The sequence below is a fragment of the Oncorhynchus masou genome, chromosome 32 (genome assembly GCF_036934945.1).
Source record: "Oncorhynchus masou masou isolate Uvic2021 chromosome 32, UVic_Omas_1.1, whole genome shotgun sequence".
Lineage (NCBI taxonomy): Eukaryota > Metazoa > Chordata > Actinopteri > Salmoniformes > Salmonidae > Oncorhynchus > Oncorhynchus masou.
In genome coordinates, this window is record NC_088243.1 from 26,582,970 (window position 1) to 26,641,630 (window position 58,661).

General features: G+C 42.9%; 1 protein-coding gene across 1 annotated transcript; it reads right to left on the reverse strand.

The window, feature by feature from the left end:
- Positions 1–904: 904 nt before the first annotated feature.
- LOC135525803 (protein kinase C eta type-like) lies at positions 905–58,121 on the reverse strand. The gene is made up of 14 exons (XM_064953683.1): positions 57,224–58,121; positions 47,010–47,073; positions 35,766–35,919; positions 35,343–35,377; positions 34,857–34,939; positions 32,680–32,809; positions 32,419–32,552; positions 28,285–28,419; positions 28,012–28,185; positions 16,897–17,051; positions 9,296–9,434; positions 8,489–8,677; positions 1,874–2,020; positions 905–1,591 (listed from the first exon to the last, which is right to left on the reverse strand). The coding sequence occupies exons 1-14, from the start codon at positions 57,572–57,574 to the stop codon at positions 1,445–1,447; spliced, it is 2,037 nt and encodes a 678-aa protein (XP_064809755.1). The 5' UTR covers positions 57,575–58,121; the 3' UTR covers positions 905–1,444.
- Positions 58,122–58,661: the final 540 nt, after the last annotated feature.

Genomic DNA, 58,661 nt, shown 5'->3' on the forward strand with positions numbered 1-58,661 from the left:
AAAATGTTTGAACCCCTTTTTTCCCCAATTACGTGAAACCCAATTGGTAAGGAACTAAAAAAAAATCCCCTCTGACTGGGAAAATACAGAAAATAATTTAGACCCGGAATTTAAATTTGGGATCTCGGTCCTCTTTCTCGAGCCCACAAGAAAGACCGCCGCGCCACCTTCCTGTTCAAGTGAGCACAGCACACCAACGTGAGTCCAAAAATGTCTTGTATGCTGCTGCATAAATGAGGGAGATATAGCCTGTTTTAGAGAACTGTAATCATTGACTATTGTAAGTGCTTTCATTGTCAGTCTATATTTATCCTACAGTTCTGACTTGGTGTACAGGGAAAATACTTTAAGAACGGCCCATGTTCTGAATTCTGTCGCTGTACATTTCTAAAGTGCTAAACAAAGTTATATTGACTACACCCGTCCTAGCTAGCTAATTAATGTCTTCATTGAAATAACGGATTGCCTCTTATCCGCTCATCAATCCCTTATGCCATAGTTTGTAGATCTCAAATGTCAGTAGAAACCGCATTTGTTTAAGCAAGTCAGACATATCAGCTATGTTTTTTTAAAGGCAGTAAATGAGGCTGAATGAACTGTTTCACTGCTAGACAAGGCTCTGTTGATAGCCAGGTGTAGCAGTGGTAAGGTTTCACTCCATGGTGCTGAAAAGTTCAGCTCTGCTGTTGGGACAGCTTTATGTAGGCTTAAGAGTTTGTGGGCACCGTTCGTCACTGTTAAAGTGCAATGAATGTATTGTTTAGTGTTGTGTAGTGGTTTTGCTGGCATGCATAAAAAAATATGTTTTTTTGCCCACCAGGATTTACATGCTAAAATCGCCAATGGTCACAGCATTGAACAAGAAATATGTCAAGTTAATAAAGACACAGATACACAATTCTCATTAGTTTAAAAAATGCTTGTATTTATCTTGAAGTAACTGTAGGGAAATTCATCTTTCTGTATCAGCGGACAAATTGCCATTAACTTTGCTTTGCATTTCAGTCAACTAGTCTAAAAGATCAGTAAAACACTTTGAGCAAGATTACAAGTCAGAACTGTCCCATGTTTTCCAAAGGTGACAGGAACGAGCATGGAAAAATAGAGAATCTCTGATTAAAATCTGGCCTCATTGAGCAACCTCTCTCTGTCTCAACACAGAACCAGTCAGTCATGTCTCACAGTGACGAGACAGTGATGTCATATCCCACAGTGCCAAGACGCAATTACACAACAATCCTGCTGCAAGAATTTAATTGAGAATGTCAGAAGCTGGAGATGTTTTTCAGTGCTACAGTAAGAGTCCATATGAGTCCTCATGTATCTGGAAGTCAGCCTCTTCCACTCAAACTTCCTCCCCATTGGGCAGAAGTAGAAGTCAGTAGGGCCAGAGAAAAAGGGGTCAACAGTGAAAGGGGGAGGTATGACAGAAGTCTGGGGCCCCTTAATCGTCCAGCAGCTCAGGAGCAGTGAAGGAGAAGTTGTGAAACTCGTCTTGGTTGACAGAGGGAAGGAGGTCCTCAATCGGCGTCAGGGTGGGCTCCTCCTGGGTGAAGTCTGGGTCAAAATTGTTCACGTCCTCTGCAGTTTTCTGAAAGTGAAGTATTGGTTAGACAGGAAAGGAGGCACAATAACAAAATATCAGTGAGATGTCCTGGAAATACTTTTGGATAACTGCCAACAGATACCACCTTGCATGTCTTTCATAACCCAGGCCACTACCTACATACTGTAATTCAATGATAAGAGAGTAAAACTGGGTGTATTATAAATGGTAAGATAGGAAGGTATTACAACTCTACCATAATATCTACTGTAATCAGTTTGTAATGACATCAATCATGTGTATCAGGTGTGTGTGTGCGCGCCTCACAATGCGGGGTTTGAAAGGCGGCTCCAGCTCCCTGCGGTTCAGCTTGTCCCAGTCGATTCCAATGAAGAAGGCGTGGCTAGTCACAGCATTCTCCCCGCCCTCTTCCGCCATGCAGCCTAGACGCCGTGCTGGGTTCTTAGTCAGGAACTGTGGAGAGAACAGAAATATAATTGCGTATGAGAAGTGAATAAAAGTAAAATAAAGTGTGTTAACCTCTTACACTTATGGTGGCGCTATTTCATTTTTGGAAGAAAAACGTTCCCGTTTTAAACAAGATATTTTGTCACAAAAAGATGCTCGACTATGCATATAATTGCTACTGTTCGAAAGAAAACACTCTGACGTGTCCAGAAATACAAATATCTTCTCTGTGCGTGCCCTTTAACGTGAGCTTCAGGCAAAACCAAGATGACTTGGCATCCAGGAAATGACAAGGATTTTTGAGGCTCTGTCTTTCATGATCTCCTTATATGGCTGTGAACGCAAGAGGAATGAGTCTGCCCTTTCTGTCGTTTCCCCAAGGTGTCTGCAGCATTGTGACGTATTTGTAGGCAGATCGTTGGAAGATTGACCATAAGAGACCACATTTACCACGTGTCCGCCCGGTGTCCTGCGCCGAAATTGGTGCGCAAAAGTCACCTGCCAGTATTTTTCCATGGGGCACAGAGAGAGAAGCAAGCTTCCACGAACTGCATGTCAATGAAGAGATATGTGAAAAAACACCTTGAGGATTGATTCCAAACAACGTTTGCCATGTTTCGGTCGATATTATGTAGTTAATCCGGAAAAAGTTTCACGTTGTAGGTGACTGCATTTTCGGTTCGTTTCGGTAGCCAGGCGCAATGTAGAAAACGGAACGATTTCTCCTACACACAGACGCTTTCAGGAAACACTGCGCATCTGGTATGTGGCTGGGAGTCTCCTCATTGAAAACATCAGAAGCTCTTCAAAGGTAAATTATTTTATTTATTTGGTTATCTGGCTTTTGTGAAAATGTTGCGTGCTACATGCTACACAAAATGCTATGCTAGCTTTGCATACTCTTACACAAATTAGTCAATTTCTATGGTTCAAAAGCATATTTTGAAAATCTGAGATGACAGTGTTGTTAAGAAAAGGCTAAGCTTGAGAGCAAACGCATTATTTTAATTTTATTTGCGATTTTCAGAAATCGTTAACGTTGCGTTATGCTAATGAGCCTGAGGCTTAGTCACAATCCCGGATCCGGGATGGGGAGTTTCAAGAGGTTAATGAAGTAAATCATTTGAATGTGGCTTATAATAGGACTGTTGAGATTAGCATCAGCTTTGATTCGACCTTGAATGCCATCCCATCCACCCCCCTGACACACTTGCAGAAACACACACCCCGAGGCCCAGTAGCACCTCCTTTCCGGCTCAGCTTGGCATCTGGAGAGACACAGATGTGTTTTGTAAATTCTATTTATCTGAACTGTGTCAACAAAACAAAGCAACCATTTCCTGGACTAAATACTGTATGTGGACCTTACATTTTTCTCAACAACATCTGACGTTGGTGGGTTTGAGCAGCCAAGGGGAAGAGTCAAAGAAAACACAACAAAACTAAATTAAACACAGTCTCTCAAATTTCCTTGAGGAGTGATTCCAGAGGAACAAATTAATGTATTGGACCGCTGTGTTGGCTGAGGAGTCTAGGGGGCTAGCAGTGACATTCCCAATCAGACAAAACTAATGAAAAATGGGACCAGATTCACCTCCAGTCCACCCCAAGATTAATAGGTCTTGCCACACCAGACCCAAACACAGTTAACAGAACATTAATACTCTCCCTTCTGTGACGGCTACAAATCCCTCCCCCACCCAGGACTACGTTTTTGGCTAGAAAGTCCAAGCTGCTTAATAAGGACTCCATGAGAGTGCTAGCCACTGCCCTCATTCAATGCCATTTTGAATACGCTAGTACTCCAGATAGCCTAGAATTAGCTGATCAGGGCAGTATTGAAGGGCAGTCCACATACTCACATAGGCAGGAGCTGCTTTCAGGAACTCAACTGGTTGCACGTTGAGGTTAGGGTGTCCCAGATTAGACTTGGTTTGGTTTACAGGACTATTCATGGTTCTGCGCCCAGATATCTAACTGATTACTTTCCCCATGTTAGGGATGCACATAACAGCATCAGATCAGGTGTTGATAATGTGTACTTATACAGGTTCAGGAGTAATGCTGGGAAAGGTACTTTCTTGTATACTGGGTCCTCAGAGTGGAATGAGTTGCTTCTGCCCATAAAAACAACATCCTCACTGGACAGTTTAAGTAAAAAAAATCTGTCTTCTGTGCCCATTTGAATGTACCTTATGATGTAACTGCAATGATGAGATTGATGTTCTTATTCTTTGTTTTTATGTTTTATTATCTCGCTGTCATACTGTGTTGCAACTGTTGGATTTTGCCTAGCCATCTTGTCTCAAGAGGACCACAATGGAAATAAGTCCTAGACTTTGTGTGTTATCCTCGATGATTTTACTAATATGCACGTTTGGGTTTAAGTTTTATGATCAATTTAATAAACAAAACATTTTAAAAAATCAGATCACACCTCCATTCTGCTCCTCCCACCTATAGGTAGAAATGTAAATAGGAAGCTACCATGGTAAGGACCGTTCAACATTGGTCTGTCCAAACAAAATCTATGCTTCAAGATTGTTTTGATCACACAAACTGGGAAATGTTCCAGGTTGCCTCTGAGAATAGTATTGACGTATACACTGACTTGGTGACAGGAAGTGCATAGAGGATGTTGTTCCCACTGTGACGATTAGAACTTATCCAAACCAACCATTGTTCTTGCCATAATACAGACTTCGTCTTTTACCAAATAGGGCTCTCTTCTGTATACCACCCCTACTTTGTAACACAACTGATAGGCTAAAACACATTAAGACGGAAAGAAATTCTACAAATTAACTTTTAACAAGGCACACCTGTTCACTGAAATGCATTCCATGTGACTACCCATGAAGCTGGTTGAGAGAATGCCAAGAGCGTGCAAAGCTGCCATCAAGGCAAAGTGTGGCTACTTTGAAGAATCTCAAATTTAAAATATATTTTGATGTGTTTAACACTTTATTGGTTACTACATGATTCCATATGTGGTAGTTCATAGTTTTGATCTCTTCACTATTATTCTACAATGTCAAAAATAGTAAAAATAAAGAAAAACACTGGAATGAGCAGGTGTGTCCAAACTTTTGACTGGTACTGTATGTAAGAATGTTGTTCATCGACTACAGCTCAGCTTTCAACTCCATTAGTGCCCTCCAAGCTCATGACGAAGCTCAGGGCCCTGGGTCTGAACTCCTCCCCATGCAACTGGGTCCTGGTGGGTTGACCCCAAGTGGTGAAGGTAGGCAACAACACCTCTGCCACACTGATCCTCAACACCGGCCCCACAAGGGTGTGTGCTCAGCCCCCTCCGGTACTCCCTGTTCACCCATGACTGCTTGGCCACGCACGTCTCCAACTCAATCATAAAGTTTGCTCACAACCCAACAGTGGTAGGCCTGATTACCAACAACGATGAGATTAGAGCCCTGGCAGAGTGGTGCTTCAAGTTCCTCGGTGTGCATATCACCGACAACCTGAAAAGCGGTCCATTCACACAGACAGGATGGTGAAGAAAATGCATCTGCGCCTCTTCCACCTCAGGAGGCTGAATAAATTTGGTTTGGCCCCTAGGACCTTCACGAACTTCCACAGATGCACCATTGAGAGCATCCTGTCAGGCTGCATCACCGGCTGGTACGGCAATTGCACCGTCCGCAACCGCAGGGCTCTCCAGAGAGTGGTGCAGTCAGCCCAACGCATCACCAGTGGCACACTGCCTGCCCTTCAGGACATCTGTAGCAGTTAATGTCACAGGAAGGCCAAGAAAATCCATCAAGGACCTCAGCCACCCGAGCCACGGCCTGTTCACCCCGCTACCATCTAGAAGTCGGAGACAGTACAGGTGCATCAAAGATGGGACCGAGAGACTGAGAAACAGCTTCTATCTTCAGGCCATCAAACTGTTAAACAGTCACCACTAGCTGGCCTCTGCCCAGTACCCTGCCCTGAACCTCAGAGATTGCTGCCCTATGTATATAGATTAACTGAACACTGGTCACTTTAATAATGTTTAGATACTGTTTCACCCACTTTATATGAATATACTGTAGTCTAGTCACGGCTCATCCTATATAAAACTTGATATTTTTATGGATTATGTGTGAATTTCTTTGTTGTTGCCATTACTGCACTGCCGAAGCTAGAAACACAAGCATTGCGTACACATCTACAAATCTGTGTGCACAACCAATACACTTTGCTTTGAGAACAGACCATAATTAAACTGAGATTTAATCTAAGCCACTCTTCAACACCCCAGAGCCCAGAGCCATTGCATTTTTTTATAACAAAACAGTTCACAAGGAGAGGAGAAAGTAGAGCTGATCTAGAGAAAGGAAGACACAAGCAGAGACGAGACCAGGAGAGAAGAGTAGAGAAGCAGAGGAAATTGATTAGTCAGTTCATGATGGGACAGAGAAATGCACTCTGTAATTCCCTCAACTGACCACAAAATGGAAATTGGGAAATCCTACTTGAGTCTATCATATTTTCCACTGGCTACACTGGGCCTGTGCCATCCACTCTGCCAAGCCTGAGAACTAAACTCTGCAGACAGACAACAAGCCTACTATATCAGATAAAGAGAAATGCAAAGAAATAGGACACAGGCACATTTACCCCGCTCTTATGTTCCAGTCAAATATGAGGTGGGATAATGTTCACCTTAGCATCTCAACTGTCAAACACCAAACAATGTGTGCTCTCTTTTTGAATAACCAGTCTCAGGGCTCAAACACACAGGACGTTGCTTGCAGGAAGTAGAACCCTGGTGAGCGAGCAGCTTTCAGTATAAATAGAGCAGCGAGTTAAATCCACTCAACTGTTGAAAGCCTCTGGATATGATGACACGAGCTAGCCTTTACATAACATGATGTGTCGCTAGGGGCAAAATCAGTGGCTGAGGCCAGGGATCTGCTGCTACCTGAAGCATAACAACACTGTACGGGGGGGGGGGGGGAGAGGGGAGGAGGCAGCGTTATTTATAGTGGTGGGGTAGTGGACTGTGCCTTAATGTAGTTATGTAAGACAGAGGGAGCACTGTGAGGCTAGTGTCATACACGGGGACCCAGATTATTTATTATCCACCCCGATGCGCTGACCAAAAATCCGTCCCCAAAACCCTGTCCTGTATGTTCTCTCCTATCTGAAAGCTTATATTATTTTTTAACCCTGTGATCACTTGTGGCAACAGATGGGTGCCAGTTCTGTTTGCATGGAAGTGTTGCTACTGCTTCTCTCTACATGGTGGTCTGTAATTTTGATATTCTCTTATGCAAACCGCTGGTGGTAGGCTAATTGGACTTATCATTTTTTCCTCACAAGGCTCTAAATACACAACTGTGTATAGATTGATTTTCTTGCCCTTTGGTTCAGAGACAAAATGTACTCTGATAGAGTTGGGCCCGAAATGATTGACACCTTCCTGATAAACATGAGCAATAATGACTGTGTACAATAATTCAAATCTGAGCTATATTGTATGCAACAAAAAAGGGGGACTTTTTCTATTTTTTCATACTAATACAATTGCTGAGAGAAATAGAAATAGTAATATTTTTTATTTTCAAAAAGGTAGGGGTCAGAATTATTGACACCCCTAAAGATTTCTAGAAATAAAGTAGTCTAAAGTTAAGTATTTGGTCCCATATTCCTAGCACACATTGACTACATCAAGCTTGTGATTCTATACTGAACAAAAATATAAACGCAACATGTAAAGTGTTGGTCTCATGTTTAATGAGCTGAAATAAAAGGTCACAGAAATGTTCCATATGCACAAAAAGCTTATTTCTCTCAAATTATGTGCACAAACTTGTTTACGTCCCTGTCAGTGAGCATTTCTCTTTTGCCAAGACAATCCATCCACCTGACAGGTGTGGCATATCAAGAAGCTGATTAAACTGCATGATCATTACACAGGTGCACCTTGTGCTGGGGACAATAAAAGGCCACTCTAAAATGTGAAGTTTTGTCACACATCACAATGCCACAGACATCTCAAGTTGAGGGAGCGTGCAATTGGCATGCTGACTGTAGGAATATCCACCAGAGCTGTAGCCAGAAAATTTAATGTTCATTTCTCTACCATAAGCCGCCTCCAACGACAGGATAGTGTGAGACCAGCCACCCGGAAAGCTGATGAAACTGAGGAGTATTTCTGTCTGTAATAAAGCCCTTGTGGGGAAAAACAAATTCTCATTGACTGGGCTTGGCTCCCTAACAAGTTTGTCCAGTCCCAAACTTGATGTAGTCATTGCGTGCTAGGAATATGGGACCAAATCCTAAGCTTTTGACTACTTTATTTATACAAATCTTTAGGTGTGTCAATAATTTCAGACTCCACTGTATATTCTCTCATCTAAACAATATAAAGGCCTCTGTAACATGAACAGCATTGAGTGTTATTGACATGATTAACTGTAGTCATTTAGGACAGATAGATGAGCTCCGCATTTAGGATGGACTTACAGCTTTCAGGATATTGACTGCATCAGCACTCAGCCAGGATGCATAGATAATCTCCTCATTCAGGATTGACTCAAACAGGTCGTCCTCGTTCTCTGCCTCGAAGGGGGCATGACCAGACAGCATCTCGTAGAGCAGCACCCCGAGAGCCCACCAGTCCACAGACGGCCCATACAGCATCTCCTGAAGAATCTGGGACCCAAAACACATGACATTTAACAACATTAAACAACATAGTAGAGACCATCTAAAGTACATCAACTGGAGTTTTACTAAATGTAACACCAAACTCCAGAGCCAAGACAGTTCCTTGGGTTTCGCTGCTCTTCACTGGGATACACTAAGGACTGAGTGTTGGGGATGGCAATGAAGCAATTCATCAAAATCAGACTAAATGCTTTACGTACAAACACATGCACACTCCACATTCATAAACTCACTAATTCGTAACCAAGGACCCCTCTCTTGGTGCATTTTGTGGTGGGGATTTAAAGAGTGTTGGCAAACAGAGCCTGTGAGAGGCAGATGGGGCTCTCCTAACAGAACTGAAGTGGTTTCAGGGGGCCAACCCAACACAGGTGTGTTACCTAGCTGCTAACCACCAGGGAGACTGGACTAGAGGACCAGTGTTAACAGTACTGGGTATTCAGAGTGGTGGGGTGACGTAGTGGGGCTGGCTCCTAAATAATGTGAACTCCAATGTCCTTCGAAAGATAGATGGGAGACCGATACTTAATGATTCCCATTGGTGTAAAGAATGCAATCTTAGAGCAGACGAAGGGGTATATGAGTGGAGGGGGGTAAACTGACCTCTGGGGCGATGTAGTCAGGCGTCCCACAGAAGGTGCCCGTGGCCACACCTTCAAACATGCCCTCCTTGCACATGCCAAAATCAGCCAGCTTACAGTGTCCATCCTTATCAAGGAGCACATTGTCCAGTTTAAGATCCCTGGAAAACATAACACCTCATTACAGACATCTCCAGACCTGTAGACTCCTAAACGCATTCATTTTAGGGGGGAAACTATTCAACTATTACTTCAATATGTTCCCCATTGGGGCAGCAGGGTAGCCTAGTGGCTTTAGAGCGTTGGACTCATAACTGGAAGGTTGCAAGTTCAAATCCCCGAGCTGACAAATCTGTCGTTCTGAACAGGCAGTTAACCCACTGTTCCTAGGCTATCATTGAAAATAAGAATTTGTTCTTAACTGACTTGCCTAGTTAAATAAAGTTAAAAAAATAAAAAAATTACCAGTGAGTCAGCAAATACTGCTATATTTAATTTTGTGACGGCTAAACTATCCTAGTCTAACCCCTTCGAGAGTTGTTGCTAAAATATGTCTGAGGTGAGAGAATATGGTGAGTTAGACCACATGTAGACCGTGACCAACTGTAGGACCAGGAGACACAGAGGAGAACTGAACAGAGAGCTACTGTTGGCCAGGACACTGACCAATGACTGACAGCAGAGAAGAGTCTGTCACAGTCATACGACAGAGCCTAATGGGCAAGGGGGGTGAGCAGGGGAATGGCTGGCCTGCAGTGTCAATATTGATCTGTCCCCCCAAAAAATGTGGAGAACTTCAAACACAGACATTAACAAAATGTTTTGGTGTTGGGCTCTTGCCGCTCTGGTATCTTTGAAGTTTGTCTAGCGTCTTTGAATTAGCACTGTAAGGAGGAGAAGCAATATTTTTGAATCAGGAGAAGCAGTAAGGTAGGAGCAGAGCAGAGTCATTAGTAATTCATTAGTAATTTCCTTCATAATGAATCATCCCCCATAACAATAAATTGTCTGGTCTCTGTCTCCATCTCTATTGGAGGCCCCTCCTCCTCCCCACTAAGGCTGTTGGAGCCTTGGCTATCTGAGAGACAGATTAACCCAGCCAATAGCGCTAATCTGAGATCAGGTGACACAGCAGTGATGTGTCACCAAGGTGTTAGACGGGCATGGCTGAGTCTGCAGGTAAAGGTGAGGTAATGACTTAATGTGTAGGTTGTGTGTGTATGTGTGAGAGGGAGGGAGTGAGGAGAAAGAAATAGAGTGATGCCACACAGACACACATTAATGGAAGTAAAGCGTGGTAGGTTTAATCTGGTGTTTCCTGTCCTGACTGACTCAGTTACTCATGGGGCTTCTGGCTCACTGCAAAAAAACACAGGGCAAAAAAAGATTTGTAGAAATAAAGCAGTCTAAAGTGCAATATTTGCTCCTATACTCCTAGCACGCATTTACTACATGAAGCTTGTGATTCGATACTGAACAAAAATATAAAAGCAACATGTAAAGTGTTGGTCCCATGTTTCATGAGCTGAAATAAAAGATCACAGAAATGTTCCATACACACAAAAAGCTTATTTCTCTCATATTGTGCACAAATTTGTTTACATCCCTGTTAGTGAGAATGTCTCCTTTGCCAAGATAATAAACATGGACAGGTGACTAGGAATATGGCCGAATACAAACAGTGTAGTTATTCCCTCCACAAGGGAATCAAACAAGCAAAATGTCAGTATAGAGACAAAGTGGAGTCGCAATTCAAGGACACGAGACGTATGTGTATAGTCCTTAGCACGGGTACATCCTGTTTGCGGTCCAGTTTCTGCCTATAGGAATGGAGGAGCAAAATGGAGCCATGGTCAGATTTGCCGAAAGGAGGGCGGGGGAGGGAGGGCCTTGTATAATGGATGGAGGGCCTTGTATAATTTGCAAATAAATTCATTTAAAATCCTACAATGTGATTTTCTGGAGAAAAAAAAATCTCATTTTGTCTGTCATAGTTGAAGTGTACCTATGATGAAAATTACAGGCCTCTCATCTTTTTAAGTGGGAGAACTTGCACAATTGGTGGCTGACTAAATACTTTTTTGCCCCACTGTATATATATTTTTAAATACTGCAAAGTTTCCTAATGACTAGAAGTGAGGCAGCCCTCTCTATCCGCACCATTACTCTAAGAAGCCGATTAAACAGCATGATCATTACACAGGTGCACCTTTTGTAAAATGTGCAATTTTGTCACACAACACAATGCCAAGAGAGTCAACATTTTTGAGGGGGAGTGCAATTGGCATATTGACAAAAGGATTAGCCACCAGTGCGGTTGCCAGATAAATTAACATTTAATTATCTACCATACACCACCTCCAACGTCATTTTTTAGAATTAGGCAGTACATCCAACTGGCCGCACAACCGCAGACCACATGTATGGCGTAGTGTGGGTGAGCGGTTTGCTGATGTCAACGTTGTGAACAGAGTGCCGGGGTTATGGTATGGGTATAAGCTACAAACAATGAACACAATTGCATTTAAATCGAGGGCAATTTTAATGCACAAAAATATCGTAACACGATCCTGAGGCCCATTTGTTTAAGGTATCTGTGACCAACAGTCATGTGAAATGCATAGATTAGGTCCTAATGAATTTATTTCAATTGACGGAGTTCCTCATATGAACTGTAACTCAGTAAAAATCAATGAAATTGTTGCATGTTGCATTTATATTTTTGTTGAGTATAAAAGCACAACCAAATTACAGTGGAAAAACAATATATGTTTGATTTTTGGTTTAGTTCTAAATGTGTTATTACTGAACTGTCAACCATTTAAAAACATAAAGTTCAAATGGGAATACAATGTCAGATATTTGTATTTATACAACAACTTAACGTGTTATGAGCTTCATCTAATAGAACAACCAAATGTCCTGGGTTGCAGTTGAGATTACATTAAAAGTACATAGTGCAAGTGATCAATGCTGTTCAAGATTCTGCACAGATTATTAAAGCAACTGAAGATCTCCACAGACCTGCAACCTTTGAATGCTATCTTGAACATGCACGCTTGATTACGTAAGAGATTTAGAGTTACAGTAGGCTAACCTCAAAATGTGGCCATAGATGTGTTACTCATTTTAAGGTTGAATAAATACTGTTACATATGAAATATTATTGAATTGTGTTTGGTTGACCAAACAAACCAAATATCAACATTTAAAGGATATCTAATGCTTGGATAGTTTCATCTGAGCCACTTGCTTAATCTTATTCTTTACATTTTTGTTGTTGAAGTTAGATATGTGAATCCAACACATAATTTGTTAACAGGTTAATAGGGAATTTACTGTATTGCAAAAGTGATATTAAATTGTGCTTGGTTGTCAAATTCCAGTTTGTCTACAATTTAATAAAATGTAATATCCCACTGGGCACAATTTGGTTGAATCAACATTGTTTCAATGTAATTTTTCAACATATTGAATGTGAAATTGTCATTTTAAGGGTGAAATTTGAATCACAGGATTATGTCATCATGGTTACACATTTTCAACATAGATAAACCTTATATAAAATATGTTGAATTTGCACCTTTTGAAATACCGTTATATCCACAATCAGAAAAAAACAATCGGAGAGTTTATAAATCTACAGCTATCCATTTGGTCTCCCAAACCCAGCCCAGCTCAGCTTTAATATTTGTCACTGACTATTATCAATGTGCGATCGTGAGAATGATTTTGAGAGATCATTTAGTAACTAAATATATTCACTGTTGCCATCAGCCATTCCAAAGCGAAATTTTAACAAAGCAAATTAAATGTAAGCATACTTTGTAAGTCATACAGTATTTCAAATGATACTTTTTAGGCCTAAAAAGCATTTGCATCAACGACTTTTGTTTGAATTCAACCTAGGGTAAAAAATAAAATAAAAAGACAATACAGTTGAAGTCGGAGGTTTACATACAGTCGTGGCCAAAAGTTGAGAATGACACAAATATTCATTTCCACTAAGTTTGCTGCTTCAGTGTCTTTAGATATTTTTGTCAGATGTTACTATGGAATACTGAAGTATAATTACAAGCATTTCATAAGTGTCAAAGGCTTCTATTGACCCTTCTTTTTCAAGACCTCTGCAATCCGCCATGGCATGATGTCAATTAACATCTGGGCCACATCCTGACTGATGGCAGCACATTCTTGCATAATCAATGCATGGAGTTTGTCAGAATTTGTGGGTTTTTGTTTGTCCACCCGCCTCCTGAGGATTGACCACAAGTTCTCAAATGGGATTAACGTCAGGGGAGTTTCCTGGCCATGGACCCAAAATATCAATGTTTAGTTCCCTGCTTTTGCCTTATGGCAAACTGTTCCATCATGCTGGAAAAGGCATTGTTCGTCACCAAACTGTTCCTGGATGGTTGGGATAAGTTGGATTCGGAGGATGTGAGTGAGCCCACTCCCTTGGCTGAGAAGCAACCCCACACATGAATGGTCTCAGGATGCCTTACTGTTGGCATGACACAGGACTGATGGTAGCGCTCACCTTGTCTTCTCCGGATATAGGATATATCGATATATGGTTTACTGTGGATATAAGTACTTTTGTACCCGTTTCCTCCAGCATCTTCACAAGGTCCTTTGCTGTTGTTCTGGGATTGATTTGCACTTTTCACGCCAAAGTACGTTAATCTCTCAAAGTAGGTTGAAACAACGTTGATTCAAACCGTTTGTGACCATTGGGTGGTGGGGTTTTCAGGCTGGAGTCCAATGACACCGTTTTAATAAAGAATTACCCTCCACTTAATCACAAACCCTGCCTGCTTCCTGTCCTCTGGTTTATCTCAGTTTTTGTTTGGCTCTCTACTCCAACCTCAGTCTCTACCTCATCCACCTAATTCCTCTTCATCACTTCCTGTGAGTGGCACGGCTGGGCAGTGAATCTAGCGTAGATATTAGAGACATTAGACCTTTGTCTATGATATGTACAGTGCCTTGCGAAAGTATTCGGCCCCCTTGAACTTTGCGACCTTTTGCCACATTTCAGGCTTCAAACATAAAGATATAAAACTGTATTTTTTTGTGAAGAATCAACAACAAGTGGGACACAATCATGAAGTGGAACGACATTTATTGGATATTTCAAACTTTTTTAACAAATCAAAAACTGAAAAATTGGGCGTGCAAAATTATTCAGCCCCTTTACTTTCAGTGCAGCAAACTCTCTCCAGAAGTTCAGTGAGGATCTCTGAATGATCCAATGTTGACCTAAATGACTAATGATGATAAATACAATCCACCTGTGTGTAATCAAGTCTCCGTATAAATGCACCTGCACTGTGATATTCTCAGAGGTCCGTTAAAAGCGCAGAGAGCATCATGAAGAACAAGGAACACACCAGGCAGGTCCGAGATACTGTTGTGAAGAAGTTTAAAGCCGGATTTGGATACAAAAAGATTTCCCAAGCTTTAAACATCCCAAGGAGCACTGTGCAAGCGATAATATTGAAATGGAAGGAGTATCAGACCACTGCAAATCTACCAAGACCTGGCCGTCCCTCTAAACTTTCAGCTCATACAAGGAGAAAACTGATCAGAGATGCAGCCAAGAGGCCCATGATCACTCTGGATGAACTGCAGAGATCTACAGCTGAGGTGGGAGACTCTGTCCATAGGACAACAATCAGTCGTATATTGCACAAATCTGGCCTTTATGGAAGAGTGGCAAGAAGAAAGCCATTTCTTAAAGATATCCATAAAAAGTGTCATTTAAAGTTTGCCACAAGCCACCTGGGAGACATACCAAACATGTGGAAGAAGGTGCTCCTGTCAGATGAAACCAAAATTGAACTTTTTGGCAACAATGCAAAACGTTATGTTTGGCGTAAAAGCAACACAGCTCATCACCCTGAACACGCCATCACCACTGTCAAACATAGTGGTGGCAGCATCATGGTTTGGGCCTGCTTTTCTTCAGCAGGGACAGGGAAGATGGTTAAAATTGATGGGAAGATGGATGGAGCCAAATACAGGACCATTCTGGAAGAAAACCTGATGGAGTCTGCAAAAGACCTGAGACTGGGAGGGAGATTTGTCTTCCAACAAGACAATGATCCAAAACATAAAGCAAAATCTACAATGGAATGGTTCAAAAATAAACATATCCAGGTGTTAGAATGGCCAAGTCAAAGTCCAGACCTGAATCCAATCGAGAATCTGTGGAAAGAACTGAAAACTGCTGTTCACAAATGCTCTCCATCCAACCTCACTGAGCTCGAGCTGTTTTGCAAGGAGGAATGGGAAAAAATTTCAGTCTCTCGATGTGCAAAACTGATAGAGACATACCCCAAGCGACTTACAGCTGTAATCGCAGCAAAAGGTGGCGCTACAAAGTATTAACTTAAGGGGGCTGAATAATTTTGCACGCCCAATTTTTCAGTTTTTGATTTGTTAAAAAGTTTGAAATATCCAATAAATGTCGTTCCACTTCATGATTGTGTCCCACTTGTTGTTGATTCTTCACAAAAAAATACAGTTTTATATATTTATGTTTGAAGCCTGAAATGTGGCAAAAGGTCGCAAAGTTCAAGGGGGCCGAATACTTTCACAAGTCACTGTAGGTCATAGTCACAGTGTGTTCATGACCTTGGGGTCAAACTGCCATGCTGGAAACATCTCAGTGCATTCTGAACGTCTGCCGCATGCTGACTTGATCTGCTGTGAATCACATATCCAACTGGTGATTGGGAAACAGCTGCAGCCATAGAGAGAGGAACCAAGTGCTTCCCAATCATACAGGAAGCGGAAAGTACTAGTAGAGGGAGTAGTTGATGACTTACTGACTTACTAACCCAAACCATTTACATATCTGGACTTCAAATATGTAAGAATGACTAACAGCACAGTGAGCAAACCTAAAGAGATTAAGGACTAGTCAAGGAGCGGACCTTGTGGTCTGTAACATTTTGACATTGGGTACTATTAGCTCTGGTCTTTGAGTCTAAAAATCGAGATTAAAGCACTTTTGCAAAATACTTTTGTTGCTCCATTTTATTGCCCCTGATTGGCTGATAATAAGCCCTTTACCTTGAGGTGAAAGAGCACGAGGAAGAGATACAGTAGTTAAGACAAGAAGGTGATTAGGTTACATAATACACTTGGGCTACATTTGGGACCATATGTTGAGAAGTCAGCACAGGGTCTTTAGTACTGTTATAGAGCAAGACCTGGTGTTCTAGGGTTAGAGTATTTCCAGGAAAAGACATTAGCTCGTCGCATCAATCTAGCAGTCATACTATGTGGTGCTGACATGGAGGGCTATCTAAATATAAACTCAACATAAAGCGTAGCCACTCTGATGCTGCTGCCACCTTTATCAACATGAGGTTTGGCAGAGAGACCGTTGTGTTGGCCATCACGGTAAGTGGTCAACAACCCTGTAAAAAGACTATTAAAAGATCACACACAAATCTAGATGGATTAGAACCAGTCATCTGCCACCTTGGCATCCCTTCAATGAAAAGGTTAGCTGTCTCTATATAAGAGCATGTGATTGTGTGTGTGTGTGTGTGTGTGTGTGTGTGTGTGTGTGTGTGTGTGTGTGTGTGTGTGTGTGTGTGTGTATTGGACCTGTAGAGGATGCCCTTGCTGTGCAGGAACATGAGTGCAGAGGTGATCTCGGCAGTGTAGAAGCAAGCGCGGCCTTCCTCAAACTTCCTGGACTTCTGGATGTGGAACATGAGGTCGCCCCCGTTGACAAACTCCATCACAAAGAACAGGCGGTCCTGCAGCACAGGGACAATGGTTCAGTTTGTACATACACAACAACGAATCCCAACTTTCTCCACAACAGCTCTACATGTTTGAGGACATACCAAGTTCCTTATGTCAAGGAGGAAGTGACGTCAAACTCTTGTCTATTACCCTACTATACAAAATGACGCCGACAGAGATGGTCGCCTCGCTTCGAGTCCTTAGGAAACCTTGCAGTATTTAGTTTTTTTAATGTATTATTTCTTACATTGTTACCCCAGGAAATCTTAAGTTTATTACATACAACTGGGAAGAACTATTGGATATAAGAGCGACATCAACTTACCAACATTACGACCAGGAATAGGACATACCCGAAGCGGGTCCTCTGTTTGGACCAGCACCCAGGATAATGGATCTAATCCCAGAAGCCGAACCAAAACAACTGTGCCTCGGCTCCGTAGACGTGCACATCGCCCACTGCTCCAAAGTATACTACTCACCAATGTCCAGTCTCTTGACAACAAGGTAGACGAAATTCGAACAAGGGTTGCCTTCCAGAGAGACAGAGATTGTAACATTCTCTGTTTCACGGAAACATGGCTCTCTCGGGATATGTTGTCGGAATCGGTTCAGCCACCGGGCTGTACCCAGTTGTACCCACTGTGACTATTAAAACCTACCCTAACCAGAAACCATGGATGGATGGCGATATTCGCGGCAAACTGAAAGCGCGAACCACCGCATTTAACCATGGAAAGAGGTCTGGGAACGTCGCTGAATATAAACAGTGTAGTTATTCCCTCCGCAAGGCAATCAAACAAACGAAATGCCGGTACAGGGACAAAGTGGAGTCGCAATTCAACGACTCAGACAAGAGACGTATGTGGCCCGCATTGAGGATAATACAGTGCCATTCTTGCAGACCTCTAACAAGGACTGCACCCCCCCCCTTCTCCTTCTCTGTGGCCGACATGAGCAAAACAGTTAAACGTGTTAACTTCCTTGGGATGGGTGGGACGGTAGTGTCCTCGACAACAGCAAGTGAAATTGCAGAGCGCCAAATTCAAAAACAGAAATACTCATAATAAAAATTCCTAAAACATACAAGTGTTATACATCAGCTTAAAGATGAACTTATTGTTAATCCAACCGCTGTGTCAGATTTCAAAAAGGCTTTGCCTGCCGAAAGCAAACCATGCGATTATCTGAGAACAGTGCCCAGCAGACAAATAATTAAACAGTATCCAGCCAAGCAGAGGAGTAACAAAAGTCAGAAATAGCGATAGAATTTATCACGTACCTTTGATGATCTTTGTATGGTTGCACTCACAAGACTCCATGTGACACAATAAATGTTTGTTTTGTTCAATAAAATCCCTGTTTATGTCCAAAAACCTCAAGTTTGTTGGTGCGTTTCGTTCAATAATCCATTGGCACAAAGCGCGGTCACAGCAGGCAGACGAAAAATCATAAATGTACCATAAAAGTTTGTAGAAATATGTCAAACGATGTTTATAATCAATCAATTGTTTTTGTCATAAATAATCGATCATATTTCAACCGGACAATAGCTTCATCAATAGAAAAGGAAAAACAAGAAAGGCGAGCTCTCGGGATCGCGCAGGACTCATCTCTGGAAATTTCCACTGACCTCTCATTGAAAGTGGTGTTTCTTCCTCATGTTTTTGAATAAAATCCTGAAACAATGCCTAAAGACTGGCCTCATGTAATGGAAGCCATAGGAATCGTGAACTGCGTCATAAGTCTTTGTATGGTGGATAGGCTTTCAATGGAAAAACAGGCATTTCCAAATAATAGCACTTCATGGATGGATTCTCCTCAGGTTGTAGCCTGCCATATCAGTTCTGTTATACTCACAGACATTATTTTAACCATTTTGGAAACTTTAGAGTGTTTTCTATCCAAATCTACCAATTATATGCATACCCTAGCTTCTAGGCCTGAGTAGCAGGAAGTTAACTTTGGGCACCTCAGTCATCCAAACTTCCGAATACTGCCCCCTATCCCCAAAAAGGCTGCTGGCCCAGAAGGCATCCCTAGCCGCGTCCTCGGAGCATGCGCAGACCAGCAGGCTGGTGTGTTTACGGACATATTCAGTCGCTCTCTATCCGAGTCTGCTGTCCCCACATGCTTCAAGATTGCCACCATTGTTCCTCTACCCAAGAAGGCAAAGACAACTGAACTAAATTACTATTGCCCCATATTATGCCCTGTCATCATGAAGTGCTTTGATTGACATGTCAAGGATCACATCACTTCTACCTTACCGGCCATCCTAGACCCACTTCAGTTTGCATACCGCCCCAACAGGTCCACAGACGATACGATCGCCATCACACTACCCTATCCCATCTGGACAAGAGGAATACCCAAGTAAGAATGCTGTTCATTGACTACAGCTCAGCATTCAACCCCATACATAGAACCCTCCAAGCTCATCATCAAGCATGAGGCCCTGGGTCTCAATCCCGCCCTGTGCAATTGGGTCCTGGACTTTGACGGGCCGCCCCCAGGTGGTGATGGTAGGAAACAACATCTCCACTTCGTTGACCCTCAACACAAGGGTGCATGATCAGCCCCCTCCTGTACTCCCTGTTCATCCACGACTGCGTGGCCATTCACGCCTTCAACTCAATCATCAAGTGTGCAAACAACAGTAGTGTGCTTGATTACCAACAACGACAAGACAACCTGCAGGGAGGAGGTGAGGTCACTCGGAGGGTGGTTTCAGGAAAACAACATCTCACTCAACAAAACAAAAGGAGATGATCGTGGACTTCAGGAAACAGCAGAAGGAGAACCCACCTATCCACATCGAAGGGACAGCGGTGGAGAAGGTGGAAAGTTAAGTTCCTCTGCGTACACATCACGGACAAACTGAAAAGGTCCACCCACACAGATAGTGGCTAAAAAAATTGTCTTGTGCATCTGTAAAAGTTTGTCAGGGTTTTGGGTGACAATCGAGAGCATCCTGTCAGGCTGTATCACAGCCTGGTATGGCAACTGCACCGCCTTCAAGTGCAAGGCTCTCCAGAGGGTAGATACAAACTTTTACTGATCCGCAATTGAGAGCAACCTGTCGGGCTGTGTCACTGCCCGGTATGGCAACTGCACCACCCAGACTCTCCAGAGGGTGGTGCGGTCAGCACAACACATCACCGGGGGCAAACTACCTGCCCTCCATGACACCTACAGCACATGATGTCACAGGAAGGCCAAAAAGATAATCAAGGACAATAACCACCCGGGCCGCTGCCTGTTCACACCGCTACCACCCAGAAGTCGAGGTCAGTACAGGTGTGTCAAAGCTGGGACAGAGCGACAAAGCGACTGAAAAACAGCTTCTATCTCAAGGCCATCAGACTGCTATACAGTAATCTCTAACTCAGAGAGGCTGCTGCCTACATTGAGACCCAATCACTTTAATAAATGGATCACTAGTCACTTTCAACAATGCCACTTTAATGATGTTTACATATCTTATATTACTCATATCATATGTATATACTGTATTTTATACCATCTATTGCACCTTGCCTATGCCGCTTGGCCATCGCTCATCCATAAATGTATGTACATATTCTCATTCACCCCTTTAAATTTGTGTGTATTAGGTAGTTGGTGGGGAATTGTTAGATTACTTGTTAGATAGTACTACACTGTCGTAACTAGAAGCACAAGCATTCCGCTACACTCGCATTAACATCTGCTAACCATGTGTACGTGACCAATAACATTTAATTTCACGAGCCCATATAGCAGATTCATGACTCCCTGATACCAATGGGAAGATACAAATGTATTTTATTTGTATTAGTTACATGCGCCGAATACATCGTTCAGTGAAATGATTACTTAAGAGCCCCTAACCGACAATGCAGTTAAAAAAATGGATAAGAATAAGAAATAAAAGTAACAAGTAATTAAAGAGCAGCAGTAAAATAGCAATAGCATGACTATATACAGGGGGGTACCGGTACAGAGTCAATGTGCAGGGACACTGGTTAGTTGAGGTAATATGTACATGTAGGTAGAGTTATTAAAGTGACTATGCATAGATGATAACAACAGACAGTAGCAGCGGTGTAAATGGGGAGTGTGCACATAGTCTGGGTAGCCATTGGATTAGGGTGTTCAGGAGTCTTATGGCTTGGGGATAGAGGCTGTTTAGAAGCCTCTTAGACCTAGACTTGGTGCTCCGGTAACGCTTGCCATGCAGTAGCAGAGAGAACAGTCTATGACTAGAGTGGCTGGAGTCTTTGACAATCTTTTTGGCCTTCCTCTGACACCGCCTTGTATAGAGGATGGCAGGAAGCTCGGCCCCAGTGACTAGGCACCCTCTGTCATGCCTTGTGGTCAGAGGCCGAGCAGTTGCCAGGCAATGATGCAACCAGGATGCTCTCAACAGTGTACCTGTAGAACCTTTTGAGGATCTGAGGACCCATGCCAAATCTTTTCAGACTCCTGAGGGGGAATAGGTTTTGTCGTGCTGTCTTCACATGACTGTCTTGGTGTGCTTGGACCATGTTAGTTTGTTGGTGATGGACACCAAGGAACTTGAAGCCCTCAACCTGCTCCACTGCAGCCCCATCGATGAGAATGGGGGGTGCTCAGTCTTCTTTTTCCTGTAGTCCACAACCATCTCCTTTGTCTTGATCACATTGATGGAGAGGTTGATGTCCTGGCACCATATGGCCAGGTCTCTGACCTCCTCCCTATAGGCTGTCTTCCCGGTTATCAGGCCTACCACTGTTGTGTCATTGGCAAACTTGATGATGGTGTTGGAGTCGTGCCTGGCCGTGCAGTCATGAGTGAACAGACAGTACAGGAGGGGACTGTGCACGCACCCCTGAGGGGTCCCTGTGTTGAGGATCAGCGTGGCGGATGTGTTGTTACCTACCCTTACCACCTGGGGGCGGCCCGTCAGGAAGTCCTGGATCCAGTTGCAGAGGAAGGTGTTTAGTCCCAGGGTCCTTGGCTTATTGATGAGCATTGAGGGCACAACGGTGTTGAACGCTGAGCTGTAGTCAATGAATAGTATTCTCACATTGGTGTTTCTTTTTGTCCTGGTGGGAAAGGGCAGTGCGGATTGCAAAATAGATTGCATCATCTGTGGATCTGTTGGGGCGGTATGCAAATTGGAGTCGGTCTGGGGTTTCTGGGACAATGGTGTTGATGAGAGCCATGACCTGCTTTTCAAAGCACTTCATAGCTACAGACGTGAGTGCTTCGGGTCGGTAGTCATTTAGGCAGGTTACCTTGGCGTTCTTGGGCACAGGCACTATGGTTGTCTGCTTAAAACATGTTGGTATTACGGACTCTGACAGGAAGAAGTTGAAAATGTCAGTGAAGACACTTGCCAGTTCGTCAGCGCATGCTCACAGTACACGTCCTGGTAATCCGTCTGGCCCGGTGGCCTTGTGAATGTTGACCTGTTTAAAGGTCTTACTCACATCGGCTGCGGAGAGCGTGATCACACAGTCTTCTGGAACAGCTGGTGCTCTCATGTATGTTTCAGTGTTATTTGCCACGAAGCGAGCATAGAAGTAGTTCAGCTCGTCTGGTCGGCTCGCGTCACTGGGCAGCTCTCGGCTGTGCTTCCCTTGGTTGTCTGTAATGGTTTGCAAGCCCTGCCACATCCGACGAGCGTCAGAGCCGGTGTAGTATGATTTGATCTTTGTCCTATATTGATGCTTTGCCTGTTTGATGGCTCTGCGGTGGGCATAGCGGGATTTCTTATAAGCTTCCGGTTTAGAGTCCCGCTCCTTGAAAGCGGCAGCTCTAGCCTTTAGCTCAGTGTGGATGTTGCCTATAATCCATGGCTTCTGGTTGGGGTATGCACTGTGGGGACGACGTCATCAATGCACTTATTGATGAAGCCAGTGACTGGTGTACTCCTCAATGTCATCGGAGGAATCCCCGAACATATTCCAGTCTGTGCTACTAAAATAGTCCTTTTGCTTAGCATCTGCTTCATCTGACCACTTTTTTATTGATCTTGTCACTGGTGCTTCCTGCTTAAATCTTTGCTTGTAAGCAGGAATGAGGAGGATATAATTATGGTCATATTTGCCAAATAGAGGGCGAGGGAGAGCTTTGTATGCTTCTGTGTGTGGAGTAAAGGTGGTCCAAAGTTTTTTTCCCTCTAGTTGCACATTTAACATGCTGAAAAAAAATTGGTAAAACAGATTTAAGTTTCCCTGCATTAAAGTCCCTGGCTACTAGGAGCACTGCCTCTGGGTGAGCGTTCTTGTTTGCTTATGGCAAAATACAGTTCATTCATTTCTGTCTTAGTGCCTGCCTCTGACTGTGGTGGTATGTAAAACTGCTATGAAAAATACAGATGAAAACTCTAGGTAGATAGTGTGGTCTACAGCTTATCATGAGATACTCTACCTCAGGCGAGGAATAGCTCGAGACTTCCTTAGATATCGTGCACCAGCTGTTATTTACAAAAATACAGTCCACCGCCCCTTGTCTTACCAGACGCCGCTGTTCTGTCCTGCCAGCGTAGTGTATAACCAGCCAGCTGTATGTTCACTGTCGTCGTTCAGCCACGACTCCTTGAAGCATAAGATATTACCGTTTTGAATGTCCAAATTGTCCAAAGATTGCACGTTTGCTAGCATAATGGAAGAAAGTGGGGGTTTATTCGATCGCCTACGAATTCTCAGAAGGCAGCCCACCCTCCAGCCCCTTTTTCTCCGCCTCCTCTTCACACAAATCACAGGGATCTGAGCCTGTTCCCGAGAAAGCAGTATATCGTTCATGTCGGGCTCGTCAGACTCGTTAAAGGAAAAAAGGGTTTCTGCCAGTCCGCGGTGAGGTTTCGCTGCCCTGATGTCCAGAATTTATTTTCGGTCATAAGAGACGGTAGCGGCAACATTATATACAAAATAAGTTACAAAAATAAGTTACAAACAACGCAAATAAACAAACAAAAAAACAATCGTTTGGGGGCATGTAAAACATCTGCCTTCTTCTCCAGCTCCATTTTAAGCAATGTACACTGTGCAAATACATAAATAATTTCTCATTACAGGTTAGGCACACACATGTTCCAGAATATGGGAGCAGGAAAAAACACTTCCCTGTGGAACACGGAGTGCAGTACTGTATGGGCCATAAATGTACCAGACATGACTAGCCAGTACAAGGTGTTCTGTTCAACTGCAGCACACTAGGTAGGTAAAGACTATAGAGCCCTTACTGTGTTATTCTACTGAGCATGTCTAAGATTAACTTGATGTCATTGGTATAATATTTACAAGTAACCCAACTGGATACGTCATGGATATGAATGGCGTAGAGAGGCTCTGTGAGAGATGAGGTACAGCTACAATTTGTATTGTTAAGATATGAAGTACTGTAACTCCCACTCAAAGAAGACAGAGAACTATGGAGTGAAGATAGAGTGTGGTCTGGGGCAGCTGAGGTATACATAGTAAGCTGTGTCTAGGAGCCAGAGTTAACCCATCACTCCACACTGCTCGATTTTCATCCACATTGAAGTAGGCCAGCGAAGGTTCAAACAACTAAAGCAGAGCTCTGGGTGGTAGAATAGCTCTGGCATCCAGATGGCCATTCACACTGTGCTTCCTGTGTCACAATCAATTTAACCTCTCACACTCATAACGTTAGGGCGCTGCTGCCCTCAACAGGACAATCTAGGCATTTTATTTATGTATTTTATTTCACCTTTATTTAACCAGGTAGGCAAGTTGAGAACAAGTTCTCATTTACAACTGCGACCTGGCCAAGATAAAGCAAAGTAGTTTGACACATACAACAACATGGAGTAAAACAAACATACAGTTAATAATACAGTAGAAAAATAAGTCTATATACAATGTGAGCAAATGAGGTGAGATAAGGGATGTAAAGGCAAAAAAGGCCATGGTGGCAAAGTAAATACAATATAGCAAGTAAAACACTGGAATGGTAGATTTGCAGTGGAAGAATGTGCAAATTAGAGATAGAAATAATGGGGTGTAAAGGAGCAAAATAAATAAATACAGTAGGGGATGAGGTAGTTGTTTGGGCTAAATTATAGATGGGCTATGTACAGATGCAGTAATCTGTGAGCTGCTCTGACAGCTAGTGCTTAAAGCTAGTGAGGGAGATGTTTCCAGTTTCAGAGATGTTTGTAGTTCATTCCAGTCATTGGCAGCAGAGAACTGGAAGGAGAGGCGGCCAAAGGGAGAATTGCCTTTGGGGGTGACCAGAGAAATATACCTGCTGGAGTGCTTGCTACAGGAGGGTGCTGCTATGGTGACCAGCGTGCTGAGATAAGGGGGGACTTTACCTAGCAGGGTCTTGTAGATGACCTGGAGCCAGTGGGTTTGGCGGCGAGTATGAAGCGAGGGCCAGCCAACGAGAGCGTACAGGTCGCAGTGGTGGGTAGTATATGGGGCTTTGGTGACAAAACGGATGGCACTGTGATAGACTGCATCCAATTTATTGAGTACGGTATTGGAGGCTATTTTGTAAATGACATCGCCGAAGTCGAGGATCGGTAGGATGGTCAGTTTTACAAGGGTATGTTTGGCAGCATGAGTGAAGGATGCTTTGTTGCGAAATAGGAAGCCAATTCTAGATTTAACTTTGGATTGGAGATGTTTGATGTGAGTCTGGAAGGAGAGTTTACAGTCTAACCAGACACCTAGGTATTTGTAGTTGTCCACATATTCTAAGTCAGAACCGTCCAGAGTAGTGATGCTGGACGGGCGGGCGGGTGCAGGCAGCGATCGGTTGAAGAGCATGCATTTAGTTTTACTCGTTTTTAAGAGCAGTTGAAGGCCATGGAAGGAGAGTTGTATGGCATTGAAGCTCGTCTGGAGGGTTGTTAACCTCTTGATGCTATGGGGGCGCTATTTCATTTTTGGATGAAAAACGTTCCCGTTTTAAACAAGATATTTTGTCACAAAAAGATGCTCGACTATGCATATAATTGATAGCTTTCGAAAGAAAACACTCTGACGTGTCCAGAACTACCAAGATATTTTCTGTGCGTGCCCTAGAACGTGAGCTTCAGGCAAAACCAAGATGAGACGGCATCCAGGAAATGAGCAGGATTTTTGAGGCTCTGTTTTCCATTGTCTCCTTATATGGCTGTGAATGCGAGAGGAGTAAGTCTGCCCTTTCTGTCGTTTCCCCAAGGTGTCTGCAGCATTGTTACGTATTTGTAGGCATATCATTGGAAGATTGACCATAAGAGACCACATTTACCAGGTGTCCGCCCGGTGTCCTGCGCCGAAATTGGTGCGCAAAAGTCAGCTGCAAGTATTTTTCCATGGAATTTAGAGAAGAATGCAAGCTTCCACGAACGATATATCAATGAAGAGATATGTGAAAAAACACCTTGAGGATTGATTCCAAACAACGTTTGCCATGTTTCGGTCGATATTATGGAGTTAATTCGGAAAAAGTTTGACGTTGTAGGTGACTGAATTTTCGGTTCGTTTCGGTAGCCAGATGCGATGTACAAAACGGAACGATTTCTACACACAGACGCTTTCAGGAAAAACTGCGCATTTGGTATGTAACTGAGAGTCTCCTCATTGAAAACATCCGAAGCTCTTCAAAGGTAAATGATTTTATTTATTTGGTTATCTGGTTTTTGTGAAAATGTTGCGTGCTAAATGCTACTCAAAATGCTAAGCTAGCTTTGCATACTCTTACACAAATTAGTCAATTTCTATGGTTCAAAAGCATATTTTGAAAATCTGAGATGACAGTGTTGTTAAGAAAAGGCTAAGCTTGAGAGCAGACGCATTATTTTCATTTTATTTGCGATTTTCAGAAATCGTTAACGTTGCGTTATGCTAATGAGCCTGAGGCTTTAGTCACGATCCCGGATCCGGGATGGGGAGTTTCAAGAGGTTTAACACAGTGTCCAAAGAAGGGCCAGAAGTATACAGAATGGTGTCGTCTGTGTAGAGGTGGATCAGAGACTCACCAGCAGCAAGAGCGACATCATTGATGTATGCAAAGAGAAGAGAATCGGCCCAAGAATTGAACCCTGTGGCACCCCCATAGAGACTGCCAGAGACACACTGAACTCTATCAGAGAAGTAGTTGGTGAACCAGACGAGGCAATCATTTGAGAAACCAAGGCTATCTAGTCTTCCGATGAGGATGTGGTGATTGACAAGAGTCGAAAGCCTTGGTCAGGTCAATTAATACGGCTGCACAGTAATGTTTCTTATCGATGGCTGTTAAGATATCGTTTAGGACCTTGAGCGTGGCTGAGGTGCACCATGACCAGCTCTGAAACCAGATTGCATAGCGGAGAAGGTGCGATGGGATTCAAAATGGTCGGTGATCTGTTTGTTGACTTGGCTTTCGAAGACCTTAGAAAGGCAGGGTAGGATAGATATAGGTCTGTAGCAGTTTGGGTCAAGAGTGTCCCCCCCCTTTGAAGAGGGGGATAACCGCAGCTGCATTACAATCTTTGGGAATCTCAGACGACACGAAAGAGAGGTTGAACAGGCTAGTAATAGGGGTTGCAACCATTTCGGCAGATAATTTTAGAAAGAAAGGGTCCAGATTGTCTAGCCCGGCTGATTTGTAGGGGTCCAGATTTTGCAGCTCTTTCAGAACATAAGCTGACTGGATTTGGGAGAAGGAGAAATGGGGAAGGCTTGGGCGAGTTGCTGTGGGGGGTGCAGTGCTGTTGACCGGGGTAGGGGTAGCCAGGTGGAAAGCATGGCCAGCTGTAGAAAAATGCTTATTGAAATTCTCAATTATAGTGGATTTTTCAGTGGTGAGTATCCTATCCTCAGTGCAGTGGGCAGCTGGGAGGAGGTGTTCTTATTCTCCATGGACTTTACAGTGTCCCAGAACTTCGAGTTTGTGTTGCAGGAAGCAAATTTCTGCTTGAAAAAGCTTTTCTAACTGCATTACAGCAAATATATATATTGTGTGACTGCAGTCAACTGTAAATGTAAGAATGTGTGCGTGTCTCACCAGTGTCTGAAAGCAACAGTAGAGCTGAGTGAGGTAGGGGTGGCAGCCAGCTAGTGACAGCACTCTCTTCTCTGTCATAGTGCACTCAACATCATCATCCTGCAGAATTATGTCCTTCTTCAGCACCTTAACTGCAAACACCCGCTCACTGCTGTTCAACCGAGCCAGCATCACCTGAAATAAGAATAAACCACACACACGTTACTAACCCAACTCCAAACCCTCACACAGTCCCTTGTGGTATCGCTCTATAGTGTATCACTATTGTCTCACCTTGCCGAAGCTGCCCTTGCCCAACACCTGTAGGAAGGTGAAGTCAGTGATACCAAGCCGTCTGGTCTGCTGCTGAGGGTTTCCACTCGCCCTCCTCACACTGAGGGCCCGCTCCTGGCCCTGCCCTCCAGGGGACTGGGTGACAACAGAGTATGTATGTACAGTTGAAGTCAGAAGTTTACATACACCTTAGCCAAATACATTTAAACTCACTTTTTCACACAATTCCTGATATTTAATTCCCTTTCTTAGGTCAGTTAGGATCACCACTTTATTTTATGAATGTGAAATGTCAGAATAATAGTAGAGAGAATGATTTATTTCAACTTTTATTTCTTTCCTCACAATCCCAGTGGGTCAGAAGTTTAAATACACTCAATTAGTATTTGGTAGCATTGCCTTTAAATTGTTTAACTTGGGTCAAACATTTTGGGTAGCCTTCCACAAGCTCCCCAAAATAAGTTGGGTGAATTTTGGCCCATTCCTCCTGACAGAGCCGGTGTAACTGAGTTAGGTTTGTAGGCCTCCATGCTCGCACACACTTTTTCAGTTCTGCCCACATATTTTCTTTAGGATTGAGGTCAGGGTTTTGTGATGGCCACTCCAATAACTTGACTTTGATGTCCTTAAGCCATTTTGCCACAACTTTGAAAGTATGTTTGGGGTCATTGTCCATTTGGGAGACCCATTTTGCAACCAAGCTATAACTTCCTGACTGATGTCTTGAAATGTTGATTCAATATATCCACATCATTTTACTGCCTCATGATGCCATCTATTTTGTGAAGTTCACCAGACCCTCTTGCAGCAAAGCACCCCCACAACATGATGCTGCGACCCCCGTGCTTCACGGTTGGGATGGTATTCTACGGCTTGCAAGCCTCCCCCTTGTTCCTCCAAACATAACAATGGTCATTATGGTCAAACAGTTCTATTTTTGTTTCATCAGACCAGAGGACATTTCTCCAAAAAGTACGATCTTTGTCCCCATGTGCAGTTTCAAACCGTAGTCTGGCTTTTTTATGGCAGTTTTGGAGGAGTGGCTTCTTCCTTGCTGAGCAACCTTTCAGGTTATGTCAATATACAGTGGGGCAAAAAAGTATTTAGTCAGCCACCAATTGTGCAAGTTCTCCCACTTAAAAAGATGAGGCCTGTAATTTTCATCATAGGTACACTTCAAATATGACAGATAAAATGAGATTTTTTTCTCTCCAGAAAATCACATTGTAGGATTTTTAATTTATTTATTTGCAAATGATGGTGGAAAATAAGTATTTGGTCAATAACAAAAGTTTCTCAATACTTTGTTATATACCCTTTGTTGGCAATGACAGAGGTCAAACATTTTCTGTAAGTCTTCACAAGGTTTTCACACACTGTTGCTGGTATTTTGGCCCATTCCTCCATGCAGATCTCCTCTAGAGCAGTGATGTTTTGGGGCTGTTGCTGGGCAACACGGACTTTCAACTCCCTCCAAAGATTTTCTATGGGGTTGAGATCTGGAGACTGGCTAGGCCACTCCAGGAGCTGGAAATGCTTCTTACGAAGCCACATTCTTCGTTGCCCGGGCGGTGTGTTTGGGATCATTGTCATAATGAAAGACCCAGCCATGTTTCATCTTCAATGCCCTTGCTGATGGAAGGAGGTTTTCACTCAAAATCTCACGATACATGGCCCCATTCATTCTTTCCTTTACACGGATCAGTCGTCCTGGTCCCTTTGCAGAAAAACAGCCGCAACGCATGATGTTTCCACCCCCATGCTTCACAGTAGGTATGGTGTTCTTCGGATGCAACTCAGCATTCTTTGTCCTACAAACACGACGAGTTGAGTTTTTACCAAAACGTTCTATTTTGGTTTCATCTGACCATATGACATTCTCCCAATCTTCTTCTGGATCATCCAAATGCTCTCTAGCAAACTTCAGACAGGCATGGACATGTACTGGCTTAAGCAGGGGGACACGTCTGGCACAGCAGGATTTGAGTCCCTGGCGGCGTAGTGTGTTAATGATGGTAGGCTTTGTTACTTTGGTCCCAGCTCTCTGCAGGTCATTCACTAGGTCTCCCCGTGTGGTTCTGGGATTTTTGCTCACCGTTCTTGTGATCATTTTGACCCCACGGGGTGAGATCTTGCGTGGAGCCAGATCGAGGGAGATTATCAGTGGTCTTGTATGTCTTCCATTTCCTAATAACTGCTCCCACCGTTGATTTCTTCAAACCAAGCTGCTTACCTATTGCAGATTCAGTCTTCCCAGCCTGGTGCAGGTCTACAATTTTGTTTCTGGTGTCCTTTGACAGCTCTTTGGTCTTGGCCATAGTGGGGGTTGGAGTGTGACTGTGAGGTTATGGACAGGTGTCTTTTATACTGATAACAAGTTCAAACAGGTGCCATTAATACAGGTAACGAGTGGAGGGCAGAGGAGCCTCTTAAAGATAAAGTTGCAGGTCTGTGAGAGCCAGAAATCTTGCTTGTTTGTAGGTGACCAAATACTTATTTTCCACCATAATTTGCAAATAAAGTCATTAAAAATCCTACAATGTGATTTTCTGGATTTTTCTCCTCATTTTGTCTGTCATAGTTGAAGTGTACCTATGATGAAAATTACAGGCCTCATCTTTTTAAGTGGGAGAACTTGCACAATTGGTGGCTGACTAAATAATATTTTGCGCCACTGTAGGACTCGTTTTACTGTGGATATAGATGCTTTTGTACCCGTTTCCTCCAGCATCTTCACAAGGTCCTTTGCTGTTGCTCTGGGATTGATTTGCACTTTTCGACACCAAAGTACGTTCATCTCTAAGAGACAGAACACGTCTCCTTCCTGAGCGGTATGACGGCTGCGTGGTCCCATGGTGTTTATACTTGGGTACTATTGTTTGTACAGACGAATGTGGTACCTTCAGGCGTTTGGAAATTGCTCCCAAGTATGAACCAGACTTGTGGAGGTCTACAATTTGTTCTTCTGAGGTCTTGGATGATTTATTTTGATTTTCCCATGATGTCAAGCAAAGAGGCACTGAGTTTTAAGGTAGGCCTTGTAATACATCCATACGTACACCTCCAATTGACTCAAATGATGACAATTAGCATATCAGAAGCTTCGAAAGCCATGACATAATTTTCTGGAATTTTCCAAGCTGTTTAAAGGCACAGTCAACTTGGTGTACGTAAACTTCTGACCCACTGGAATTGTGATACAGTGAATTATGTATAAGTGAAATAATCTGTCTGTAAACAATTGTTGGAAAAATTACTTGTGTCATGCATAAAGTAGATGTCCTAACCAACTTGCCAAAACTATAGTTTGTTACAAGAAATTTGTGGAGTGGTTGAAAAACAAGTTTTTGCCTCCCGGGTTGCGCAGTGGTCTAGGGCACTGCATCACAGTGCTAGCTGTGCCACCAGAGACTCTGGGTTCGCGCCCAGGCTCTGTCGCAGCCGGCCGCGACAGGGAGGTCCGTGGGGCGACGCACAATTGGCCTAGCGTCGTCCGGGTTAGGGAGGGTTTGGCCTATAGGGATATCCTTGTCTCATCGCGCACTAGCGACTACTGTGGCGGGACGGGTGCAGTGCACGCTAACCAGGTCGCCATGTGCACGGTGTTTCCTCCGACACATTGGTGCGGCTGGCTTCCGGGTTGGATGCGCGCTGTGTTAAGAAGCAGTGCGGCTTGGTTGGGTTGTGTTTCGGAGAACGCATGGCTTTCGACCTTCGTCTCTCCCGAGTCCGTACGGGAGTTGTAGCAATGAGACAAGATAGTAACTACTAACAATTGGATACCACGAAATTGGGGAGGAAATGGGGTAAAATAAATGTAAAAAGAAAAACGAGTTTTAATGACTCCAACATTAGTGTATATAAACTGTATGTGTCTAAGTACGTGTGTGTGTCAGTTGAGGCTGCTGAGGGGATAACAGATCATAATAATGTCTGGAACAGAGCAAATGGAATGGCATCAAACACATGGAAACCATTTGTTTAATACCATTCCACGTATACCAGTCCAGCCATTACAACGAGCCTGTCCTCCCCAATTAAGGTGCCACCAATCTCCTGTGGTTTGTATGTGTGGGTTAACTTGGCACACTATTTCTTCCTCTCCCGCTCTCTCTTTTCATCTAGTTAGCATACCAGTGAGTTGCGTTTGGAGAGCCCCCCAGCCTGCAGCCCCATCTCTGCCAGCTTGTTGGCCAGCTCCACACTGTTGACCCCACAGCTGGGTGCTACGTTGCCCTTACAGCGGATGTGTACGTTCATCTTACAGACTGCAGAGGACAGACACACAACAGACAGGAAGTACAGTTTAATAAGCCATGAAAATGGAACACCTGCCTATAAACATCTGAGAGAGCGAGAGAGCAAGAATATAAAAAATGAGAGAAAGAATCTTACTCTTGCAGTGTAGACCCTGTCTGACAAGGCCCCACAGTAGAGAACCACAATGGTCACAGAAGGTGGGAGCCTTAAAGTTGTGGATGTTAAACTTATGGGGGACGTTGATACTGAAGCCTTGATTGGTGGTCTGTGAATGAGAATTTATCAGAATGTCATCACATTGGCCCAGTGGTATAACATTTACATTTACATTTAAGTCATTTGGCAGAAGCTCTTATCCAGAGCGACTTACAAATTGGTGAATTCACCTTATGACATCCAGTGGAACAGCCACTTTACAATAGTGCATCTAAATCATTTAAGGGGGGAGGGGGTGAGAAGGATTACTTTATCCTATCCTAGGTATTCCTTAAAGAGGTGGGGTTTCAGGTGTCTCCGGAAGGTGGTGATTGACTCCGCTGTCCTGGCGTCGTGAGGGAGTTTGTTCCACCATTGGGGGGCCAGAGCAGCGAACAGTTTTGACTGGGCTGAGCGGGAACCGTACTTCCTCAGTGGTAGGGAGGCGAGCAGGCCAGAGGTGGATGAACGCAGTGCCCTTGTTTGGGTGTAGGGCCTGATCAGAGCCTGGAGGTACTGCGGTGCCGTTCCCCTCACAGCTCCGTAGGCAAGCACCATGGTCTTGTAGCGGATGCGAGCTTCAACTGGAAGCCAGTGGAGAGAGCGGAGGAGCGGGGTGACGTGAGAGAACTTGGGAAGGTTGAACACCAGACGGGCTGCGCCGTTCTGGATGAGTTGTAGGGGTTTAATGGCACAGGCAGGGAGCCCAGCCAACAGCGAGTTGCAGTAATCCAGACGGGAGATGACAAGTGCGTGGATTAGGACATGCGCCGCTTCCTGTGTGAGGCAGGGTCGTACTCTGCGGATGTTGTAGAGCATGAACCTACAGGAACGGTACTTAATAAGGTACTTAATAAGTAAACAATACTTTAAAGGACTACTTAAGTAGTTTTGGCGGGGGTGTATCTGTACTTGACTATTTATGGAAACTTTTACTTTACTACATTTCTAAAGATAATAATGTACTTTTTACTCCATACATTTTCCCTGACACCCAAAAGTACTCGTTACATTTTGACAGAAAAATGGTCCAATTCACACACTTATCAAGAAAACATCCCTGGTCATCCCTGGTCATCCCTGCTGCTTCTTATCTGGCGGACTCAGTAAACACAAATGCTTGGTTTGTAAATTATGTTGGAGTGTGCCCCTGGCTATTCGTTAAAAAAAAAACATTTGTGCTGGTTTGCTTAATATAAGGAACTTGAAATGAATCATACTTTTACATTTGATACTTGAGTATATTTTAGCAATTACATTTACTTTTGATACTTAAGTATATTTAAAACCAAATACTTTAATATTTTTCTCAAGTAGTATTTTACTGGGTTACTTTTACTTGAGTCATTTTCTATTAGGTATGTTTACTTTTACTCAAGTATGACAATTGAGTACTTTTTCCACCACTGCATTGACCTCAGTTTGAATGGGAGACCATGTAAATACTGTATGTTATAAACCACACAGCCAGCAGGTAGCAGTGTGTGCTCAAGCAAACCATCATATGGCATCATGTCATTGTGCCAGTTTGCTTCAGCAGACAACTATCCTGCAGCAACAGGAAATGTGAATTATTATGTGGATTATAATGAATGGACATTTTAAGGGAAAATAAAGTCTGAAATTTCAAAGTGGAAATTACAAGCTTCAGAAGCCTTTTTAAACCTGCATTGCAGTTCTCCTGCAACAGGGTGATCAAATTAAGATCCTACATCTGTATTCAGTAGCTTGATGTTGTTCACCCACAACAACTCAGCACAAACAGCATCCGGGGCAGGGTCCCTGACTGACACAGTTCCTGAATAAAGATATTTTCATCTATGTCTGAAGGCCATCTGACTGGATCTGTATCTATCAGCTGATGCACAATGCACCTGTAGAACAGACGATTTTGACTCTGGAATCCCCCGGATAGTCGAAATGGTGTATTTCAGGTACAAAGACAACTTTTTGTCTTTGCATTGTCAGAACACATTCCATTGATGAGAGAGTGATTTTTGGAATGTGGAGGGGTGGGTGTTCTAGTAATGACATGACAGAGCTGTTACAGCGTTATTGTAGTGTAATAGGGGTATGGTGTTAAAGTTCAAATGGCTCGTCTCTGTATGTTGTCTCACCGGCTCCTTGACAGGCTTCTTCATGCGTGGACACATCGTGACAACCAACTGATGACATCGCTTGTGAACCACACAAGTGCATACTGGAAAACAGACAGAGAATTAATCAAAACAACAATCAAACCATGTTTTTCATTAACACAGCCGTTAAGTGTGAAAGAAACCCTGACAAAGGCATCAGCTTCCTGCAGAAACACTAGGGATTTTTATAAATTGATTCTGAGAAAGACCATGTGGCTTAATTATTTGAGATAGAGGCCGGGCACTGTGAGATGATTGGGTTTTGGGTTCAGCAGCTCAATAATAAAAAAAGGCCGTGTGAGAGAGAGATCAGTCTCTGTGGCGTAGCACTGACTTCCTTTCTGAGTGGGCTGGTGGTCACATAAATGGTGTGAATAAGAGTGAGAGAAAAGAAACACTGGGGGTTTGAGCAGAAAGAAAGACTCAAGAAAGAAAACAGTGAAAAGGAGAAAAAGGGTCACTCACCTTGGCATTGGTAACCCTGCTTCCCAAAAACACCCCTGTAACAGAAGACCTGACAGTCAGGAATCATGCAAAGCATACTGTTTACATATGAAATATATTGTAACTGGCTGTTTCTATTATAAACCATCGACAATACTATCACTATGTGTAACACGTTAGATGAACTCTGAGGTGAGGGCAGTGGAGTGTGTGTGGTCTTGTATTACTATCCTTGTGGGTACCGGAAATCCCCAAGTCTCCACAAGGACAGTGAATCAAGGAACATTCTCCCAAAGACTATTTTCAATATAGGGATTAGGCTTAGGGTTACAATTAGGGATAGGAGTTAAGGTTAGTGTAGTGTTAGGGTACCAGAATGGAAATCAATTTTAGGTCCCCTCAAGAATAGTAAAACATATGTTGTGTTTGTGTGTGTGTCCTTACCAGATGAACTCTTTGCAGTGGAAGCAGAAGGTGGGCTGCCGTAGGAATGTGGACATGAACTTGTGTCCGTTGACCTGGTGAATTTTGCGTTTCACGGCCCCCTGCCTCTTCCTGTTGAACTGCTTAAACACCTTCACATTCCCCGTGGCGTCATCTTAGATCATGGGAACAGAATGGGATGGGGGTCAGACAGTATTGGGATTCCAGCAGCTAGCTTGCTGCTATCCGAGTGGCTACTCCTGGCTAACGAAGCAAGCATCCAGTTAGCCTGGAACTAGCCTCGAGCTAGGCCCATCTCCCGGCTAGCCAAAGAGGTCCTTCAGCCAATTCTTGGGCTACAATACCTATTTTTCCAATTGGCCATTTTACTGCCGAACACGGAGCCCCGCCGATCCATCACGCCTGGTCTACCGATGTAACCGTCGGAGGGGTCTCAACAGGCTATTCTGTTACGATGTCGCCGAAGAACCATCTACTAGCCTCAGCCCGCTAGCTTTTCTGAACTTTGTGTCCCCTGCTCGCCTAGCGTAGTAGTGACTACTGAACAGCACCCTGACTCACCTATTGCTGCTCTTTTGACCCTATGATCACTCGGCTACACAGCGGATGCCCCCTGTACTGTTTCAATAACACGGTACCTCATTTTGTTTACCTGTCGGCCCCAGCCTTAAACTCAGGTCCTGTATGTCCTAACCAACCCGCTCTGCCCATTCAGTGCCATTTACCTGTTGTTGTCTTAGCTCTCCTAATCAACAACTGTGTTTGCTTTATGCCTCTCTCTAATGTCAATATGCCTTGTCTACTGCTGTCTTGGCTAGTTCTTACTGTTTTATTTCAGCCCTCAGTCCCACTCAAAATGCCTTAGATAGCTCTTTTGTCCCACCCCACACACTTGCGGAGACCTCACCTGGCTTAACTGGTGCCTCAAGAGACGAAACCTCTCTCATCGTCACTCAACGCCTAGGTTTACCTCCACTGTACTCACATCCTACCATACCATTGTCTGAGCATCATGCCCTGAATCTATTCTACCACTCCCAGAAATCTGCTCCTTTTATTCTCTGTCCCCAATGCAATAGATTTTTAGTTTTTAGTTTTTATAGCCTTCAGCCATACCCTTATCCTACTCTGTTCCTCTGGTGATGTAGAGGTTAACCCAGGCCCTGTAGCCCCCAGGTTCCACTCCTATTCACCAGACGCTATCTTTTGTTGACTTCTGTAACTGTAAAAGTCTAGGTTTCATGCATGTTAACATCAGAAGCCTCCTCCCTAAGTTTGATTTATTCAACTGCTTTAGCACACACACATCTTGCTCCAAGATGGCATAGCAGTCAGACGTCTTTTGTCCTCGTCTTGCCGTGTCCTGTATATATATATATATATAAGACGAGGACAAAAGACGTCCGAATGCTATGCCATCTTGGAGCAAGATGTGTGTGTGCTAAAGCAGTGAATAAAACAATATATATATATATATATATATATATACATATACATACACACACACACACAACTTTCTTCGCATACCTTTTTATATATAATTTTTTATTTTCCATAAACTTATCTTCAAAACACTCTCCTGCAACCCGCCTCACCAATTTATATTTAAAAAAAAGAAAGTATTATTTACCTCAAATCTGTAATCCTCCATAGAAGCTAACCAGAAGCTAGCCAGAAGCTAATCCAGAAGCTAGCCTGAAGCTAACCAGAAGATAATCAGAAGCTAGTTAGCTTCTTTACTGGCTAATCGTTAGTATTCAGCTAACCATGGTTTGTGGTCATCAGCTATCCTTTAGCTCGAAAATCTATCGCCAGTTTTGTACGGCGCGGCTCGGAACATATCGGACCTATTTTTCTCTCCATGTCCTCGGATTTCAACCACTAACTTTGGACATTTTTACCTGGATCTCGCAGCAAGCTAGCTGCTATCCATGTGACTATCGGCTTATATTGATTCCGGAGCAAACATCAATAATTCCAGAGCTAGCCAGCAGAAGAGTTCCATCAGTCACTCCTGGGCTACAATCACCTATCCGGACCCGTTTTACTGCCAACGCGGAGCCCCACCGGGCCTTCACAACTGGACTACCGACGTTATCTACCCGAGGGAGTTATCCAGCTGGCTCCTCCGTCGCGACGTTACCTGAACGCCCATCTGCGGTCCGCTAATCGTTAGCTGTCTTATTGGCTGCTATCTGAATAGGCCTATTGGACAATTGATTTTTTTATTTAATTAATTTTTTTCTTGGGCCTCTATAACTATAATCTATTGTTTTTTGTTTTTTTGCAAATTGGATTCATCCCCTCTACCACACAGAACCCCACTAATCCTACCGATGGAAACGCACGAGGTGGCTAAAAACAGACCTCCATCCTATGCTAGCTTGCTACCGATGGCCCGGCTAGCTGTCTGAATCGCCGTGACCCCAACCAACCTCACTACTCACTAGACCCTTTTGATCACTCGACTAAGCAAGCCTCTCCTTAATGTCAATATGCCTTGTCCATTGCTGTTCTGGTTAGTGTTTATTGGCTTATTTCACTGTAGAGCCTCTAGTCCTGCTCACTATACCTTATCCAACCTATTAGTTCCACCACCCACACATGCGATGACATCTCCTGGTTTCAATGAAGTTTCTAGAGACAATATCTCTCTCATCATCACTCAATACCTAGGTTTACCTGCACTTTATTCACATCCTACCATACCTTTGTCTGTGCATTATACCTTGAAGCTATTTTATCGCCCCCAGAAACCTCCTTTTACTCTCTGTTCCAGACGTTCTTCTAGACGACCAATTCTTATTGCTTTTAGCCGTACCCTTATCCTATTCCTCCTCTGTTCCTCTGGCGATGTAGAGGTGAATCCAGGCCCTGCAGTGCCAAGCTCCACTCCTATTCCCCAGGCACACTCTTTTGATGACTTCTGTAACCGTAATTGCCTTGGTTTCATGCATGTTAACATTAGAAGCCTCCTCCCTACGTTTGTTTTATTCACTGCTTTAGCACACTCTGCCAACCCGGATGTTCTAGCTGTGTCTGAATCCTGGCTTAGGAAGACCACCAAAAACTCTGACATTTTCATCCCAAACTACAACATTTTCAGACAAGATAGAACTGCCAAAGGGGGCGGTGTTGCAATCTACTGCAAAGAAAGCCTGCAGAGTTCTGTCCTACTCACCAGGTCTGTACCCAAACAATTTGAACTTCTACTTTTAAAAATCCACCTCTCTAAAAACAAGTCTCTCACCGTTGCCGCCTGCTATAGACCACCCTCTGCCCCCAGCTGTGCTCTGGACACCATATGTGAACTGATTGCCCCCCATTTTTCTTCAGAGCTCGTGCTGCTAGGCGACCTAGCAACAACATTTTCCACCAAGATAGAACTGCCAAAGGGGGTGGAGTTGCAATCTACTGCAGAGATAGCCTGCAGAGTTCTGTCATGCTATCCACGTCTGTGCCCAAACTGTTTGAGCTTCTACTTTTAAAAATCCACCTTTCTAGAAATAAGTCTCTCACTGTTGCTGCTTGTTATAGACCACACTCAGCCCCCAGCTGTGCCCTGTACACCATATTTGAATTATTTGCCCCTCATTTATCTTCAGACTTTGTACTGTGAGGTGACCAAAACTGGGATATGCTTAACACCCTGGCTGTCCTACAATCTAAACTAGATGCCCTCAATCTCACACAAATTATCAAGGAACCTACCAGGTACAACCCTAAATCCGTAAACACGGGCACCCTCATAGATATCATCCTGACCAACCTGCCCTCTAAAAACACTTCTGCTGTCTTCAATCAGGATCTCAGCAATCACTGCCTACGTCCATAATGGGCATCACTGTCAAACGCTCCCTAAAACACTTCAGCGAGCAGGCCTATCAAATCGACCTGGCCCGGGTATCCTGGTAGGATATTGACCTCATTCCGTCAGTAGAGGATGCCTGGTTATTCTTTAAAAGTTATTTCCTCACCATCTTAAATAAGCATGCCCCGTTCAAAAAATAATTGAACTAAGAAAAGTTATATCGCCATTGGTTCACTCGAGACTTGACTGCCCTTGACCAGCACAAAAACATCCTTAGCATCGAATAGCCCCCGCAATATGCAACTTTTCAGGGAAGTACACAGGCAGTTTGAAAAAGCTAGCATTTGCTTTCCTAACAGAAATTTGCATCCTGTAGCACAAACTCCAAAAAGTTCTGGGACACTGTAAAGTCCATGGAGAATAAGAGCACCTCCTCCCAGCTGCCCACTGCACTGAGGCTAGGAAACACTGTCACCACCGAATAATCACGAATTTCAATAAGCATTTATTTTTACGGCTGGCCTAGCATTCCACCTGGCTACCCCTATCCCCCCACCCCACAGCAACTTACCCAAGCCTCCTCATTTCTCCTTCACCCAAATCCAGATAGTTTATGTTCTGAAAGAGCTGCAAAATCTGGACTCCTGCTGGGTAAGACAATCTGGACCCTCTCTAAAATTTTCCACTGCAATTGTTGCAACCCCTATTACTGGCCTGTTCAACCTCTTTCGTATTGTCTGAGATTCCCAAAGATTGGAAAGCAGCTGCAGTCATCCCCCTCTTCAAAGGTGGAGACACTCTAGACCAAAACTGTTGCAGACCTATATCTATCCTACACTGCCTTTCTAAAGTCTTCGAAAGCCAAGTTAACAAACAGATCACCGACCATTTCAAACCGTACCTTCTCCGCTCTGCAATCTGGTTACCGAGCGAGTCATGGGTGCACCTCAGTCACAATCAAGATCCTAAACGATATAACTAGAGTTCGGCCAATTAATCGGAATGGCCGATTAATTAGGGCCGATTTTGGACACCAATTTGGCCGATTCTTTTTAAATATATTCTTTTTACACCTTTATTTAATCTTTATTTAACTAGGCAAGTCAGTTCAGAACACATTCTTATTTTCAATTACGTCCTAGGAACGGTGGGTTAACTGCCTTGTTCAGGGGCAGAACGACAGATTTTTACCTTGTCAGCTCGGGGATTCAATCTTGCAACCAAACAGTTAACTAGTCCAACGCTCTAACCACCTGATTACATTGCACTCCACGAGGAGCCTGCCTGTTACGCGAATGCAGTAAGCCAAGGTAAGTTGCTAGCTAGCATTAAACATATCTTAGAAAAAACAATCAATCGATCATAATCACTAGTTAACTACACATGGTTGATGATATTACTCGTTTATCTAGCGTGTCCTGCGTTGCATATAATCGATGCGGTGTGTATTCGTGAAAAATGACTGTCGTTTCTCCAATGCGTACCGAACCATAAACATCAATTCCTTTCTTAAAATCATAACACAGAAGAATATACACTGCTCAAAAAAATAAAGGGACCACTTAAACAACACAATGTAACTCCAAGTCAATCACACTTCTGTGAAATCAAACTGTCCACATAGGAAGCAACACTGATTGACAATAAATTTCACATGCTTGGATTGGAGATGCTTAATGTGAGTCTAGAAGGAGAGTTTACAGTCTAACCAGACACCTAGGTATTTGTAGTTGTCCACATATTCTAAGTCAGAACTGTCAAGAGTACTGATGATAGACTGCCGGGCGGGTGAGGGCAGCAATCGGTAGAATATCATGCATTTAGTTTTACTTGCATTTAAGAGCAGTTGGAGGCCACGGAAGGAGTGTTGCTTACAGCCCAACACCATGCAGGACGTTTGGCATTTGCCAGAGAACACCAAGATTGGCAAATTCGCCACTGGCGCCCTGTGCTCTTCACAGATGAAAGCAGGTTCACACTGAGCAAATGTGACAGACGTGACAGTTTGGAGACGCCGTGGAGAATGTTCTGCTGCCTGCAACATCCTCCAGCATGACCGGTTTGGCAGTGGGTCAGTCATGGTGTGGGGTGGCATTTCTTTGGGGGGCCACACAGCCCTCCATGTGCTCGCCAGAGGTAGCCTGACTGCCATTAGGTACCGAGATGAGATCCTCAGACCCCTTGTGAGACCATATGCTGGTGCGGTTGGCCCTGGGTTCCTCCTAATGCAAGACAATGCTAGACCTCATGTGGCTGGAGTGTGTCAGCAGTTCCTGCAAGAGGAAGGCATTGATGCTATGGACTGGCCCGCCCGTTCCCCAGACCTGAATCCAATTTAGCACATCTGGGACATCATGTCTCGCTCCATCCATCAACGCCACGTTGCACCACAGACTGTCCAGGAGTTGGCGGATGCTTCAGTCCAGGTCTGGGAGGAGATCCCTCAGGAGACCATCCGCCACCTCATCAGGAGCATGCCCAGGCATTGTAGGGAGGTCATACAGGCACGTGGAGGCCACACACACTACTGAGCCTCATTTTGACTTGTTTTAAGGACATTACATCAAAGTTGGATCAGCCGGTAGTGTGGTTTTCCACTTTACTTTTGAGTGTGACTCCAAATCCAGACCTCCATGGGTTGATAAATTTGATTTCCATTGATAGTTTTTGTGTGATTTTGTTGTCAGCACATTCAACTATGTAAAGAAAAAAGTATTTAATAAGAATATTTCATTCATTCAGATCTAGGATGTGTTATTTTAGTGTTCGCTTTATTTTTTGAGCAGTGTATTTTTAAACCTTCATATTTAGCTAAAATAAATCCAGGTTAGCAAGCAATATTAACCAGGTGAAATTGTGTCACTTCTCTAGCGTTCATTGTACGCAGAGTCAGTGTATATGCAACATTTTGGGCCGCCTAATTTGCCAGGATGTTACGTAATTATGACATAACATTGACAGTTGTGCAATGTAACAGGAATATTTAGACTTATGGATGCCACCCATTTGATAAAATACGGAACGGTTCCGTATTTCACTGAAAGAATAAATGTCTTGTTTTCGAGATGATAGTTTCCGGATTCGACCATATTAAATGACCTAAGGCTCGTATTTCTGTGTGTTATGTTATAACTAAGTCTATGATTTGATAGAGCAGCCTGACTGAGCGGTGGTAGGCACCAGCAGGCTCGTAAGCATTCATTCATTCATTTCGTGCGTTTTGCCAGCAACTCTTCGCAATGCTTCAAGCATTGCGCTGTTAATGACTTCAAGCCTATCAACTCCTGAGATTAGGCTTGTGTAACCGATGTGAAATGGCTACCTAGTTAGCGGGGTGCGAGATAATAGCGTTTCAAACGTGACTCACTCTGGGACTTGGAGTGGTTGTTCCCCTTGCTCTGCTTTTGTAACGCTGCTTCGAGGTTGGCTGTTGTCGATGTGTTCCTGGTTCGAGCCCAGGTAGGAGCATGGAGAGGGACGGAAGCTATACTGTTACACTGGCAATACTAAAGTGCCTATAAGAACATCCAATAGTCAAAGGTTAATGAAATACAAATGGTATGGAGAGAAATAGTCCTATAATTCCTATAATCACTACAACCTAAAACGTCTTACCTGGGAATATTGAAGACTCATGTTAAAAGGAACCACCAGCTTTAATATGTTCTCATGTTCTGAGCAAGGAACGTAGACGTTAGCTTTCTTACATGGCACATATTGCACTTTTACTTTCTTCTCCAACACTTTGTTTTTGCATTATTTAAACATGTTTCATTATTTGAGGCTAAATTGATTTTATTGATGTATTATATTAAGTTAAAATAAGTGTTCATTCAGTATTGTTGTAATTGTCATTATTACAAAAAATTAAATCTAAAAAATGTAAAAATAATTAAAAATAAATAAAATAAATAAAATATAAAATAGAATCGGCCGATTAATCGGTGACGGCTTTTTTTGGACCTCCAATAATAGGTATCGGTGTTGAAAAATCATAATCGGTCGACCTCTAATCATAACCGCCATTGATAAAAGACAATACTGTGCAGCCGTCTTCATCGACCTGGCCAAGGCTTTCCACTCTGTCAATCACTGCATTCTTATAGGACAGACTCAACAGCCATGGTTTCTCAAATGACTGCCTCGTCTGGTTCATCAACTACTTCTCAGATAGAGTTCAGTGTGTCAAATCGGAAGGCCTGTTGTCCGGACCTCTGGCAGTCTCTATGGGGGTGCTGACTACGGTTCTGACTATGTGAATATGTGGACAACTACAAATACCTAGGTGTCTGGTTAGACTGTAAACTCTCCTTCTTGACTCACATTAAGCATCTCCAATCCAAAATTAAATCTAGAATCGGCTTCCTATTTCGCAACAAAGCATCCTTCACTCATGCTGCCAACCGTACCCTCGTAAAACAGACCATCCTACCGATCCTCAACTTCGGCGATGTCATTTACAAAATAACAATATGGGGATGAGGCTATTTATTTTTTGCTCATTTGCACTCCAGTATCTCTACTTGCACAATCGTCTTCTGCACATCCATCACTCCAGTGTTTATTTGCTAAATTGTAATTATTTTGCCACTATGGCCTATTTATTGTCTTACCTCCCTAATCTTACTACATTTGCACACACAGTACATAGATTTTTCAATTATGTTATTGACTGTACGTTTGTTTATCCCATGTATAACTCTGTGTTGTTTGTTTCGCACTGCTTTGCTTTATCTTGGCCAGGTCGAAAATGAGAACTTGTTCTCAACTTGCCTACCTGGTAAAATAATTATTTTTTGATTTTTTTAATCAAAACATTGGTGTGTGGGTAAAACCACCAAGGAAGCCAATCCAGGACAAAAAAGCCATACTTCAACCGGTGTTGTGATAAATGCGTTGATAGCTCTATAACCGGTTAGCTCACATTCCTTACCACCATGACATATTGGCCTAAGGCTCGAGGCAATAAAAAGACACAGTGGCAGAATAAAGTCAACCACGTTTCATTACAAAACCAGAGAGCAACATCTGTCCGGTGAAGTCCACAAAACATATTGCATGTAGCAAACAGTTACATGACCTACAGCATGGTAGAGCAAGGTAATGCTTGACATTTTCACACTACTAAACAACTATTTATTTAGAGCCACAGAGAGTTACCGCAAGTCGCAAAGAAAACTGGAGCGGTTTCCCCTATTCCAGCACCATTTCAATTTCAACAGCTTCTCACCTATGCTTAGTCTAATAGAGTGACAACTACAGTGAACACAAATATAAACGCATCATGTAAAGTGTTGGTCCCATGTTTCATGAGCTGAAACAAAAGATCCCAGAAATGTTCAATAAGCACAAAAAGCTTATTTCTTTCGAATTGATTCTGAGGAGTATTTCTCTCCCTTCATGTTGCCTAAACGGTCTATGACAGTCACACAGTCACACAGTCACACAGTCACACTTTAAGTTGTTGTTGACCTAGGCTACCTGGCTAAAATACTTGCTCGCTAGCCTAACTTCCTTTCATGGGCAACGATAGGTCAGGCCAGCTAGTTAACATTAGCATACCACAATCTAGCTACACGTTGAACTTCCATCCTCTCAGGCCTGGGGCACAATGTACGAATTTATGGTTGGATCAGAATCCCCGTTTTAATGATTGACCAGTATGGAGAATTAAGTCCAAATCCCTATCTCCATCCATGGCTAATTTAGGAAAGGGACGATTTTAGCTAGCTAGCCACCGGAGAACACAACAATTAAAGTTTTTTTCTGTCAGTAATGATGATTGGCCTGTGATGTGATTGGACTGAAGCCAAATCCAAACTATCTTCCCTTGAAAAATGTTTTTGTTGCGCCAGGACCATTCAAAGCTAAGCTCACTCAGTTTAATAGCTGATTGGCTATTATCAAGGGAGGCAAAATACTTGCTGGCTTCCCTTGCATTCAATATTATGGGCAGCATCAATTTCATACTCTTTCTGACCAGACAGCATCAGATAGATACACTACACATACTGAGACAGAGGGGCGCAGTTTCATTCACTGGGATGCTTTCTCCGGTGAGATACGTTCAGCCTCTTGTGAATTGAACAAAATTTATGAAACATAGAGAGATTGCACTACCAGTCTAAAGTTTTAGAACACCTACTCATTCAAGGGTTTTTCTTTATTTTTTTACTATTTTTTCATTGTTGAATAATAGTGAAGACATCAAAACTATGAAATAACACACATGGAATCATGTTGTAACCAAAACAAAATGTTTAACAAATCAAAATATATTTTATATTTGAGATTTAAATAGCCACCCTGACAGCTTTGCACACTCTTGGCATTCTCTCAACCAGCTTCACCGGGAATGCTTTTCCAACAGTCTTAAAGGAGTTTATTTTATGTTTTTCTCTTGGTACATTTTTGGGGGAAGCCTGGCTTCCCTTGGCATCCATGAATACATGCCATTGATCATATAATGTATGGTATTATGGATGAGTGTGTGCGTGTCTATAGGCGAGTGTGTATGTCTGTGTGCGTGTGTGTGTCTGTCTAGAGTAATAATAGTTGAGTTTGTGAGGTGCTAAAACCACATACCAACAGCGGAAAGTTGTATGTTTTAGAGTCCCGACACACGTCAGAGAGACAGGTGGTGGAGTACTACACTGAGAATGGCACTCAATTGTCAGCTATTGACGGATGTTTGATTTGCCACAGCAAAAACTAGGGTTTAATGTGTGTTATTTCATGGACGGAACCTCCCTAAAGCATTCATGACCTATCCCAATCGTACTCTTTACAAATTAAATATTATTATATCAGGGAAGTGACCTTCAGAATGGAGAGGTTTATGAATGATATTATGATAAAGTGAGAGAAATTTGCAGAGCTATGTGCAGTTTTTATTTGTAGGGTATCCAGGTCAGATGCAGTTTAGATAAGGTCATGATGATTTTCAGTGGTGATAAAACCACGGCAGAGCACTATACAAACTGCTAGAGGGGAGTATGTTATTCAGACAGGAAATATGGATGATAGAACATTGTTGCTTTTATCTGAAAGGAAACAAAGTAGATAGGATTCCCATCAGTCAAAGCATCTACAGTATGTCTTACAGTAAGTCAGTCACAGGCATGCACAAATGCTCACACATACACACAACCAGGTTTTTGTGACGCCGAATGTCTGTTTGACAGCCTGTTAGTTATCAGCTGCATCAGTGGCTGTGTTGAAGCAGCCAGACAGACAGACTTTTAACTTTAGAGGGAGGAGGGTCGAATAGAACAAAATGTTACTGAATATTTAAGGAGTTGAAAGAATGTATGCTGTCTCAGTGTAAGAGAAATAAAAGACAGGAACAGAGAAAGAGGGAGAAAGAGATAGTTGTGCCATCTATGGATGAAATAGATAGAGGGTTAGTGTGAGATACAGTGAAAAACTCTTACCATCAATGAAGGAGCCATTGAGTGCTATGAGTATGTACACCTTGCCCTCTGGCTCCAGGTCCACCTGCACACAAACACAGGAGACATTAGACTAGACTATTTAAAGGCCCAGTGCAGTCAAACATGATTTTCCTGTGTTTTATATATATTTCCACACTGTAAGCTTGGGATAATACTGTGAAAATTATAATGATGTCCTTTTAGTGTAAGAGCTGTTAGAAAACTTTGGTTTTGGTGGGATGATGTTTTGGCCTGCCTGGTGACATCACCAGGCAGTAATATAGTTAATAGACCAATAAGAAAGAGAGTTCCAAACCTCAGCTAGTTTTCAGTTTCCCTCCCCACTCAGACCACTCCAAGACAGTCCTAGAAAAATACATCTTGAGAAATTGCTCTTTATTAAGAAACTATTTGTTTCTTTTTTACCATTTAATTTAAAACAATCAATCACAAAAGGGTACTTAATTGTTACCCAGAAATGATTTGATATTGAGATTAAAAAAAACATCTGCATTGTTCGGTTTTTCTTTAACATACCGGTATTTAGCATGTTGAGTGGGTTGAGTGTGTATGTAATGTGGAGAGAATGTGAGCAATGTAGTGAAGAGACTAGAGAGCAGGTCCAGCTGGTTGAGCTAGCTCTATTAAAATGACACCCTGCTCCAGTGAAAATAACATCCATCTCACACAGACATAGGCATACAGTGATTTCGGAAAGTACTCAGACCACTTGACTTTCACATTTTGTTACATTACAGCCTAATTCTAAAATTAATTAAATAGAACATTTTCTTCAGCAATCGCTACACGATACCCCATAACGACAAAGCGAAAACAGAAATACCTTATTTACATAAGTATTCAGACCCTTTGCTATGCGACTCGAAATTGAGCTCAGGTGCATCCTGTTTCCATTGATCATCCTTGAGATGTTTCTAAAACTTGGAGTACACTTGTGGTACATTCAATTGATTGGACATGATTTGATAAGGCACATACATGACTATACAAGGTCCCACAGTTGACAGTGCATGTCAGAGCAAAAACCAAGCCATGAGATCGAAGCAATTGTCCGAAGAGCTCCAAGACAGGATTGTGTCAAGGCAAAGATCTGGGGAAAGGTATCAAAACATTTCTGCAGCATTGAAGGTCCCCAAGAACACAGTGGCCTCCATCATTCTTAAATAGATGAAGTTTGGAACCACCAAGACTCTTCCGAGAGCTGGCTGCCCGGCCAAACTGAGCAATCGGGGGAGAAGGGCCTTGGTCAGGGAGGTGACAAAGAACCTGATAGTCACTCTGACAGAGCTCTAGAGTTCCTCTGTGGATATGAGAGAACCTTCCTGAAGGACAGCCATCTCTGCAGCACTCCACCAATCAGGCCTTTATAGTAGAGGGCCAGATGGAAGTCACTCAGTAAAAGGCACAGGACAGCCTGCTGGGAGGACTCTCAGACCATGAGAAACAAGATTCTCTGATCTGATGAAACCAAGATTGACCTCTTTGGCCTAAATGTCAAGCGTCACGTCTGGAGGAAACCTGGCACCATCCCTACGGTAAAGCATGGTGGTGGCAGCATCATGCTGTGGGGATATTTTTTAGCAGCAGAGACTAGTCAGGATAGAGGGAAAGATGAACTGTGCAAAGAACAGAGAGCTATTTGATGAAGTCCCGAGTGCTCTGGAGCAGGTTCTCAGACTTGGACAAAAGTTTACCTTCCAAAAGGACACAGTAAGCACACAGCCACGACAATGCAGGAGTGGCTTCGGGACAAGTCTCTGAATGTCCTTGAGAGGCCCAGTTAGAGCCCGAACTTATAAATTCAATATTTAAGTTTTCATTTTTCATACATTTGCCAAAAAAACTGTTTTTGCCTTGTCAGCGTGAGGTTGTGTAGATTGATGACAAAAATCAATTTTAGAAAAAGGCTGTAACATAATAAAATGTGGAAAAAGTCAAGGGGTCTGAATACTTTCTAAATACACTGTAAGTATAAAGAAGACCTACACACATAGACAGATAGTCTCATTATGTCTGACAGAGGTCGAAAGATTTGTATTAGGCCCACAGTGAGAACCTGAAGGATCTCCACAGTGCTGCGGAGACCATGCACAAACCACTATAATGGAAACGGAGGTTACTTACAGCCAGGTGAGTAACTTGCCGGGGGCATGGGGACGGGGAGTCATGACTGCCCCAATATTAGAAACAGGTCCATTTGAACCCGTTAATATCTTACCATGATTAGTTTGATTGACTGGAAAACATGTCTCCACTTGTAAAGTGCCAAGCAGCTACTGGCTTTATGTTCCTCATTCCTCATTTTATGATTGGATCCCCCCCAGCCGGCCCATTCCGAGTAAGCACAGCAACGCGCATACTGCAGTATAGTCTCCATGCGAATGTTCCAAAATGTAATTAGCGGGAACACAATTACCGGGAACACACCCATTTGATCTGAACAAACCGTGCCTCGAGTATGTCAACAGAATCAAGCTTTTAGACGTTAATGTTAATGTTGTTAATGTCCTACATTATATTTGTCAAACATGAGTGGCATTTAGCCTATATTTAGGCACTTAAAAGTTTGGCTACATTTTCTGGCGCCTCCCTCATGTCAGCATCAGTGTGGACATACCACCTAGGCTACACTGAGATGTAGGCTAATTATTTATGTACAAGTAACTGCCAAAACAAACACCAACATAAAGTGTTTTAGTGTGTTGGGCCACAACGAGCCGACAGAACAGCTTCAATTCGCCTTGGCATAGATTCTACAAGTGTCTGGAACTCTATTTAAGGGATGCAACACCATACTCCAAGGAGAAATTCCATCATTGTTTTGGTGATGGTGGTGGGAAATGCTGTCTCAGGCACAGCTCCAGAATCTTCCATAAATCTTCAATTGGTTTGAGATCAGGTGACTGACACACACACACACACTTTAAACTCCATGAGATTATTTATTCTAGCCATGATGGGCAACTGGGCATTATTATATCTTACATGACCCTAAGCATGAAGTTGCTTAATTAACTCAGGAACTATACCTGTGTGGAAGTACCTGTTTTCAACATACTTTGTATCCCTCATTTACTCAAGTGTTTCTTTTATTTAGTCAGTTACCCATACATTTAGGAAAAATAGATTAGAATATTATTCCTGTGTTGGCCTTTTAAGCAGTGGTGTAAAGTACTGAAGTAAAAATACTTTAAAGTACTACTTAAGTAGTTTTGGGGGGTATCTGTAATTTACTTAACTATTTATTTTTTTGACTACTTTTTACTTCACTACGTTCCTTGAAGAAAATATTGTACTTTTTACTCAAAACATTTTCCCTGAAACCCAAAAGTACTCATTACATTTTGAATGCTTAGCAGGATAGGAAAATGGTCCAATTCACACACTTATGAAGAGAACATCCCTGGTCATCCCTACTGCCTCTGATCTGGTGGACTCACTAAACACAAAATGCTTTTTTTGTAAATTATGTCTGAGTGTTGGAGTGTGCCCCTGGCTATCCATACATTTAAAAAACAAAAAACATCTGGTTTGCTTAGTAAGGAATTTTAAATTATTTATACTTTTACTTTTGATACTTAAGTATATTTCAAACCAAATACTTTTAGACTTTTACTCAAGTAGTATTTTACTGGGTTACTTTCACTTTTACTTGAGCCATTTTCTATTAAGACATCTTTACTTACACTCAAGTATGACAATTGGGTACTTTTTCCAGCACTGCTTTTTAGTCACATTTCTGTATCAGTTGACAGTCCCATTTATCTATTTCAGTAGTACTCTTATTAGCCTTCTAAATCACTGTGAATGACCTGTCCTAGAGTAAACCCATGCCCCCCCCTCCTTTTGTACTTTTACGAAGTACACTACATTACCAAAGGTATGTGGACACCTGCTCGTCGAACATCTCATTACAAGATCATGGGCATTCATATGGAGTTGGTCCCACCTTTGCTGCTATAAATGGCCTCCACTCTTCTGGGAAGGCTTTCCACTAGATGTTGGAACATTGCTGCGAGAACTTGCTTCCATTCAGCCACAAGAGCTTTAGTGAGGTCAGGCACGGATGTTGGGCGTTTAGGCCTGCTCATAGTCGGCGTTCCAATTTATCCCAAAGGTGTTTGATGGGGGTTGAGATCAGGGCTTTTTGCAGGCCAGTCAAGTTCTTCCACACCAATTTCGACAAACTATTTTTGTATGGACATCGCTTTGTACACGGGGGCATTATGTTGAAACAGAAAAGGGTCTTCCTCAAACTGTTGCCACAAAGTTGGAAACACAGAATCGTCTAGAATGCCATTGTATGCTGTAGCATTAAGATTTCCCTTCACTGGAACTGGGGGGCCTAGCCCGAACCATGAAAAAAATCCCCAGACCATTATTCCTCCTCCACCAAATTTTACAGTTGGCACTACACAGTCGGGCTGGTAGCGTTGTCCAGGCATCCGCCAAATGCAGATTCGTCTGTCGGACTGCCAGATGGTGAAGTGTGATTCATCACTCCAGAGAACATGTTTCCACTGCTCCAGAGCCCAACGGCAGCGAGCTTTACACCACTCCAGCCGACGCTTGGCATTGCACATGGTGATCTAGGCTTGTGTGCGGCTGCTTGGCCATGGAAATCCATTTCATGAAGCACCCGATGAGTAATGTTGCTGAAGTTGCTTCCAGAGGCAGTTTGAAACTTTCTAGTGAGTGTTGCAACCAAGGACAGGTTTTTACTCACTACGTGCTTCAGCACTCGGCGGTACCATTCTGTGAGCCTGTGTGGCCTACTACTTTGTGGCTAAGCCGTTGTTGCTCCTAGACATTTCCACTTCCCAATAACAGCACTTACAGTTCACAGCTCCACATGAGCAGCACTTAGTGAGTCAAGTAGTTAGTGCCCTTAATGGAGTGACCAAATTAATGAATGGCTACATAGCTAGCTAACGACAGTACACTGTACAATTCATAATAGACTGGGGTTTTGTTGTCAGCTAGCTAGCTATACCTATTGCCAAACAGTAAAAAAAAATGGCTAATAAAAGCAGAATATAATTTATGTTAATGAGCTAACCCCATCATTATTACAGCCAGACATTTTTTTCATATGATAATATTATTTGATCATATGATTATGGGAGGGTTCAAAGACAGGCAATAGAGAGAGTGAGAGTGTACTGCCCACGTTGAGGCAGGGAGAGGACAAACAGGTCATCAGGTGAGAATTTGAGTTAAGGAAGGCACTATATGTTCAATTCCTCATCTTTTCTGACTGTAGCCCAATGCTATAACAAAACAGTTGCTGCCTTCATTCTGATTTCATTTGGTTGTCATGGTAGGGGTCAGAGACAGTCAGTAGAAAGATGGAAAGCACTGCCCATGTTGAGGCACAGGGAGAGGGCGATCAGGTCATCAGGTGAGAATTTGGAATATGAGTTATAAGGCAGTCTGGTACAGCATGTTGCACAGCAATTTACATTGAACACAGATTGGAACTATCGGTTCAACTTCTCATCTTTGCTGACTGTAGCCCAAGTGCTATAACAAATGTTGTTGCCTGCTGATTTCATTTGGTTATCATGGAGATAGAAGACGTGGCTGCTCTCAACAATGACACAAAGCAGATTGAACCATGTTGCCATCTTTCATTCACCAGGAGAAGCTGGATACCATAGAAATGAAAACAATATGCCAACATTCTATTTCTGTCAGTGACGGGCGTAAACAGGTATTTAGTACATTTCAGAGAATTTAGACTAAACATCTGACCCCTCTCTGTACCACTACATGCCCACCTTTATATAAGATTGCAACAGGTAATTGAATGTGTTTGTTTTGTACTTTATGGTGAATGACAATTAATTGTTGCTATCTATTTTTGAAGTCTATTGCTTGAGCATGATGCTACACTGATTGGTTAATGTTGAAGTCTATCGTTAGATCCATATCGAAGAGTTATATTTTGAATGTCACTGAATAATTTGATGAATTAATACTACAATTCAATTGTGTAACTAAGTAAGATGTTTCTGGAGTCAGATTTTAAGTTAATTTGGTATAAGAAATTAGTTATTCAAGACCATGTACTAGCCAAGCGAACTGTTATGAGTAAGAACACAGTTTAAAGAAATATTTGTGTTTCAGTTGTTATTGGGGTATATTGACCAAATTCACCAGAAACAATCATTTCAGACCTTTTTAAAACAAAACATCTCCCGTGGGGACATGCCCCCAGACCCCCCTAGAGGGGCGTTGACACCGGAACCCGTTGACCCTGACCCCAACCCCAAATATACAACAAAAAGTTATGCCCTTGCTTACAGCACAAACTACAGAGAGGGTTCATGTCAGACAGATGCCCCAATAGAAAACCTTGACAACCCACAACAAAAGTGACATGATTGGACTGATACTGCAGGGTCATCTCTATCCTGATTTAGTCATCTCTACCAGCTGGTCTCACCATTCAATATACTTGGTCAGTTAGACAGTTCTGTATCACTGTCAGGAGGGAATATATCTAACATCACACATGATCTAATGCTGAGGCTGAAACATTGGAAACAGAAATCCCAGACAGAAAAGGACATCAGATGTAGATGTTATGATAATTCCACCTCTCTCATTCCTTAACTATTGACCTTGACAAGACATCACCCTCCACACATGTTTCCTTTGTGTTCAGCTGAGCACACACAAACTATTAGCCTACTGTCACCCATTACTGTTAGCTCCAGTTCTCTCTCTTTCTCTGAGAGCCCTGGGTCTGTGTACTCTGTGAAGCAGCTGATGCAGTCAGGACTCCAGAGACAGATAAAGACAGAAGTGTTCAGACTAAATCAAGCTCTGATGCAAACAGGACCACACTAAATTTAAAAAGCAGGAACTTTGCCTGGCTGAGCCACAGCAATGAGGAAGTGTTTTTTTTTCAGGGAGTGGAAGCTGCTGACAGACATTTAGAGTTAAACTGAGTCTAGTGTATTCAGTCCCCAACCTTTTCTAGAAGAGACAAAATTTCAATGAACCTGATAAATGGTTCAACACAGGCCACTATTTGAAGTTGTCACAGGTGTAAGTTATGGGTCTTAATGGAAACTGTCCCCCAGTGTTGAGGATGTGAGTGGGGTGTGAGAGGAGTGGGTGGGTGGCACATGAGGCTGAGCCACAGGCTGATGAGACACAGATATGACTGCATGCTTCTATTTTGAGTTGCTATTTTTTAGGTTAACACCTCAAACTGCTGCTTGTCCTGACACACAACATAGACTCTCTCTGCTCCTCTGTACTTTGACATGGGGGCAGAGGCACACAGTGTTATGGTGCTGGTCAAGGTTCTGTGTAACAGTGCAATAAGAAGTAAAGTTATTGTATGTGTGTGTCCCGATAGCCCCCCTAAGATTTAAGACACTCTGTAAAGTCTGTTTGTGTTTAATATGCAACACTGTACTGAGCAATTCCAAAGTAACACTTTAAACGTTTACAATAATTTTTTGAGGGGAGATTGTTTTAAATTGAACTAGGCAAGTCAGTTAAGAACAAATTGGTATTTACAATGACAGCCTACTGGGGAACAGTGGGTTAACTGCCTTGTTCAGGGGCAGAATGACAGGTTTTTACCTTGTCAGCTCGGGGATTCGACACAGCAACCTTTTGGTTACTGGCCCAACGCTCTAACCACTAGGCTACCTGCCGTACAAATCTATGCACAATGACTACTTTTAACATTGTCCAAAAACACATTTACTTAAAAAAACCAGTGCAGATGCACATTTTGGACCAGAATGACAGTTTTTGCTGTTCTTCCAGGTAAATGTGATTTTGTAAAATGCTCAGTGGAAATTGATAAAAAGTTGAACTTGTACATAGAGTTGCATGGTATGTTTATTAACTTTGCAATCATTGTATTTTGTTTGACATACATTTTAAAGGGAGAAATCTGAGTCTCGGCATCATTCTGTTGTCGTGGAATTGCCCTGCTGGTTAGAGAGGAACACAGGTGAGAAAGAGAAAGTGATGTTATTGGCTCTGAGCCAAGAGAAGTTATAAAACGAGGGAGATGAGATGGGATGGGATTGAGAGGGACTTGGAAGGTCAAGCAGACTTTGGGAAAGCAGCAATAACAGTGGTGTTGGCGTGTGGAGGCCTGTGCCCTACTTTTTAGTCTCTACTCTTTGTCATACATATAGGGCCCCAAGCACTTCATCTGAGAAAGCTAACAAAGCAAAAAGATAGTTTCACCGTTCAGATCTATCAGATAAGTGCTGTCAAGAGTGCATGTCCTAAAGTGAGGGCAGGCTATGCCCACATCTTGGTCAATAAAACCTCACAGACACACGCACTGCACTGACTCTGGTCTTCAGCAATTGGCCCCTGGTGGAAGCTTCGCAAAAAAACAAAAAAAAACTCAGATTCTACTTTTCAAGAGGTTAAAGGGACACTTCCCCAGAGTCGAATGAACTCATAGATACCATTTTTATGTCTTTGCATCCAGTATGAAGGAAGTTAGAGGTAGTTTTAAGAGCCAATGCTAACCAGCGTTTGCGCTAACGCTATTTAGCAACTTCCTTCAAACTGCACACGTAGACATAAAAATGGTATCCACCAGTTCATCTGACTCTGGGCTTCATAGCCAACATTGTGAAGTATTGCTTAATAGCTTTTTGTCCCCATGACCGAGGAGGTTGAGTATGTCAGCCCATTGTTCCCGAGTGGCGCAGCGGTCTAAGGCACTCTCAGTGTAAGATGTGTCACTGCAGTCCCTGGTTCAAATCAAGGCTGCATCCCTTCTGGCTGTGATTGGGAGTCCCATAGGGTGGCGCACAATTTGTCCGGGTTTGGCCTTCATTGTAAATAAGAATTTGTTCTTAACTGACTTGCCTAATTAAATAAAGGTTACATTTTAAAAATTGGACTGTGTGACCATAAGAGATAATAAGAAGCCCAGACAGCCACTAGAGGACGGTGGGTCTCAAGGCACACTGACAATCCCAGTTCACCAAAGTTCAGGTTACACATGATTAAAATGGACCAAAAGTAAACCAGACGAGTGAAACTATGTTATAGAGGACAGTTCCAGTGACAAACATAACCCAAACCAATAGTAGCCTACAATGGCATAAAGAGGTATCCATGTAGCCCCTAAAGCAATGCACATCAACCAGAGAGAGAAAGGTAGAAAGTCTTAACAGGTCATTCGTTTGATACTGTCACTTTAACATCTATCAATGGCTGTATGTGAGTGGCTGTACGAGAGTGGCGGTATGAGATGCAGTAAGTTAGGGTATTATCACACTTCAGCTTGTTTGTGCATGCAAGGCACCGACCCCAGATGCAAAGTCTCTGCTGGTTGTGGTTTCCAGCACACTTTACAATGCCATGCTTGACATACTGCTAGCAGGGAGCACAATTAACACATTAGAACGGCATGTGTTGGTTATGGCCCTTTGCCGATGTCGCTTCTGGCTTTCCGACAGGCTCAAGTTAGTCTCTAGACAGACGTGTTGCTTCCTATAATGTACTCATGTGGGTCTGGGTTTGAGACTAGGTGTAAGCTAAACACACAGACATTCACTAAGATGGCACCTATAATTAGCGGCTCTATATGGGGAAAGGACACTATTGGCTTCTTGCCCTGTAAAGAAAGGACTGGAAAGGGAATGGAAAAATGAGTGTAAACTATGCATCTCAGGTCTACAAGTAGCACTACTGATGGGGATGTATTTAGAAGTGCCTATTCCCTTGCGTCTGGCCCTTGGCATTAGTTTATCACCCAACAGTACAGTATGGAATGTGTATATGCAAATTCCCCAAAACTTCTCCAAGGGAACTTTTCAGAGAGGTAAATGAAAATATGATCAGGGTATTTTTTACTGACAGTCTGGCTATATTCATTCTGCTTTATCATAAAGGCTATTTGAGTGAATTACCAAGAGGATACAATTGTGTCATGCCAGCCACATCAGTCCCTATTCATCCTCACAGTGCCCAGGGCTTAAAGGGTCATTTCCAAAACGTTCAACTTCGTATTCATCATTTTCAGCACCACCCGAACAAATGTGAAAATAGTGCGTTTTGTTTTGTTGTAAAAAAAAATGTTTTGCTCGTGGTTACATTTCTCCAGCCCCATCTCTCAGCTTTTTATAGGATCAGGGCAGGGATTCGGCTTTATTACTGTTTTAACTAATGATTGCCGCTTTAAAGCTACTCACCCATCCTTCAAAAGTATCTTCTGTGTTCGAGGTTTTGATCAAGTCCTCAAATTGAATAATGCAGTTGGCAACAAAGTCGTCATACCCTATGGGTGCATCATGAAATACAGCCAACTCTATATGCTTGCCGTCGTTGACATTGAGGCAAAACTCTTCGTTGTAAGTTGGCATGTTGGTTTTCTGTTTTGTATGTGTTTGTCCAATTTTGTACTCGTCCACCTTTATCACAAGGTAAGGGTCTAGAGTGGGAGCCGTTTTGTTGAACATTACAGAGTGACGAAGAGAAAAAGTAGTTGGTTTGAGGTCCAGCGCCTCACCAATTCTAAGCTTCAGATACCCGTTGAACTTCATATTGTTCCTCTACAGAAAAAAAAACCGTAACAAGTTCAAAGTTTTAAAAAAAAAAATCAAAAAAAGACTTAAACTCAAATTAAAACTACGCTATTGCGATAATCATGTAAAGCATTCATACATACTGACCTAATTTCAAAATAATATAAATCAATATATTTGACTGTGAATTGGAGTCCAATGTTGCATCCTAGAGCAATAGGCATTTGCAGGTGACGCGTTCGCACGGTGCTCTTGACCCTCGGTCGTGAGCGGTGCCCTGGACCAGCGCGTGTGATCTTGCCTCCCAAAACAACACTGCTGATGTAGGCTATACAGAAAGCGCGCACGTTCTGACAACGACCTAGGTCTACTTCAAGGAAGCACAAGGCAAGTTCCGTAAAAAGGAAGTAACAGAAGTAGCGACCATGCACGATAATGCTTTCTATAGTTTCTTCTTTCTCAATGCACGTGTTTACATTTTGTTCTGACTAATTGGCATGCTACAACTAACTGTAAAAGGTCTAGTCAATATTAGTCTCATCGGTTATTATCCAGGATTGATATAATAATGTGGACAAAGTAGCATTAAGACTATAACTACCTTAGTGCACTTGCAGCGCTTAGGGTTGCCTCAGAGCATGGGGGTAGGCTATCGAAATGATTCTCCTGTCCTGGGCAGATAAATAAGGAAATAGCACCCCCTTGTGATATACAGAAAGTATGACTACAGCTATTTAGCCTCCAGAGGTCTATTGTACAGTTCTTGTGTGAAGAATATCACCTGGCACAGCTGTGAAGATGTAATTAAAGGCACATGGCCATGAGCTGCAAGACATGGTAGAAACAAGTGGGCTTTTAATCTGAGTTGTAAGGATGGGCGCTGTGGAGTTGATTTATGCTGAATGCTAATAACACCAGAATCAAAAAGAAGGAAATTAAAGGCAAGAGTTTTCTTCTGAAAGAGTGCCTCAGAGGACCTATGAAAGTAACCAGAAAGCGCTAACGATGACCTTAACTCATGGGTTAGTTCTAACTCCCCTCCAGTCTTAACCCCTCTCTGTCTCTGAATATCTTCCTCTGACACACACTCTCTCTGCCCTCATTT

Coding starts and splice junctions, on each gene's coding strand:
- LOC135525803 (XM_064953683.1), bottom strand. CDS start 57,574: ATGAAGTTCAACGGGTATCTGAAGCTTAGAATTGGTGAGGCGCTGGAC. Junction 28,420..32,418: donor TCTCCAAACGCAACTCACTG/GTATGCTAACTA, acceptor GTTGTCACCCAG/TCCCCTGGAGGGCAGGGCCA. Junction 28,186..28,284: donor GCAAGGGCAGCTTCGGCAAG/GTGAGACAATAG, acceptor TTCTTATTTCAG/GTGATGCTGGCTCGGTTGAA.